Consider the following 69,748-nt stretch of genomic DNA (forward strand, 5'->3'; position numbering starts at 1 on the left):
ATAGATCGAGAAGGTGATAAGACTAGTTCAAGAAAAGGTCTTGAAAAGTCCAATGTGAAACACTCAAAACGGAGTATTTCTACCCAAGTCTCATGGCACACAACTTAGCAAGATTTAGAATCTGAAGGATTCTAATGAGCAAGCACGCATGAGAAAGATGGTTATGCAAAAGGCATAAGATCGGTCATGTGGGACATGATTAGCATTCGCCTCGACGTCGCAAAATACTTAGAGTATTTATGGTCGTCACCAATCAAATCCAGATGAGCTGATCTGGATCACACAATGTACTTGAGAAGAACTTGTGAGATCTCGGTATGAAAATAAAAGGTTGAAAAGTCATATGTTGCAAACTTCCAGAATAAGATGACAATCTTGACTTGGAAGAACAGTAAGCTGGAAGGGTTCTAGGCAGAGTCTGTTGCAAACTTTACAAATAAAAGAAAGTAGTTAAAACTTGGGAAGTTTTAATTCGGTATGGCGATACTGAAGATTATAATCGGATGATAACAAGCAAAATCCATATAGATTTGATCTATTAACTAAACTGTCACCTTGACTAAGTGATGGGCCTAAAAGGTTACCCTAAAAGGTCTCCACCCGCAAGTATACGGGCGTCAAGTAATAACCCGGTAAGACCGGGATCGATCCACGAAGATAGGAAGGTAATACGAATACCGAAAGAGTCTAACCCACCGGTTTAAGTGTCAGTCACTAACTCAGACTAAAAACGAAAAGATAATAAGTTGGGTTTTCAGATTGATTTAAGATAAATAAACAAATAAAACGAACTAATCTAAAAGTGAGAGATTCGGGAAGAGTCGAGCAAGAATCGAATGAGAGGGATACTTCGATCCACAGAGTCGATAGTGACTATTACTAATATTCAATAAGCATGAAAAGTTAGTCAACTTCATGGATTGGTCAACGAACTCTTTGTATAACTCAGATTCTAGTCCATGAACGGTCTAAAAACCCGGAAGATTTCATCATTAAAACTCATTTGTCACATCAAAACATGTATCACGAGTATCCGAATACAAAAGTTAGCTAGACATGGCGATACAAATAATAAATGGGAAGAAAATAAAGAAAGACATAAGTTAAGGTGAGAATCTCCCTATTCCGATGAAGCGCGAGACTAAGATCGACGGGAAATATAAGTGTTCAAGTGCTGTCGATCTCCCTGTAACAGAATGCAGGGGTCCTCTTAACAGTGCAGATTTGGTGTCCCCTCAGGAAAACCAGTATTCCCCTTAGCAACAGAGTCTTCTTCTTCCTTTAGACAAAATCCACCATGAAAGCTATAAGCAAGCTTTCTCTCTCTAAGATTTCTTAGCCAAAACTTTAATCAAACACAAGGACATTCAAGGTAAAGATATTCTAAGTGAAACCCCTATGGTTTCCGGCCAAAAGAGTTGCCGGAACCACCACGAACAAAACCGGCCAGATTCAAGCTTTCCGGCCAAGAAATTCCGGTCCCGAGCTGCTGAAGACACTGTCCGAGTTGAAGGAGACCCGAGCTGTTGCTTCGTTTTGAAGGAGACTCTCGGCTGCTGTTCCTAGTTACTCCCGAGCCTTGCTAATGAGATCCCGAGAGACCAAGCTGCTGTTGTCAATACCGAGATGTTGTCCCTTGCCGGAAACCCGAGCTGCTACCTGTTGGAGCTGGAGATAACCCGAGCTGTTGCCGTCCTCAATGAAACCCGAGCTGGTGAAGATCTCTTCCCGAGCTGCTGTAATGGCGGTCTTGCTGTGCACGTTGAAGGCTGCTGGCTTCTCGGCTGCTCCGGTCAGCTGATGTGCCGGCCAAGCTTGTCCGGTCTTTGTATAACGGCCGGCCAAAGCTTGGCCGGTTTCCTCCCCCCTCTCTCTTTCTAGCCTTTTTCTAAAATACCTAATGGAGCGCTCCTCAAAACCCTAACCCCTTGATCCTTAAAACCAAAGTCAGACTTGTCAATTAGAACCTAGGACCACCTTCACTTGGTCCACTCAGTTTGACTTGGTCTTAAGTCTATTTTGATTTGGGCTTTTAAAGGGTGCTCATAAGATTTCCATTTTGTTCATTCTTCTTTGGGCTTTGGGCTTGCCTTTGAGTTTCATCTAGAACCAGAGAGTGCCTTCATCATTTTCTCTACACATCTAATTCTCAAAAAAGATTAAAATATCCTCGGTTTCTTTCTTCCATAATTTTCCCGTCCGAAGTCCGATTCGACTTCCGTTTTCGCCGTCGGACTCACCATTGACTCAACTTGCCATTTAACCTCTGATTTTTCACCAAAATGACCAGAATACCCCTGGTGCTCTTTCCTTCCGGTCTCTTCTACATGAGATGAAAATGTGATAAATATTCCGTTTTATTCCAAATGAAGCGTCAAACTCCAAATAAGGTACCTACCAAGAAAAACTTATAAATAATTAGAAATAAAACACGAAAAGAACTAACTCATCAAAGTTAAAGTATCCAAATGTGGCATTTTAACGCCACATCAAACATCCCCAAACTTAGAATTTGCTAGTCCTCGAGCAAATAAACAAAACAAAACAATAAAGTAAAATCCTAACTCACTTTCGGAGGAATCCCGGTTGCATTTAGCGTATGCAACAAGCCGTTAAACCCCTAAGTTACCCCTAGTGGACGAGTGTCGTCTCGTGAGGGTTTCCAGTGAATATACCCACAAAATTCCAGTTTCAAAGAGATAAAAGAGTTCAACATCGATGTAAATAAGATAATGACAACAAATGACACACTCAAGCATGCTAAACAAACGAATCAAAATCGATAAACGCATATATATATGCTAAAAGTCTCCTCACTAGTAGTCTCATCCGAAAATGTAAGTGTCCAACCATAATGAGCATCATCTAAGTTCAAAGTCACAAAACTTCGATTCCTATCTTAGTACATTTCGCCTCGACTTTAGCCTCACGGTCATACACTCTTAAACATGAAATCACTCAAAAATAGATATTACGGTTCACTCTAATGTGTGAGCATGGAATAAAGAGAAACTCAACACATACAAAACAAATGAGGATAACAAGTTTGAGAACGAAATAATCTCTAAAGAATGGAAATAACCACTAAAATGGAATGGGGAAGTTCACTCACCCTTCTCACCCACTATACCCTCTAACAATGTTTCCTAAAGGTCAACGGATACAAGTAATGAGATGAAAGTAGTGAAATCCCGAGAATGTCGACGTCTTCAATAAAAAGAACGCTCAAACAACTACTAAATTTAGCTTTTGCTTTGAACACTTTATTATTCACAACACTCACACATAAAAGCACAAAATAACAAATAAACTCTTTTTTTTTTCTTTTTTTTCTTTTTTCTTTTTTTTTTTTCACTTTTTTTCTTTTTTTTTTTTTTACTTTTTTTTTTTCATAACAAAACAAGAACACTAGTATTCTCAACAAACAGCTTTTTCTTCATTCTCACTTTGTTTCACATTCTTTTTCTATACTTTCCAAGTCTTCATTCTCGGGAGTAGTATGTGAATGGGTGGTGGAGTATCCGTTTCCCTAAAGTTGACACTATTGTCGGGTTTCATGGACTACAAGGGTAAGGTCGCTATCCTGATGTCATTCCTAGTGGCTAAGAAAGTTGAGCTCATGAGATCGTCTAAGCTCTTTGAAAAGTTACGAGGTTGAGTAGCTCTTCATTCTACTCAGAGTTAGCGCAGAAGAGTACACTCGAAAACAATATAAAGGCTCAGATATCTCACATGGGTTTAAGTCTCCACTAATGACTATTCTAGGTCCCTCAGAAATGTTCCTTTTTCCTTAAGATAGTACTCATATGATCAGACAACAAACGCTAAAGGACTTGACATTCATGAAAAAGACTAAGAACATGCATAACATTCACCAAAACTGAAACACATGCATCACCATACTTAAGCATACCACTAAAGTCATATCAAATCTACCAAAAATTTTCAAATTTGGTCAATATTGAACTCTCTTGTCTTTTGAAACCCCATGGTCATGGCTGAAAGTCATACCCCATCCCCAAACTAAAAACTAACATTGTCCTCAATGTTTCAACCATATACTCACCAAAAGATAAGACATATTAATTTAAAGAGAAGAATGGAAAGATATTACCATAGCCGGAGGAGATAAGAGATATTACTACCGAGACTCGTGTATGAACAGGTTCCAAGTTGATGTCGAGCTCGTCGTCATCCCCAAACTTGGAACAAACCATGCCTCAGAAGCAAAACAAGTGAGAAATGCTCCTATGATCAACAAGAAATATGAGAACGAAGCACATAAGATCATGACCATAAAAATGACCACTAACGCGGGTAAACACGATTGCATTGAGCTATGCAATTAGCCGTTGATTCTCTTGCTTTCGCAAGAGCACGAGTTCTGTCTCGTGGAGGGTTTCCAGAGATGATACCCACAAACATCAAAACCCATCTCAATCAGTCAAAGATCATACAATAAGAGACGGAAATTTTGGGGGTCAACCCAAATAAAGCTATATGCCGGTGCTAATCGTCTCACAAAAAGATCAAAAATGTAAAGTGCACATGAGACGATAAAAGAAAACAAGCCATCCCCAAACTTAGTGGGTGCACAGTCCACTAAGTAGGCATAAATAGAAGGAACGACAACAAAGAAATCATCAAAAGGATCGACGTACACGTGAAGGGTCAAAATATCAGTCGAAGGCAAAAAATCATCTAGAAGCTTAGTGGACAGAATATCCACTATGTCCATAGACGTCTTTGGAAAGACGTCTGAAATGTCCCAAAAGGGATCAACAACCGAGTTTGAGATCATGTGGAAAGTCAAACTAGACTCTAAGGGTAAGGCAGTATGCTCGGGGACCAAGTCAAGGTCCATGGTTTCCTTAGGTAAATAGTCTGACAAACTATCCAACATGTCTCTAACTACTATGTCATCAACATCCTCAAAGGCATCTGGAGCCTCGCAGTCAGTTATAATATCAGGCCTTCCTAGCATTGCATCTAAGACTGACTCCTTACATGTGTCAAAAATCGGATAGTTCATAATCGTGTCATCCTCAAACTTGCTCATAGAGCCATCATCCTGAACATCAAAGTCTGGTATAGTCCTATCATAATGAGACGATAAAAGTTGAGGTAAAGACGAAACAAGGTCATCAATATTTTCGGGCTCTTGGGTCCTCTCAGTAGATTTATCGACATTTAACTTAGTACTAGGGTTAGACGTATTACCCTCGTCATCGTACCTAGTACCCTCTTGAGTTTGGGGTGGTGAAACCCCTTCCTCGTCGACAAATGACTGTGACTCGAGCGTCTCTATCTTTTGAGTTAAGGACTCAATCCTCTGCTTCGTTTGAGTAGCAAATTGTGACATCATCTCAATAAGACGACTCTCGGACTCTGATCGAGATCTATCTTCAAGAGTCTCCTCATAAAAAGGCTCACCAGTGTAATAAAATGAAGACTCTTGATAATAACTCCCTCCGTATATACTAGGATCATACCTGCCTCTAAAGTCATTGGTCTCAGAATAGTGTGGAATATAAGGTCTCTCATGCATATTTGGTGTCGGACGATATCCATCACTAATCTGACCATCTCTATACATCTGTCGGTATTCTGCTAGTGTCATACGAGATCGATCAGGTTCAGATGGTCTATTCCTCTCACTAATCGGATCATCTCTACACATTCGTTGATAATCTCCGAAGGTCATACCAGGTCGATTAGGCTCAATTGACCTATTCCCCTCATTAACCCGTCGGTATTCTCCTAAGGTCATACCACGTTGGTTAAGCTCAGCTCTACGCAACTGTTGGTATTCTCTTAAGGTCATATCAGGTCGGGTAATGATGGAACTTTTCAGATCAAGGTCATCATCATCATCATGGAATGACCAACCGTTAGAATAACGTGCCATGATCTCACAATGTTTCAAGGAACAACACACAAGCTATAAATGTAAACTACCAACCAATTACACACAAGTAGAAAGAAATAGATAGAATACGATACTAGCGAATGCTCCTCTCGTTTCGTTCTTCCTTCTGATTCCTTTCTTTTCCTTCGCTCCTATGTTCTTTTTTTTCGGCTTTTTCCTTGGAGTAGTTCCTGAAAATAAGAAAGAGTCAGAAACTACGAAAATAAACAAAAACGTCTAAGTTAACAAATAACACTAAACTAATGAACAAAACGAACAAACAATATCCAAACTACTAAACCTATCCCCGGCAGCGGCGCCAAAAACTTGATGGGCCTAAAAGGTTACCCTAAAAGGTCTCCACCCGCAAGTATACGGGCGTCAAGTAATAACCCGGTAAGACCGGGATCGATCCACGAAGATAGGAAGGTAATACGAATACCGAAAGAGTCTAACCCACCGGTTTAAGTGTCAGTCACTAACTCAGACTAAAAACGAAAAGATAATAAGTTGGGTTTTCAGATTGATTTAAGATAAATAAACAAATAAAACGAACTAATCTAAAAGTGAGAGATTCGGGAAGAGTCGAGCAAGAATCGAATGAGAGGGATACTTCGATCCACAGAGTCGATAGTGACTATTACTAATATTCAATAAGCATGAAAAGTTAGTCAACTTCATGGATTGGTCAACGAACTCTTTGTATAACTCAGATTCTAGTCCATGAACGGTCTAAAAACCCGGAAGATTTCATCATTAAAACTCATTTGTCACATCAAAACATGTATCACGAGTATCCGAATACAAAAGTTAGCTAGACATGGCGATACAAATAATAAATGGGAAGAAAATAAAGAAAGACATAAGTTAAGGTGAGAATCTCCCTATTCCGATGAAGCGCGAGACTAAGATCGACGGGAAATATAAGTGTTCAAGTGCTGTCGATCTCCCTGTAACAGAATGCAGGGGTCCTCTTAACAGTGCAGATTTGGTGTCCCCTCAGGAAAACCAGTATTCCCCTTAGCAACAGAGTCTTCTTCTTCCTTTAGACAAAATCCACCATGAAAGCTATAAGCAAGCTTTCTCTCTCTAAGATTTCTTAGCCAAAACTTTAATCAAACACAAGGACATTCAAGGTAAAGATATTCTAAGTGAAACCCCTATGGTTTCCGGCCAAAAGAGTTGCCGGAACCACCACGAACAAAACCGGCCAGATTCAAGCTTTCCGGCCAAGAAATTCCGGTCCCGAGCTGCTGAAGACACTGTCCGAGTTGAAGGAGACCCGAGCTGTTGCTTCGTTTTGAAGGAGACTCTCGGCTGCTGTTCCTAGTTACTCCCGAGCCTTGCTAATGAGATCCCGAGAGACCAAGCTGCTGTTGTCAATACCGAGATGTTGTCCCTTGCCGGAAACCCGAGCTGCTACCTGTTGGAGCTGGAGATAACCCGAGCTGTTGCCGTCCTCAATGAAACCCGAGCTGGTGAAGATCTCTTCCCGAGCTGCTGTAATGGCGGTCTTGCTGTGCACGTTGAAGGCTGCTGGCTTCTCGGCTGCTCCGGTCAGCTGATGTGCCGGCCAAGCTTGTCCGGTCTTTGTATAACGGCCGGCCAAAGCTTGGCCGGTTTCCTCCCCCCTCTCTCTTTCTAGCCTTTTTCTAAAATACCTAATGGAGCGCTCCTCAAAACCCTAACCCCTTGATCCTTAAAACCAAAGTCAGACTTGTCAATTAGAACCTAGGACCACCTTCACTTGGTCCACTCAGTTTGACTTGGTCTTAAGTCTATTTTGATTTGGGCTTTTAAAGGGTGCTCATAAGATTTCCATTTTGTTCATTCTTCTTTGGGCTTTGGGCTTGCCTTTGAGTTTCATCTAGAACCAGAGAGTGCCTTCATCATTTTCTCTACACATCTAATTCTCAAAAAAGATTAAAATATCCTCGGTTTCTTTCTTCCATAATTTTCCCGTCCGAAGTCCGATTCGACTTCCGTTTTCGCCGTCGGACTCACCATTGACTCAACTTGCCATTTAACCTCTGATTTTTCACCAAAATGACCAGAATACCCCTGGTGCTCTTTCCTTCCGGTCTCTTCTACATGAGATGAAAATGTGATAAATATTCCGTTTTATTCCAAATGAAGCGTCAAACTCCAAATAAGGTACCTACCAAGAAAAACTTATAAATAATTAGAAATAAAACACGAAAAGAACTAACTCATCAAAGTTAAAGTATCCAAATGTGGCATTTTAACGCCACATCACTAAGTATGGTGGTAATACTAAGGTCATAGGCATTAAGCTTTCCTGAAAAGCTTAGACTAGTAAACTTGGGGGTGTAAGGAGTTACACGGGAAGGCTCAAGATTTACAAACTCTTATTGTCAGAAATAAGTTAATTATTTCGTCGTTAAATCGTGGTTTAGTATTTAATCGACAGTCCAAAAATAATGAGGAATTCCAGGTAGGTTTATCAGATACGTGATCTGGTAAATGGAACCCTACTAAGTGAACGTGGAATAGATTCATTATTGAGTCCCTAGTCCAGGTCATTGCATGGACAACAATGACTTAAGAAGACTAGCATGGGAATTGACTGATAGCGCAGTTCCATGGGCTATAGGAATATGGTATTTAAGTCAATTACATGGATGTAGATTGGGGAATCTACATTGGATTAACCCAAAGATGAGAGTTTTTTCAAGAAGTTGAAAAAGGCGTCACAAACTCTCATAGGCAAGATTGGAGAGATTCCGTAAACATGAGTGCTCCACTCATCTTATGTAAGGAATGTCGAACTTTGGTACTGTCAAACGCCGCGCCGTATAAGGAGGTTATAAAGGCAGCATACTGGGGGAGACAGGATAGACATGAAGTTAAGTGGGAGTACAAGACTGGATGATGTCCTCCTATTAAGTTAGGAATAAGTATCTCCGGGCCACTTGAGGAGAAGCAACTGTGAAATGTGTGGCCACACTCAAATGGATTAAGAGTTAATCATTTGAATTGACAGTTGTTCTCTGGATCAAGAAAGTCTGAACGGTGTGACGTATCAGATGAGATACTAAGCGACATGGGAATCGAGCATTGCACTTGTTCTAAGTACAAGTGGGAGACTGAAGGATTTATCCGTTCGGTCTGAAGGAGATGTCCTTCCGAAGGAGTGTCCTTCGACCAAGGTGGCAATGCGATCAATTTGTCAGTTAGGATAACGATGACCACACGTAAAGATCATCCAGTCCGGTCCAATTAGGGGTCGTAATGCTTTGCTAGAAGCCAACTACGATCGTCGGATCAAGGAGTTGATTCGAGGCTAACATAGACCGGATCCTACAATGGGTTACACATAAGAGTGGTAACTTGATCGGAGAGATTTGACTAGACGGGAACTGGCTAAAGTTGGATGGGATTCAACTGGAAAGGCCGAAAGGGTCCGAATGGAGATTCGGGACAAGATAGAAATGAGGCTCTTTGGGCCGGCCATGAGATGGCCGACCAGAGTAAGTGGGCCGGCCACATAAGGCCCATGGTGGGCTGCCCTGGCCGGCCACACTTAAGGGTATTATCAAAATACCCCAAAAAGGGTATTTTGGTAATTATCTTTTCTGTGACCCAGAAAATAGAAAACCTAATCTGAATGAGATTCTAATTAGGGTTTGTCTATATATTGGGTCAGTTGAGAACAGAAAAGGTGTGGATTTTTCTCTAAGGAAAAATATACAGCTCTCTCTCTCTCTGAATATACAGCTATTGGAGAGAGAGGAATATAGAGAAAAAGTTCCCATTCTATCAATCTAGTCAAGAAGAAGAGTTCTTCTCAACCTTCTACTAAGTCCTAGCAGTCTGAAAGGAAGGGAGATCAAGTCTATTCACTCGGTGTCTCAAGTAGAGGAGCTACAGTTGGAGCTCTGATCTTTGCATGCGATTGGAATGGTTCGAGGGAAAAACGCGTTAAGGTATTTATCCCTCTCTAGTTCATTGATTAGTTTATGCATATAGGTCCTGGGCAATCTAGTGTTAAACATGAGATGTTTGAGATTCCGCTTACAACACTAGGTAGTGTATGAGATACACAAAAACCCTACATCAAGTAGATTACTAAAGGAACAAATATTTGAGAGTCTTCATCTTGGATATAAGAAGTATGAGCAAATCAACTAAGAGGATGAATTCGCTTGCCATTAACGAACCCACAAATATGTTTACAAAAACATCAAAAGAAAACCCTTTATGAGAATAAGCTTCATTTCTTTCACACATTTTATCAAACATGTGGTGTGCATTATTTAGTAGATCAAAATTTTGGACAACTATAAGTATAGTTTCAAGATAAACATGGGGTAAATAACTAGTTTAAGAAAAGCCCATGAAATCTTTCCCCCCTCTCTAATAGCTTTCCAATTTCTCACATCTCAAATAAACTTTCTTTTAAATGACCATTGATCCACACAAATTTCATGTTGTGGAGAACTTGAGGCATTTGAAATGCTTGAGATCTTTTGATTTCTTCAACAAATCACTCTTGTTTTGATTTCTTCTTCTTGTTAATCTTAATCATTTTCAAATACTATTGAGAAAAATATTGAATAGTGACTAGATTTGAACAATAGAAGAGAACTACTCTTGTTTGAAAAAGAAAATACTAAAATTGAAGCAAAAGCTAAAAACCGGCGGGCGGTAGCCATTAATGGGGCTACCGTCGCCGGCAAAGCGGAAGACTATAAACGACTAACTATTACCCAAGAAAGAAACCTAAGCTCTTATACCATGCAAGAAAAGATAATTGAAATGATTTGTATTGATATTCTTAGCTATTACACAAGACCTTTATAAGGAGTAGTATAAGAAAAATTTTAAACAATTGCACAATGTGGGACTATATAATAAATCCATTATTATGTGTTTATTTTGGTTGTGACTACATCACTTTAGTAATTAAATTCTTGTTTGAAACCCTCCCATTTGGGGTTACACACCATAATAGAGATCCTTCACATGATCGATTCATCTAAAATAAATAATAATGAGCAAGTTTCATAATCTATATCTTTCATCAAAAAAAAGTTTCATAATCTATCTATATATATATATATAGTGAAACCAGAATTTCATTCATATTTAGGAATTAAATCCAATACATTTATATGATTTCGATTGTTTTGGCACCTTTGAGTACAATATCAGACTTACAAAAGTGAATAAAAATAGGGTTGTTTCTCAAATAGCCCCCAACTTTGTGATCAGCTTCCTGCCTAGCCCCTACTTTATTAAAAATACCTAGATGACCCCCCCTTTTTGAGTTGCCGTTATAACACCGTTAACCAGTTATCACCTCTCTCTCCTCCATCTCATCACCTCTCTCTGCCACCTCATCTTCTCGCCACCTCATCGTCTTCAACGGTGATGGTCGCCGACCGACAAATTTTTTTGATTGACGACCTTCAAATATAATTTTTTTCTCTCTCTCTAAAAAATAAAAATTTCTTCTCTCTCCTCTCTCTCTCTAAACACTCCGGCGAAGGGGTTTCCCTTAGCCAGAGGCTGAAGGTTTGTTAGTTGAACAGACTTTATATCTTTCTTCGTTGAACAGACCTACCTCCGGCGAAGGAAAACCCCTTCGCCGGAGTGATTAGAGAGAGAGAAGGAAAAAAATTTAGGGAAAGCGGGGAGAGAGAATTCTTTTTTTGTTGTTTAACGTTTGAAAGCCGCCGGTCGAAAAATTTGTCGGTCGGCGACCTTCGCCGGTGAAGACGATGAGGTGGCGAGAAGGTGAGGTGGTAGAGTGAGGTGATGAGATGGAGGAGAGGGAGGTGATGACTAGTTAACGGTGTTATAACGGTAACTCAAAAAGGGGGTCATCTGGGTATTTTTGATAAAGAAGGGGGCTAGGCAGGAAGCTGGTCACAAAGTTGGGGGCTATTTGAAAAATAACCCATTAAAATAAGAGATTTTCAAAAGTGAATTACAACAGGAAGCTTAAAGGAGTATAACATTGCAATAACAAAATGGAAAGACCCTAAAAATCTTACTGTAAAATTTATTATACTTAAATATATGCAAGAATGATGAACCACCAAACAGAAGTTGTTGAGTGAATAAGATGGTTCCGTCTTGATTTAGTAAGTTGTTGTCCTTTGATTTAATAAGATGTCGTCCGAGCCGGGTGGAGCGATCTACATCTATGGGTGGCGCTGCCTCCCGGTGGCGGTTTCCGTCCTAGGGTTAGTAGTTTCCTCGTCTTTTTCTCTCCGTTTATGTTCCCTTGGTCTTCTCCTCCTTCTTCGTGGAGTTATCTTGGTGATTTCCTCTTCATATACTTATCTCTTTCCACCATGACTTTCTCCTTTGTGTAATCTCCTTGTTTCTCCGATGTATACTCTTCTCTCTCTGTCTCTCTCTCTCTCTCTCTCTAGAATTTGGGGTTTTATGCACTGTAGCGGCGACGGTTTTTAATTTCACCAGAACCACCATTTTTGGTGGTTCTTGACGGTTTCCGGCGGTTACCGGCGAACAATCAAACCTCTCTATCTCTCTTTTCTTCAAAATTGCTCTTCTTTGGTTGAGATTTAGTCTCTTTTCATTATTTCCCATTTCCCCTTCTCCTTCTTCTCCATTTTATTCATGGATGCTATAATTTCTGTTCTTCTACAACGATGGTGGTGATTGTGAGGCAACGGTGGTGATGGTGAGGCAACGGTGGTGGTGTGACAGGTTCTTAGGGTTCATTGATGGTGGAGTGGTGGAGGGATCTGTGGTGATGTTTAACGATGGTGGTGGGTGGTGGTGGTGGCGGTATGGTGGTGTTTTTGTGATGGTAGTGTGGTGGTGGAGACGAAAGGTGCGGTTAAGGGTGGTGGTGGTGGTTTGTGGTGGTGGTAGGGTTTGTGGGGTTCAATGATGGTGGTGTTTTTTGTGATGTGTTCGGTGGCGGTGGCAGTGGCGGTGGCGGTGACGATGGTGATCATGCGGAAAAGGGTAGAAAAGAAAGGAAATTTAGTATATCTATATCTTAGTACAATAAAATACAAGAGAAATTACTTCGTATCTCCATATAGGGTCTTTTCGTTCTCGGCCTTTAGGGTCTTTTGTTTGTGTATGTATCTTTTATTTTATTGAGTCGGTGTCTAGTCCAATTTTTTTCTCTTCATGAGGCACTTTGCATTTAAAGGTATGTAACTCTCATGAAGTTTTCAGAAGAGAGAAATAAGAATGATCTTCCATGTAACATTGTGATTTATTCACTTATTAATGAAATGGTTCATGGCTTCAAAAAAATAAGATGTCGTCCAATCTTCTTTTTGGTGTTCTTTTTTTTCATCACTGTTCTAGCCAAATCAAACAATTACTGTAACGAATTAAAGCCACTATTAATCTTTTGTTTCTCGATAATATCATATTTGGAAAATGTCATATCTGATTTAAGCTTCTCTTAGATTTGATAACCTTGGAAAAATAAACAGGAAAGTCATAAATGATCTGAACATGAAGAAGGAGATGAAAGGTGACCAAAGAAAACTCAAATCAAACTAATCCCCCCGGCCCCCGGGATCAAAGTACAAAATACTAATAAAAGCAATTAGGGTTCTCTTCCTTCAAAAAAAAAATGAGATTCCCAGTGAAGGAACAAATACTAATAAAAACAATTAGAATTCTCCTCCTTAAAAGAAAAGGAGATTCCAATGAAGGGATCGCTCCCTTCACCGTAGAAATTGAAGACGATTATTGTTAGAGAGAAAAAAAATGAAGGAGGTGGTTAGGGGAGAGGAAACCGCCACTTTGTGTTTCAAAGTCTACAGAACACATACACTTCTAAATAAAGAAGCAGAACAATAAGTTGATGTTTCATTTCTCTCGTTTATAGTGTAAAATTGAACATCTTTGGAAGTTATACCATCATGTTTGAGATAAAATAAATTATTTAATAATTGTGTAGGTAAATAACACGTGCAGGACACAAACCTTACTATATGTGAACTATGATGATCTACGCCATACAACTAACATTCGTGTATACGTGATATAACATTTTCTTGAGTGATATAGCCTGGAGATTTTTCAGTACTCTTGGGGACTTGATCGTAGTTCGATAGTCATAAAGTTTCCATCTCGGTATCTTTTATTACCGATATGAGAGATCTACTAGCTAGTGGCGTTTCCGTTTTGTGACCAACTTTTGCGCTTGGAACACTCGATTTACTTTTGAAAGCCTCAACATCGATTTTGTTAGATATGAGGTGAGTCGACGCCCACTTTCTACCAATAACGGGTGGTGTTCCCGTCTTGTCACCAGGTCCTCCTTGGCTAGGACCACTCAATTTACTATGGAAAGCCTCAATCTCGATTTTGTTACCTAAGGTGTGAGTTGAAGTTAACTTTGCACTAATTGCCGGTGGTGTTCCCGCCTTGTCACCAGGTCCTCCTTGGCTAGGACCACTCAATTTACTATGGAAAGCCTCAATCTCGATTTTGTTACCTAAGTTGTGAGTTAACGGTAACTTTGTACTAATAGCTGGTGGTGTTCCCGTCTTGTCACCAGGTCCTCCTTGGCTAGGACCACTAAATTTACTTTGGAAAGCCTCAACTTCGATTTTGTTACCTAAGGTGTGAGTTGAAGTTAACTTTGCACTAATTGCTGGTGGTGTTCCCGTCTTGTCACCAGGTCCTCCTTGGCTAGGACCACTCAATTTACTTTGGAAAGCCTCAACTTCGATTTTGTTACCTAAGGTGTGAGTTGAAGTTAACTTTGCACTAATTGCCGGTGGTGTTCCCGCCTTGTCACCAGGTCCTCCTTGGCTAGGACCACTCAATTTACTATGGAAAGCCTCAATCTCGATTTTGTTACCTAAGGTGTGAGTTGAAGTTAACTTTGCACTAATTGCCGGTGGTGTTCCCGCCTTGTCACCAGGTCCTCCTTGGCTAGGACCACTAAATTTACTTTGGAAAGCCTCAACTTCGATTTTGTTACCTAAGGTGTGAGTTGAAGTTAACTTTGCACTAATTGCCGGTGGTGTTCCCGTCTTGTCACCAGGTCCTCCTTGGCTAGGACCACTCAATTTACTTTGGAAAGCCTCAACTTCGATTTTGTTACCTAAGGTGTGAGTTGAAGTTAACTTTGCACTAATTGCCGGTGGTGTTCCCGCCTTGTCACCAGGTCCTCCTTGGCTAGGACCACTCAATTTACTTTGGAAAGCCTCAACCTCGATTTTGTTATCTAAGTTGCGAGTTAACGGTATCTTTGTACTAATAGCTGGTGGTGTTCCCGTCTTGTCACCAGGTCCTCCTTGGCTAGGACCACTCAATTTACTTTGGAAAGCCTCAACTTCGATTTTGTTACCTAAGGTGTGAGTTGAAGTTAACTTTGCACTAATTGCCGGTGGTGTTCCCGTCTTGTCACCAGGTCCTCCTTGGCTAGGACCACTCAATTTACTTTGGAAAGCCTCGACTTCGATTTTGTTAGATAGGAGGTGAGTTGATGCTAACTTTTTATTACTAGCAAGAATCTCTGACTTGCTCATAATAGAAGAAGTGGATACAGGAAGTAAAGCTTCTACTTTCCAAGCAGAAACATAGTAAGATTGTTGCTTCATCATGCTTATTGCAACAAACATTAATAAAAACAATATCGGGGTCTTAGATGTTGAAGAGGATGAAGCCATTAGTGCACAAGAAAAAGCTATGAGTGAACAATAAAAGACGATAAGAATTTCTAACATTTGTATGAGTGACTATTAGCTAGATAGAAGTTGTGTATTTATAACTTTATTTTGTGGAACAATTCTGGTCAAGAATATCTCTGAGTTTTGAAGATATTTTTAATATTCAATTCTTATGTGATAACCATTCATCAAATTTTCTCTAATCAATTCATCAAATTTTCTCTAATCAATTCATCAATAAGTTTCTAATCAAGTTGTATCCTCAACATATTCATTGTACCTAAAATGTTAATAACTAATTATCAAGATCGAAGATATCCAAGAATCTACAACAAAATTTGATGTTGAAGATAACTGAATGATGCCAACATTATTGAAAATGAATATGTTACCTTCTTTTCCCTTCCATTGTAGCTCACAATCTTCTACATAAAATCATATAGGGTTTATTTATTATGTATTTTTAAGGGCACATGATAAGACGCAATCTTTTTTTTTTACATCGGAAATCTTAAAAACACAAAATAGGTGAGGAGAATCGTATTTTGACTTGTTAAAATTGAAAAAGTATTAATAACTTATCTTGGTGAGGAGAATCGTATTATGACTCGATACTCAACTAAATATCCCAGGTGTGCAACTAGGCACCTCCCTAATTCTAATTATCTTGGTGATGAAATCTCTTGTATTTTAATATACCGTAAGCAATCAAAATTCTTAAAATAGTTGTTTAAATGTTGGGTTTTTTGAGATTACCCCCTCACAATTAATTGGTAATTGAGTTTACCCCCTTCAGTAATTGGTAATTGAGCTTACCCCCTTGAATTTAGATTTTTTGTCAAAACTAGTAAGGATATGTTTGGTATGTGATCATAAAATCAGAAAGTAAATAATATATAAACAAAGGGTCCGTGGGTATATAGACCAAAATAATATTCAAAAAGGGTTTATGATCCAATCTTCCCAAACACATGGATATTTAGTCCTTTTACATTATGGACATAATAACCCATTCTTTATGAGATAACTACCGTCCATGTCCCTCCTACAAAAATCACAATTTTTAATTTTCCAGGGTGAATTTGGAAAGTTTCTAATGTGGGCGTGATTTAGGGGATTTAAAGCAGCTAACGTATAAATCCGAAATTGATTTTTCTCTATCTTCTAACCATTTTGGAAAGCAAATCTATTTCCAAATCAATTCAAAACAAAAATCGTAACCAAATCAATTTTCTCTCTTTACAAATTTGGAAACCAAATCAATTTTCTCTCTCTTACTATGTAAATGTTTTTCGATTCAAATCAATTTTCTCTCACTTAACTTTCAGATTTGGAAATAGTATATTTTCTAAGATCAATTTAGCGTGATTTGGGGGTTAATATACAAAACATATGTATATCACTTTCTCTTACTTCACTTTCAGATTTAGAAATAATATATTTTTCTGGGAACATTAAAGCAACATGTGTTTTCGTTTTTACTCATACATAAATACACATAGAATACAAATTATGAAACAAATACGTAAATTATGTATTATTTATGACGAAGAAACCATCATTTGTCAAGTATACAACATAATTTATCAAATGTATGTGGGTCTTGTTCAATAAATTACACATAATTTCTTTTACATTACACATCCTTTACATTCTGTTACAAAAAAAAAATACAAAATCTTCTTTGATTCAAAAATGGTGCCCATGCATGTACTCTCCATTAGTTTTGTTGACTCACTTTGATTTGATGATTCTCTTTGAAATTTCATCTGGTATATCAAATCTACACACATAAATACACATACATTAAAGAAAAAAAATCATATATTGTATCAGGGCCGTGCGGTGCCCAGTACGGGCAGGGCGCCCGCACTGGGCCCCCCACTCACGTGGGTCCAATATTTTATTCATTACCACCTAGGTTTGAAAGTCAAAGGATACAAATATTTAAGTAAACAAATTGAATTTATGGTAAAGTAACGTGGGCCCCAATTAAAAGTACTGGTTCTTTTTCAATTCACTGGTGAAGTGGGGAACCCATCAATTTTTCTCTCTACTCTCGTTTGGTTATTAAGTTTCTCTCTCTAGTTTCTTTTGGTATTACTCTTTCTCTCTCTAAATTTCTTTTTGCACTTTCTTTGTTGGTAATATTTTATTCTCTATTTTACATTCTATTATAACACTTTACATCATTTTTTTCTTCTCTCCTTTCCTATTACAAAACATCTCATTTTTTAGAGACCAAATTTTCTACTAAGTTTTTTATAAAAAAAAATCTTATTAATTGAGTAATCCCTTCTTCAACAGAAAAAATTGAGTAGCCCCTTAGAGTTTGCATTAGTCTTTTTTTTGTTTTACTTCTCATCTTTTGAGTTCGCATTATAACGTTTTCTTTATAAATTACACAGCATTAAAAGTGAGTTCTTAGACAAAATTAATTACGAACAGTTAATTAATAATTTCTCTTCAAAAAAAGATAAGTAGAAAAAATTTAAAGTAATTTTTTTTGTTCCGAATGTCTTTTAAATACATTTTGAGTTGATAAATAAACAATCAATAATTATCTTTTTATGGTCAAATTATTTTGAACGTGTTTATTGTTTTGGGTATAATTTTATATATTTTGATTATACAAAGGGCCCAAATCAAATTTTTGCACTGGGCCCTCAAATTCCTAGGCACGGCCCTGTATTGTATTATAAACTACATGTACAGTTTTGTAAATTATATATAATGTTTGTCAAATTTTAACAACATTTGAAGGTTTTGAGTAGCTTGGTAAACTTATCAAGGCTACTGTTTTGGGTGAAAAGTACACGTAATGGTCAATAAATAATACATAATTTATGTGCACTTATACGTAAATTATATACATAATGGTAAGAACATGAAGATATACGTAAATTATATATACTTTATTGCAAAGTACACGAGATTTGATAGTAAAGCGAAGTATATCTATTAATGAAATGAGTATTGTTTTGGTGTTAAAGCACGGGTAATGTTCTATAAATTACCCATAATTTACTATAAATTGTGATAATTTACGATAAAGTACATGTACTGTAAATTCTGTTATGAGTAACAGTACGAAAGAACAAATGTTTCATAAATCCGTACGGATTGAAAACCAGATCTGAAGAAAAAAATGAAAATATCATTAAGTTTAAACTACAAATCTAAAGATATCTGCTATGATGATTAATTGCAATAATGTCAAACTCGAGTTGAAGGATTAAACATCAAGATCAAAAACATAAATGAAATTTTAAGAGAGAGAAAGAAAATAAACATCAAACATTCGATTGATGATTGATAATCTGATCTCACGAAATATCAGAAACAACAGAAGATTAAACATAGATCTAAAGAAATATGATATTATCACTGGATGCAAACATAACATACTAACTTTGAAGGAATCATTGAATAAGCAATAAACATAAAGATCTTAAACAGTTATGAAAATTTTAGGGGGAGAAAATAAACATCATACATTCGAAGTTAATGAATTAGTAAACAGATCTTATAGATATGTATCATAAATCTGATACGTTTTATAATAGAGCGAAATAATTAGGGTTTTAGTTATAAAGAGAAATATTAGATATTAACAATGGTGTTATAAAGATTTTGAAAGTATTAAACCTGATAAATGATGAATTTGGACAGCAATATAATGTAGAAGAAGAAGATTTTCTGAGTTTAATGGAGGTTTGTCAACTGAATCGATTTTAGAGAGATCAAATAAAGAGTTTCCGTTACTGAAAATAATGAAGATATCCTTACTTTGAATAGAAACATGATTGGAGAGAAATATGGGAGATAAATATGGAAAAAGATATGCATAGATTTCGAAGGTAAATCAGTTATAAAATATGGAAAGGTTAGATTAGAGATTATGAAATAATATTTATCATAGAGATTTGTGTTTTTTCTCTAGATGAGACCAAATGGACTAGATATCCATTTATATTTTTTTTTTTTTGTTTTAAAACTCTTTATAGGATTAGAGAGGATTATATCTACTATTAGGACCCGTTTTTTGGACTATAAGCCCAAAAATTCATAAACAAAATCAATCTTTACTAATCATATTCTTGACCAAATCAAACAATAAAATGAGGTAGAATCCCTAATATAAATCATATTGAAGAACAGATCTTCTAGGTAGTGACAATTATTTCATGTACGCCAAACATAGCCTTTGTGTTTTTCTCACTAATAGTAAGTCCAAGGGGGTAAGCTCAATTATCCATTATTGAGGGGGGTAAACTCAATTACCAATTACTGACGAGGGGGTAAGCCCAAAAAACCCTTAAATGTTTAGCTTTCATAAGATAACATTTCCAAGTTTATTAGATTGAGAAAACTTTGTTTTTTTTGGGGAGACGTGAAGCACGTGTGGCTTTTAAGTCTATCACGTTTTTGGGTCTAGCTCTGATACCATGTTAAGTTTGTGGTCATCCAACTCAAAATCAATTGTCGATGAGTGGAGAGGACCTATACATTATATTTTTGGTTGTTAGTTATCACTTCTCTCATGTGAGACTATTCTCACAAAGATGTAGAGAGTAAAAACTGAGCGATATCGAGAAGCTTTGATTAGAGCTAGATCATCATCGGTCCGAAGATCATGCTTAAACCAACACAAAAGGGGGGCATTGTTGTATAGGTCCTCTCCAGTCATCGACAATTGATATTGAGATGATTCATTGGCATTGTTGTTCTTAGTTGATTTACAGTAGGGCTTGGTTTTACTGTTATCATTTTCCTCACATACAACAACACAAAAGGGGGTTAGTTATAGCATGCTTCCGAGTGGGGGAAATTGTAAGAGAGGGTTGGGAAATTTGTACTGAACTCTCACCAGGCCAACTACCCATCTTCAGTTTCCTTTGACCCTCCCTCAACCAACATTCAAAGGGTGTTTGATTGCAAGGAAGATTTTTATTTTCTTAGATAAGCTTTTAATGAAAACCGATCCTTAAATAGTTTTTTTTATGAAGGATCCTTAAATAGTTATACTTCTATTTGCATCATTATTCATTAGTTATGACTACATCTATTTAAAGGGAATACTCAAGTAGTCTATCAATCGATTAGATATTAGGCAAACTCGCATAAGTTTAATTTCTCTCAGAGCTAGCTAGTCGATAATTATCCATTCTATACCCTTAGAGTGTTTTGATCGTTTTCTCAACCTTTACCTCTTCTTTTATTCGAATAAAGTGGTTGAGATAAGGTACCCTCAATTTAAAATTGTAGTAGTAATAAAATTCTATACTTTTTATAACATAATACTAGAAGATTACTTTTAAATAAATAAAGCTTTGATAATTGATCTAATTGTGATTATGATTCGTAATCATGGTTTGGTTATACTCTTTACGTATTATTACTATAACTTTTTATTTATTAATAAAACCAAAATGATGCTATGCCCGGCACAAATTCCGGCGGAATGACGTGTCGGGCCATGATTTAGAGAGAGAAAGTAAAAAAAAATTCTCTCTCTACATCATGGCCCGACACATCATCCCGCCGAGATTCGGCCGGAATCGTGCCGGGTATTCTATCACGGTTGTTAATAAAATATGTAAATAATCATTTACAAAACAAAAATATAAACATCAATTCTTTCTTCACAATACTAGAATGAATGAGACATCGTGTTATAGAATTATACGAAGCAGACAAATTCAACATCGAACTACCGATAAGAGATCCATCAAGACAAAAGGAGAATCATAAAACTATGAAGGATTAAATTTAAATGTGAACTAAAACAATTTCACATTCTAGTTTACAAGTTTAAACCAGAAACAACAAGTACAAAAGGGAACTAGACAACTTTTCTTTTTCTCTTTATTACTGATCCAGTGCATTGGGACCAGAACAATAATTTACAACAGGATTCCAAACCCACTGAACCAAGAACCTCCGTCGGATTCCATTCATATTATACGTGGCACCATCTCTACCTTTCAACATTTGACCAGTATAGGACCCACCACCACCAGTTCCATAAATACCCTCACAAAGATCAGCAATTTCAGTAGGAAAACTAGGGTCTGGTCCAGCATACCAAGCATTTACCAATGGATTTGTTGCCAGCTCAGCAATTTCATGTCCAATCACACTTATCATACCATCTATTCCCACGTCAGCATTTGGTGATTTAACTGGTTTCATATTCGGTATGTAATCCGGTACAGCAAATGGATAAGCACAAACACCTGGACAAAGTTTAGCTGAATTACCCACCCAAGCGTAAGGTAATGTGTACCCAACTATCGATGGGAATGTGAAGTAATGAAATCCACACACTTGGTTACAGAAATCTTCCACGTGTACGTCATCTGATGTGAGGAGTAGGTACAACCCACTTTTAGGGTTTACAGGAAGAGGGCGCGTAGTGGACATCACGGCGCTTTTTATCACCGATTGAATCGAAAGACGAGTTAGTGATTTGCCGTGTGAGTAAAATCGGTCGTTTTTTTCTTCACCCACGTGAACTGTACGTGAAATATTTGAGCCGGTTTGGTCTGTATAAAGTTGTACCGTTTTCCACCAACCTGAAACTGAAGGATGTTTTGAATTGACGGCTGAGATTGAGTTTAGAAATCCTCGAATGATCTTTTTCTGTGATTTTTGCCATGTGCCGTACCATATTGGATGAACCGTTATATTTGACGTGAGTACTGGTCCCATATGGTAACGGAGGTGGACAAACTCAGATGAACCTTCGTATTTTTTTGAAGTGCCAAAGTTAAGATCATCTGAGCCGTTGATTTTGTGGGCGTGACGTGAATCGTGTGGCCATGGTGTTGAGCTGGTAACTGGTTGGATAAAGAGGAAAAGAGATAAAATGGTGAGGATGGGAAGAACCAATGTGTACCGGTGAACCCAACCCTTGCTCATGTTTTAGCTCTCACTTTCTCTCTCTAAGAGCTCTCACTTTCTCTCACTAAAGACCCTTTTGAGGGTTTGATTTTGAAATTTGAAGAGTGAAGTAGAGAGCATATATACTGAGAAAGAGAAGGGAGATAATGATAGAATGTGTGTGACTACATACTAATATCCTAAGTGAGAAGGAAGGAGTGCCGTTGATTTATGGTGTGATGGATTAGATTCTGTACATAGAGCTGTCAGTGATGTCCCCATGATGGTCCCGGGTCCGGGAATAGGATACCCCAAACCTGTTTGTGTATTTTATTTTTTGGGTCACTGGTAGGGCATGAATAGATAATACAAAGACATATTAAGATCCATTAATTGATTAGGCAATAAGCATTACATATGTGTTTAAAGGATTTCATAAAAAAAAAAAAAATGTGTGTTGAAAGGCAATCTTACTGGGCATAAAACCTATCTAATCTAGATCTACTCTATTTATGTTTGGAATTAAACTAAGAACTTTCGTGTTGCGAAATAGATGTCTAACCACTAAATAAAAAAAAATGGTGGACCCAATCTTTTTTGTATCAACAAATCCAGTTGAGAGAGCTAAAAATGTATAGAGATTCATTTGGTTTATTTTAGAATTACTCCTCTTTTGTAGAATCATTCTGAAAATTATTTATTAAGTGAAAAAAATTATAAAATAAGAAAGTATAAAGGAAAAGACACGAAAATAAAGTGAAAAAGAAACCTTGTTGGTTTCTCCGAATTGATCTTTAGTTAATTTGTGGGTCCACGAGGTGTGTCTATCATGAGAGTGAGATTAAGAGACATTGATAAATAGCACAAAAAAAACAAAAGAGGTGAGAAAGTACAAGATTATTTCTGATGTTGCTAGCTTTCCTTGCGCAGTAGAAATGGAAAAAGCCCACCCAATGGGATCGACCACATTAGCTCCGAGCTGTGATAAAGTGCCAAAAATATCTAAATTTATTTTTTGTTTTGTTTTTGGGAATATCTAAATTTTATTTAGTAGAAACTTGTTCATAACATAACCAATAGATTTATTTGCATGTATAGTTGGGACTTGGGATCACTAGCATTAAGTTTAAAAATAAAAACAGTTGTCTACATAAATAGAATTTTATTTATCAACTTTTGCAATTTATGTGACAACACTAAAAAGTTGTAATTGTTAGGCACTAGCGAAAATTTGGAATTGGGATCGCTCACAAGTGGTAGTCCATGTTCGATAACTTATGCCTAAACAAACGAGGTGCGATGTTTTTTTTATATTTTGAAGAGATATACTCTTTTTGTTACAAACTTAATCAAGATTGTCTTTCTTCTTTTTTTCTTTTCAAATTTTGAGAGTTAAAATGTGATCCACTGTCAACAACCCTTGGTTGGAGTGGTAAGAGGTATAATCTTTCACCTTAGAGGTTAAGGGTTTGAAACACGCTGAACAATTCAAAAAAAACTGTGATCCACTTGGAATATTCCATCTTAAATATCTATTGTCCACGTAACAATATATACTCATGAGAAGAGTGACATGAAGCTTGAAAGAGCTTAATTAGAGGAGTAAATTGGGGTAGCAAAATGATAGCAATAGAGATGGAGTGAAGAGAGTAAATGTGGAGTGTGAGAGGTATAAGCCCCACATATATCATGAAAAATTAAAGTGGCTCTGCTTTTGAATTTCTACACGAATAGGGCGTCACAGTTAGGGTTAAGACTCAAAACAGGTAAGAAAAAAATGGGACCGTCCGAGTTTAGGTTCCAAAGGATTATTTGACCCACATTGTATGACATAATTGTTTCTTCTGTCACTTTTATATGAGTGTGTCCTCTTCAGATTGCTTGTGTCCATTACCTTGCTCACATAGAAAATGAAAAGGGGTTTGAAAATTTTGAATCCTTATTGTTAACCGATTTTGTATATTTTTTTTAAAAGAAATGTCTCTTTATATTGTCAAATTACTTTGGACGAATTTATGATGTTCTCGAAACTATTTAAGAAAGTTTGTTTACGATGTCCTGGAAACTATTTAAGAAAGTTCGTTCAAGAAGATATAGAGAGGGATGACGAAGTAATTTTGTAAATGTGTAGTTGCAAGCCTATGCGCTAAACAATGAGTAGTCCTTTCATTTTCTATTGAATCAATCACAAACTTACATCATTTTAGACAATATCGGATTATGGGCTACAAAAACCACACTAAGACCCTTAATGTCATTCTATTTCCACTTTAATCATTATTCGAACTTTTAAATTTTTTTTTTTTACGGTGTAGGTACAAAACCAATTGAACAAACAACTTTTTACTATTTTTGTTTTTTTAAATAAACCTTCCATTGATAATATAGTTACAATAGTCCATAACATAGAAGTAAAATGTCAAAATGGGGACTAAATTGTAAAAGAAGTTAACTATGAGGTGTTTTTGCAACCCCTGAATATCTGTAAGGACTCAAGGCGATGTCGCCAACATGTGGGTCGCACAATTGCATTCTCGGGGGTGAAATTAATGCAGCGTCGGTAGCCAGGATCAAACCACGTATGTGGTTGATATGATGGAACGTCCTACACGGTGCCTCTCGTCGATCGTCCAATAACAATCCGACGAGAGAAAACGAGTCGCTCTCTGTTATGAAGTTTCTTAACCCTAAAGTAAGTGTCATTTCAAACCCTAACAGGAAAGCTTGCAATTCAATGTGGGGAGCCGATTGTGGTGTGAAGTCTCGTTTCAAGGAGGTTACGATCTCTCCTCCATTAGTTCTTGTGATCACCACCGTCAAGCCTTTGAGAGGGGTGTAGGTTCCATCGAGTTATTTACAATTAAGAACACTGTTAGAAAACGTTAAAACTCAAAACTTGTTTCAGACCTAGGTCAACTCTTGATCTTTTGATGGACTTTTCCACTCTGTTAATGCACGGTTGATTTGTATATAAATTTGGGGAAAAGTCTATATACTTTTTATAATAAGTTTGAGTCTTAATTCTACTTTACTTTTATTTTTGGGCTAACGACCCCAATGTGATTGTAGATGTTGATCTGAGTAGAGCGAAAAATGTTCAAATAAAAGAGGGATCAAGAAGTGTGAAAGCGGGAAAACAGGAAAGAATGGAAGTATCAAGTCTTCCTCTTTCACCATCACAGAGAGCAAAGCTCATTTCGGCTGGCTACTCCACTCTATTTTCTCTCTCTTCTCTCTCTCCTCCTGATCTCGCTCGTCGTATCTCTCTCTCTCTATAAACCCTAGTGAAACTCTTTATGTTGTTCTCTTCAGATTTGTTTAATTTGATTTGTGTTTCTAAACAGGATTTCTCATCATTTTTTTTCTACAGATTTAAATATTTCTCTTCAGGAAGCCACTGATATTCTAAAGATTGCATTACAAAATGGTAGATTGGATGATTCATTTCGTACCCATTCCATTGTACCTGGTAAATCTCTCCCTCTCTCTCATTGTTGATCAAACCCTAACCTAATAGGTTGTTACTCACTTGTTTGTCTATCAAATTTCAATTTTTTAATGGTACTTTCTTGTTATGAATTGTGAATAAGTAAAACCCTTAATTCTGTTAACAAACCATAAATCAAATGAACCCAGTATAGGACTTCATGTGTTCTTATGATCTCATAAGCCTGTTTCGACATAGATTTCACAATCAACCAACTTTTGATATTAAGTTTGTGCCTTGGATATTTTATTTTTCAATTTCAGTTTTGTTAACTAAAAACGAAGTGGTAGAAATTTAGAGTCACTTTTCCTTCAGGTTTAAGCTTCCGAATGAATTGGGGGTTTTACGAGTTATAATTTCATATGTTCAAATATTTCGAGTTTTCAACCAAGAATTGGTTCAAATGAATGGGTAATGAGAAATGTTGTTACTGCTTAGATGTTTCATAGTTCCAGCCGGGCTGCTTTTTGTAGTTGGAATGAAATTTGGAGATATGCAGTTCAAGACTTTAACTTCATGACTATTTTCTCAGGAAGCAATATATCGATATCTTGGGTCTTCAACTAATCATCATGCATTTTCAACGCAAATAGCAAGGACCCCTGTTCCAGTAATGATTGATTCTCATGTCATGCAGGTGCACAGAGTGCTTGGGACATGTTGCGTGAAGAGGAGATGTTCAGACGGATTACAACCTCTTGTGGGGATCTTGATAGCATTTTGGGTGGAGGAATAAACTGCAAGGAAGTGACTGAAATTGGTTAGTTGCTTGTATCTAGTCAACTGTCAACGTGATCTAAATGCGCAAACAAAAGGTTAATACGGAGGTTCATACATGATAATCCTCTCTACTATTTCGACAAGTATAACATTCACTAAAACATATATTTTATATAATTACTCTGCTAGAGGATCTCCTTAATTTTTTGAACTCTAAAAACATAAACTATACCCCAAAATATAAGGCCTATTTAAAGATGGAGGGACTTTCTCTTATCCCAACATGTATCTAATTACAACTTCAACTCAATCTGTAAAACTCTAAAAATACAACGATTATCCAGAAAAAACATACCTCAAGTAGATAAAAAGATTGGGTCGGCATTGTATTGTCGGTTCACATGACAATGTTGCAGCATTTTGTAGATTTTCAGCTTGTAACTACTTGTTTATGTGCATCAGTGCATGAAGGAGCACACTGATCTTTCATATTAAGAATAGTATTTCTACCAACTTGTTTTCACATTTGACATGCAATTTTTCAGGTGGAGTTCCAGGCATCGGGAAAACACAATTAGGGTAGAATTTCTGCTCAACTACTTTGAAGTCTTTTTCTTTCTTGTAAAACCCAAATATTAGTCTTATCCTGCATGAATACAGGATTCAACTTGCAGTCAATGTTCAAATTCCATTTGATTATGGTGGGGTAGGAGGAAAGGCTATTTATATAGGTGAGTGATCATATATTATTTTTACTTAAAGCCATTTTGTGTATTTTTTTTTGTTTTTCATACATAGATCTCAAATGTGTTGTTTGCTTCACGCGCAGATACGGAAGGCAGTTTCATGGTGGAACGTGTTTCACAAATTGCTGAAGCATGCATAGAGAATATGCTGGAAAGTTGTGTCCAACGGAAAAATTTTGAAGCCCGAGAGAATATGAAAACCAACACCTTCCTTCAAAACATATTCTATTTTCGTGTCTGCAGTTATACAGAACAAGTTGCTATAATAAACTACTTAGACAAGTTCATTGAACTACACAAAGATGTAGGTAAAACACAAGAATTTTTCTTGTTTCAGCTTGGTGAACTTTTATCTATTATATAGCTGGCTAGCTTTAATACATATTTGTAGCTAGATATACTATTAACTGAGACAACAATAAAATATGCATTTCTTGTCCGCTCTTCAAGTCACTAATTTGAAAGAAAGATCACATATCGTTTCATTTCTTTTTTACACTTGCAATTAATTTGCTTTTTTCATTTGTAACTATAGTCGCTAATTATTTTTCTGAAATTTCATAGGTTAAAGTTGTTATCATTGATAGTGTAACTTTTCACTTCCGCCAAGATTTTGATGATTTGGCTCTCAGGACGCGGGTACTAAGCGGAATGGCTTTAAAGTTGATGAAACTTGCGAAAAAGTTTAGCTTGGCGGTAAATATGAAACATAATCTCTCCAGTCTTTAAGTTACTCGCATGCTGTTTTAGTCTCATTGCGGACATCAAGAGTGTCATGACCTTATCCGTTCTCTTAACTTTTTTGTTTCTTGAATGTGACCAATCATTTCTAATTCTATGTAAAATATGAAGATTCAAGTGCGAGTATGAAATCCGGGTAATAGTTGTCATATGCAAGTACATCGTTTCTAATTTGCTGCTTTATTTATTCGTTTCATCCTGTGCTTTCTTCTTCTTGCAGGTCGTGCTACTAAACCAGGTTACTAATAAGTTTGTAAAAGGTTCATTTCAGTTATCTCTTGCATTAGGTAATTCATATAATCCACTCTCTTCTCACAGTCAACAAAAGTGTTTTTACTTTTCATCACGATTCCTCCGACCCAAACTCCCAACATGGGTTTTAAAGGTCTTGCTTTTATCTCATTATACCTCTTGTTATGGTGCAGGTGATAGTTGGTCCCATTCATGTACGAATCGGGTTATTTTATACTGGAACGGTAATGAAAGGTATGCTCACATCGACAAGTCACCGTCTTTGAGGTCAGCAACTGCACCATATTGTGTGACAGGTAAAGGAATACGCGATGTTACTTCACACTGTAAAAGGGTTAGAATGATGTAGTTGGATGTATATGTTTTTCGGTTTATATCAGTTTCTTAAAGAATGGAAAGTGGGTAGAAGTAAACCAGCAGACTTCATCATGAATGTGATCTACCTTATTATAGGTAGCTTCAATTTGGCTGAATATTATTCACTTCAGCTACACCACCCTGTGAGATTCATGTCGGGAAATGGGATCTCCCCCTTATTATTATTATTTTGAATCTAAATTCTTCTCTGGGCTAGAAATCAAAATGAAGTCCCACCTTGACGTAGTTAAAATCTCAAATCGATGAATATAATTGGCCTTTTCAAAGTTAGTTTTTCTAGTGTCTCAATCAAGTAAAGTAGTAATTTTGTATTTTTCTCAATTGGATATGATGTTTTTGTGTTACGAATTTGACTTTTGAAGTTTATGTGACATGGAGTATATGAATGGGCATCTGTAGTTAATACTTAAGGTAGTGTTTTTCTTATTTGTCATTGTTTGAAATTGGAATGTCTAATTCATGTAGCCTAAAACTGACTTTAACATGCCATTCAAATATCATAGGATTATAAAGTAGTAAATATTACGAATAAATTTTTTATTCATCCCTCCATTTGTCCATTCCCTTTCCTCAGCCTGATGTGGCGACGTCAAGTGATATCTCTCTCCATACTCGAGTGATATCTCTCTCTAGTTGCCTGTGACCTAATTCAATCGTTGGAAAAGTTTACATATAAATGCAAACGACGAGGGCTGGTTGATACCGAGATGACCCAATGAGCTCTAGGAAGAAGAAAGCTAAAGCCCACAAGGCGTTTTGCCTCTTCACCTACCCCCACGGCCCCACCCACCTACCTAAGGACATTTTGTTTGATTCTTCTTTACAACAAAAGAAGAGACTAATTATTTATTATCAATTAATCAAAGAATAAAATTATTATTTGATTAATAAGCATATCTTGACCACCAAAAACATTAAAAAAAAATGTGTATAACCACACTCACCTCTTTATGGCCACACCTAACCCCCAAAAGCCATTCCCATTTTTCCTTTTTTTTTTTTAAAAAAAAGTATTATTCTTCTCACTCACATAGTCAGTTTAGACATCACTTCTTGAACGGATTAATGTTTTACTAATCTATCAATTTGGTGATTTTTTGTATAACCTATTCAATACTGTTATCATTTTCGTTATCTGAATTCCAATACATGATATAAATTCAAAAAACTCATTCAAATTAGGTGACTTGAAGTTAATTATTGAGAAAAATTAAATGAAAATAAACATTGGGTTCCTCCAGATACATTTTTTTTATAGAACTTCAAAAGAAGGCAAACCAGATTAGACGGTCGAGATTCTATCCTTTTAAAATAAAAGGTCAGATCTTATTCTCTTTCTCCTACTCGTGCGTAACGGCCAATAATATAAGGTTTTTGTTGGTTGGCGCTTCTTCAGTCCCATTTCTCTCTCTCTCTCTCTCTCTCTCTCTATTCAGCTGCTCTTTTAAACAACCAAATTGAAGGAAGGAAGAGAGATACCCCTCACTTTCTCTCTCTCTCTCTCCAACAGCAATCATGGCCGCCTCTTCATCTCTATCAGTTTCACAAGCCCTACTTGCCCGGAAAATTACCAACCTCGTCGGATCAACTTCCAACTCCGATCGTCTCTCTCTTCCTGGATTCAATCTAAGCACTCTTTCTGGTCGAACCCTTAAATCATCAACTTCATCTAAGATCTCTTCTGTTCCCAGATCTCGTAAAAATACCATCTCTCGATCTTCTATTCGTGCTTCAGTTGTTGAAACAGTAGAGAAAGCTGATACAGCTTTGATTGACAAATCGGTTAATACGATCCGATTTCTTTCAATTGATGCTGTTGAAAAAGCTAATTCCGGTCACCCAGGTTTACCTATGGGTTGTGCTCCAATGGGTCATATCTTGTATGATGAGATCATGAGATATAACCCTAAAAACCCTTACTGGTTTAATCGTGATAGATTTGTTCTTTCAGCTGGACATGGGTGTATGTTGCATTATGCTTTGCTTCATCTTGCTGGTTATGACAGTGTCAAGGTTTGAAAATTTGTTTTTTTTTTTCATTTATTGAAAGTTCGATTTTTTATGTCACCTTTTTTTTGTAATTTTAACAAACACCTTATGTTCACTTTTTGGGTATCTTTTGTTAGATCTGATATGGAATTATTGTGATTTGTAAGTTTGACTGAAAAAGGGATCTTGATTTTTCTTATAAAGTTTGGATTTTTTGGTTACCCAGATCAAGAAAATTAGTACTACTAAGTTTGACTTTAGTTGTGAGAATAGTCCCACACCAGAGAAAGAGACTATTCGAGCAACCAAGAATATAATGTCTAGGTGCTCTCCACTCATTGCATATTGGTTTTGAGTTGGATGACTACAAACTTAACATCAGTCCTCTTTATTTTTCATTTCTGGCAACAACAAATGAAAAGCAGATGTTATTCGCTTGACAAGATATGAATAAGTTTTTAGACTTGTGTTATTTTAATGAAACTAACCTTACTCCAATTTGATAATTTAGGAAGAAGATTTGAAGAATTTCCGTCAGTGGGGAAGCAAAACTCCTGGTCATCCTGAGAACTTTGAAACTCCTGGTATTGAAGTCACCACAGGTCGGATACTGTTCTTGACATCTTTAAATCTATATTTTTAGATTGGAACTCTTGATATTGAACTAGTTGAGTAGAAACTTGGATATAGTTTTGATTCAGTTCACCTTTTTTAGGTCCACTTGGACAAGGTATTGCTAATGCTGTTGGGTTAGCCCTCGCGGAGAAGCACTTGGCTGCCCGTTTCAACAAGCCCGATAGTGAAATCGTCGATCATTACACGTAATCATCCCTTTTGATCTCTCTCTCCCTCTTTTGTTTCGCCTTTTGTTAATTCAAATTTGAGTTTTACTCGTACTGTTTATGACATTGGGATGTATCTAGATATTGTATTCTCGGAGATGGATGTCAAATGGAAGGGGTTGCGAATGAAGCTTGTTCCCTTGCTGGACATTGGGGACTTGGAAAGCTGATTGCTTTCTATGATGACAACCACATCTCCATTGACGGTGATACAGAGATTGCTTTCACTGAGAGCGTTGACACCCGTTTTGAAGCTCTTGGGTGGCATGTTATTTGGGTCAAGAATGGCAACACTGGGTATGATGAAATCCGTGCTGCTATTAGGGAAGCTAAGGCCGTCACAGACAAGCCCACTTTGATCAAGGTATCTTTTCCCTGCGAATAAATAATCCTAGTAATCAAAGGTTGTTTCTGATAACAAGGGAATGTGTTCCATAGAAGTGTATTCGTGAACTGCCTTTCGTCACAATTGTAGGTAAATGGGCCTACAATGAAATAAAACTGCAATCAAACATAGGAAAGTGGCCTATTCCTTTGAACCCACTTATTTCCACAGAAACTAAAGACTATAAAACATAATCTAAGATTTTTTGTATATTCCAGAGTCCAGACTTCATTATAGTACTGAAATCTGGTGGGTTTTCAGGTAACCACCACCATTGGGTACGGGTCACCAAACAAGGCAAACTCATACAGTGTTCATGGGAGTGCATTGGGTACTAAAGAAGTTGATGCCACAAGGCAGAACCTTGGCTGGCCATTTGAGCCCTTCCACGTTCCAGAGGATGTTAAGAAGTAAGTAAGCTAATAGTGAAGGCATTTCTCGTAGACATTCTTCTCAGGGGTTAGTTTCGAATGTCTGATTTTGTTCACTGACTTACAGACACTGGTCCCGTCATGAGTCTGTTGGTGCTTCCCTTGAAACCGAGTGGAATACCAAGTTCGCAGAATATGAAAAGAAGTACAAGGAAGAAGCAGCAGAGTTGAAGACCTTTATTACTGGTGAATTCCCTGCAGGTTGGGAAAAGGCTCTTCCGGTAAGTGGTGATCGGATTAGTTTAGTTGCTCTTCACTATACAAGGTTATGACATCAAGATTAGTGATACCAACTGGTTATAGATTGTTCTCACAGTGATTACTTGCATGTTTACAGGCTTATACTCCAGAAATCCCTGGTGATGCAACCAGAAACCTATCTCAAACTTGCTTAAACGCACTTGCCAAGGTGCTTCCTGGTCTTGTTGGTGGAAGTGCTGATCTTGCTTCATCCAACATGACCTTGATGAAAATGTTCGGGAACTTCCAAAAAGACACCCCAGCAGAGAGAAACATTCGATTTGGTGTCAGAGAGCACGGAATGGGTGCTATCTGCAATGGAATTGTTCACCATAGCCCTGGTTTCATCCCATACTGTGCAACCTTCTTTGTCTTCACCGATTACATGAGAGGTGCTATGAGAATCTCAGCTTTATCAGAAGCTGGAGTTATTTACGTAATGACCCATGACTCTATTGGGCTTGGAGAGGATGGCCCAACCCATCAACCCATCGAGCATTTGGCAAGCTTTAGGGCAATGCCCAATATTCTCATGCTCCGCCCAGCTGACGGGAACGAAACTGCCGGGGCTTACAAGGTTGCTGTTGTTAATAGGAAGCGACCTTCAGTTCTTGCCCTTTCACGTCAGAAGCTTCCAAATCTTCCAGGAACTTCCATTGAAGGTGTAGAGAAAGGAGGATACACGATATCTGACAACTCTACTGGAAACAAACCAGACGTGATTTTGATCGGTACTGGTTCAGAATTGGAAATCGCAGCCAAGGCTGCCGATGAACTAAGGAAGGAAGGAAAGACAGTTCGAGTTGTTTCCTTTGTTTCTTGGGAATTGTTTGATGAACAATCGGATGAATACAAGGAGAGTGTTCTTCCAGCTGTAGTCACTGCTAGAGTTAGTATAGAAGCAGGATCAACGTTCGGGTGGGAGAAGATTGTAGGAAGCAAGGGAAAAGCAATCGGAATCGACACGTTCGGAGCAAGTGCACCTGCAGGAAAGATATACAAGGAGTACGGTATTACATCAGAAGCCGTTATTGCTGCAGCTAAATCGATCTCTTAGACATGTTTAGTGAGTTTTTCCGTTCGATTTCAATCTTCTGCATGTTTGTCATTTGGGTTTTGGATTTCTTCTGTTCCAAGTTTGAAATGACAGCAGAAGTGAGGCCTATATTATGAGTGTTTTAAGTGAGAAACTAGCCTCTTCCAATTAAAATAAAAGGCAAAACCTGAGTATTTTGTTTCATTTAGAACAGCCTGTATCTCCGTATCTAAATTAGCGTTTGAATAGAATTTCATAAACACAGTAATGTGTATTTCTTTGTATGATCTATATACTCTTGTTTTCATTTCAAGATGATCTTCTTGTGAAGGTCTTGGGTTTTAGGATTGGGTTGAGAATTTTTAGAAAAATGGGTGGGCTGGCATTGATATTGATATTGGTATAGGTGAATTGGATCCACATAGATAAGGGTTCGGTTACAAGGGTACCTTCCAAAATTGAAGTTAGGTTTGCCAAAGCCCCTAAAAGGCTAAAGCCATTGATTTGAAAGATTGCAAGGACCAGCAAATGGTTATGGAAAAGGATGGACAAATAAGTCTGATATAAGTGAGTGGGGCCATGTTATTATTTGGACATCAATGGCATATCCCAAGTGGTTGAGATGTTAGCCGGGACTCATTTTAAAGATTAGTAGAGTGAATCTATCTTTTGGCATCAATGTCACCATTTAAAAAAAAAAAACCTAGATAAATGAGTGTTGCACTGCTGCTAAAGGAATTTCAAATTTGTGATTAGGGGGAAGTGTAGAATTTTTTTTCCCTTGGAAAGTCCAAAGTTAGCGGACAACGTGCACTTTGTGGTAGCTAGAGCTCTTTGAAAACTGTTTGTGTCGAACCTTTGGTCCATATTAAGAGGTCCATAATAGATCTTTTCCTAAACTAAAAGTCTAGTGCTCCGAGTTCCCCAATGCCGAATTCACCATAAAAAGTCTTATATCGACACTTAACCACCTTTTAGTGAAGAAGCTGAGTGGTTGTTAGATTCAATATTTTGGCCTAAATACTATTGAATGCATTTTGTATAAGTTAGGTAAGAGAGAAGGATATGATGCTTATTTATTAATGTTGGAATATCTCCTTGTCTCACATTTCATCTCTTCTTCCTTATTTGTGAAGTACCTTCTCATGTGCTTGCTAGTCCATTAATAATAAGATGGTGATTTGATAGGTTACCCACTTGAGGCACTAAATATCACCCCATCACTCCTCAATATACAAAGTATATACACACACACTCAACTATATATGTATCTATCTATATGAAAGAGAGCCAATATATTAACTTAGAGAGAAATGACAGATGAAATAACTAAAACAAATAAGACTATACTTATATGAACTTTGACAATTAAGCAACAATTAAGCTGCAAACATATTCTATTAGGTCAGAATGTTGTACACAACTACTATATATTTATTTGTGTTTGATAGTTAACACTTCATGATTCTCTAAATTATTGTGGATGAGCAAAGTGCATCTCAAATACCACACATAAGAGTACATAGAATGGGTTAAACAACTCTTTTCTGTGGGTTAAACCAACAATGACCAACACAAAATACAAATAAAACTGGCATTCTTAATTAAGCAAATCACATGCAACCTAAATAATGAAACCAAAAATCTAGACCGGATCGAGTATTTCCCATGAAACTGGCAAGAGTGACTACATGACATATCCCGAGTGAATAAAGGGGCATGTCATGTCATCAATCAGACCATTTTGGAGCATCTAGCATTGTTGATACTATACAATAAAACCAAACACATGCAATCGAGAAATAAACTAGTATTATTTGACTACTTTTATGCTTCAACCGCTGCTTGTTTTTTTTCATCTTTTACTATAATCTCGAATAATGAGTTCAACAAAAAAACATAATCTCGAATAATGCTATTGATACTCAAGGAAGTGGTATACAAAGTCAGTATAACAATAATTTAATGCAATCTTGGGATAAATAGTTTACTTAACACTCACATGACTCTTGTCTCTCTCTCTCTCTCATTTACTTTAGTCACCCTCCCAAGTCCCAAAACACAAGAAAGATTCATTCTGAACCGAAAAAAAATAAAATAAAAAGAAACAAGGATACCTATGTACAAAAACGTTCTCCATTATGCATACAACAAAAGTTTGAACAAGATATTGGTGCGATAATTTTGTAAGTTTGATATACCAATGAAAAATATTTTTAGTCTTAAGTCCTAAAATGCCAATTGGGAACCCAATGAGGAGGAGATTAGAAAATCAAAGAGGTTAGAAATCCAAGGTCATCATCCATCCATCAATAAACAATAAGTATTAATCCTTTTCTTAATTTTCCAGATTAGTTTAGATAAACCCGTTCATTAATAGTAAAACCTTCTAGATAGAGAGTGAGCAATTTTTTGATAATCAAATTGGGAAAAAAAACCCCAATTTCTCACTATTTCCTTCTCCCTCACTTACTTCCCATTTCCTTTCTCTCTCCAAAATCAAGTACTACTACATAAAAAAAGGAAACCCTAATTGCAGAAGAAGAGAACCGTTCCAAGAAACGAGAAGATTCCCCGAACTACTAAAAGTGAAAGAGAAAAAGGAACAATTTTTTAGCCAAACCCTAAATTAGAAAACCTCAATTTTGTTTTCTTTTTCAGTTTGGGTGAAGAAGAATTCAGAAAAGGATTAAAGAACTAGGGTTTGTAAATGACACAGCTGAAACCAATTTCATCACATCTTGATAGTATTCCATCAACGCCTGGAAAATTCAAAATGGATAAATCTCCATACGTTCATCGTCTTCGATGGCAATTTTCTCTAATTAAACTCACATTCTGGTCATTTCTCTTTCTAGGTTTGATTCTCTTATTCTTCCTTGGATCAACACCTTCATCTTCATCCGATCCTTCACGCATATCTCTTGGTGGTGGTGGTGGTGGTACTTCAACTTGGGGTGGTCCTGATTGGGAAAAACGAGTTCGATCTTCAGCTCGTGTTAGATCTCGTAATGGGTTAACTGTACTTGTCACCGGCGCTGCTGGTTTCGTCGGAACTCATGTTTCCTCCGCCTTGAAACGTCGTGGTGATGGTGTTCTTGGGCTTGATAATTTCAATGATTATTATGATCCATCTCTTAAACGATCTCGTCAAGCTCTTCTTGATCGAAGTGGTGTTTTCATAGTTGAAGGTGATATTAATGATTCAGTACTTTTAAAGAAGCTTTTTGATGTTGTTCCTTTTACTCATATAATGCATCTTGCTGCTCAAGCAGGTGTAAGGTATGCAATGAAAAACCCTAGTTCATATGTTAATAGTAATATTGCTGGTTTAGTTAATCTCTTTGAAATCTGTAAATCTGCAAACCCACAACCTTCTATAGTTTGGGCATCATCTAGTTCTGTTTATGGATTGAATTCAAAAGTCCCATTTTCAGAAAGAGATACAACTGATCAACCAGCTAGTCTTTATGCTGCTACTAAAAAAGCTGGTGAAGAAATTGCTCATACTTATAATCATATTTATGGTCTTTCCATTACTGGGTTAAGGTTTTTTACTGTCTATGGTCCATGGGGAAGACCTGATATGGCTTATTTCTTCTTTACTAAAGATATCTTGAAAGGGAAGTCGATTCCGATCTTTGAAGGTCCAAATCATGGAACTGTTGCTAGGGATTTTACTTACATTGATGATATAGTTAAGGGTTGTTTAGGTTCATTAGATACTGCTGAGAAAAGTACTGGTACTGGTGGGAAGAAGAAGGGACCTGCTCAACTGAGGGTTTTCAATTTAGGGAACACTTCGCCTGTTCCCGTAACTAAGCTTGTTAGTATTTTGGAGAGGCTTTTGAAGATGAAAGCTAACAGAGTTATGTTGAAGATGCCTAGAAATGGAGATGTTCAATTTACTCATGCTAATATAACTCTGGCTCAAATGGAACTTGGTTATAAACCCACTACAGATTTACAAACAGGGTTGAAGAAATTCGTCAGATGGTATCTTAGTTACTACTCAAAATCTGGGAAGAGAGTCTCCGGCTGAATCGTTTTTTTTTCACTCAGCTGCTGTTTGGTAGATCCATTTAAATTCTTCTTTTGATTCTTATGATTTTTTAGCCTTTTACTTTTCATTTGCTCGTTTCTCTTATTCCAATATATCTCAATATTGTCGTAAAAGGAAGAAACGGGAATTATGAGAGGAAGAGAAGCTATGGTGGATTGTGGCATTAGTGGCAGGATATTTCTCGTTGCGTATCGAAAACCAGAAGTGACTCGACTTTCCACATTGTTTCTTATGTTATTCATCCACGTCTATTAATTGTAGGAATGTTGTTATTGGTAGTTTAGGCATTGTATAATCCAAGGGTAATCGAATATGCTGGTTGGTGGTGGTCTTGGCACGAATTTAATAAACAGCAGACACTACTTTGAATTCTCATTTGTTTTTCTACATGATTTGAACTACCTGTTATTATAAACCTTATATGTATATGCTTTTTTTTTCTTTGATCTTCTCTAGTTGTTCCCATACTCTTTGGTTGCCTTTTAAGTGCCATTTCTGTTGTCCATAATGCCACATTTTATACTTCACTAGCTTATTTGCTTTATAGTTTAGCAGGTTAAAGATCTTGCAGGTCCATAACTATGCAAGAAGAGAGTTCTTTGTTGATGAATTTGTATTTGATCTAGCTTAGCTTAGGGAAGAAATGTTTGGGCATGAATACAAAAAACCCATGGCTGAACGAAACTTGTCACCTCAAGACTGAAGCTCTGGCTTTTCTAGTGCGGCTAAGCGGAATAGTCGTCTAGTCCTACGTATTTGAAGTTTCAGATAGTAGAAAGTGGTGCGTTCACGATGCGTACAAATGTTTGGTTTGACACAAAAGAACTCCTGCGTGCTCCAATTGTTGTGAAGAAATAGTCTTTCCTCCTCTATAGCAAGCCACATGAACGGTGACTTTGCCAGCGTTTCCTCTGGCATAAGGTTGTCATTGATCTACTAACATGTGGAGCACAGAGAATCAGATTTCATCATTCATGGACATGGAGAGAAAAGAGCCATTAACTTTAGAAGACTTGTTAGCGGCTAATGATGCTGTCCTACTTTTCTTTTTGATGCTTGATCTGAATATCGTTCACTCTGTGAGATAGTGCATCTAGTGTTGCTGAGAGATATCATGCCTAAAAGAAAAGCTGCCATTTCTATTCAATTTCTATTCAATACGATATCACCACGGTTTTCTTCAGTGGAGGGACTGTTAATCGCGCAACCTCTCTTTTATTTGGCATACCGATCCCTATTTTCCATCGAGTGTTTTGTACTTCCCTTTTGAACTGAACCCGCTCTTCTGACTTCTTCCGATCCTAACACGAGGCTTTGATCTGTAATTAAACTAGCAACCCAAATCTGAAGGTCTTGACAAGCTCTAGATTCTGAGGGCGGCTTGTTAGCATTGGGACAAGAACGTCCGAAGAAACTCTAGAATCCAAGGGTGGCTTGTTAACATCGAGCCAAGTGAGTATTGTCTGTGTTAGACTTTTGGTGTTCATGCCGAGTGAGTATTATCAGTGTTAGACTTTTGGTGTTCATGTTCCCTTGCAGGATTCGGGTTGGAGGAATTAGATAGTAGTAGGCTCTCCGGTATTTCTCCCACCCTTCATATAGGGTTCTTATGATAAGATGGATTCGTAAACGCCAGAAATACACAACTGAATGATGCATTTGCAAACTCTCAGTTAGGATGAGCAATAGTTTAGTTTGTCATTCTTATCAAATGTGAGAAGACTGATTTACATCAATTAATTATGGTATTCTAAGAGTAAAATAAGCAAATAACAACACAATGAAAGCCTTTGTTCATCCGATCCTTCGCTTCAAACTAGAATGACATGGGTTGTCTACCTGGCCAAGTTTCTACCTTTTCGAAGTATTTGACAGGCACGGTACCATCAAAACCTTCGGTCAAGATCACCTTGTTCTCTGATATGTAAATCTTCATCCCATCTTAAACACCAAAAAACCAAACATAATCACATATCAATCAACATATTTATACCAAGCAAGGTTTGGATCATCATCTGACGGATATGTTAAAAGCAGAGAGGAGTGAAGAGTACCTTCTAAAGCCTTTCTGACATCCAAGAAGATCAACACATTAACATCCCGACGCATTCCTGTTAAAAAGCATGACTTTGAATTACATCTTCCAAAGGCACAAAACACACAAGACACACATACAACACACAAGACACGCATACGTATAATTGAAGAGACACAAGCTTAACCGTAAACACGAGAGCTCAAAGGTTAGAAAAAGTAGATTGTATCCGACAAGCAAAACATAGGAAAAAATAACAATGAATGACAGATGATGAAATTTTTGAGAAAGATACAATAAAACATATAGTTACATACCACTAATTACTTCCCCATCTGTTGGCAACCCGCTTGAGAAGTGAACGTGCAACCTTTTCATACGTTTGAGTCCAGTCTGCAAAATCGACTCTAAATTCTTCTTATAGGTTCCATGAACGCACACTGCACGAGAAGAAACGAGATGGGAGATGATCAAACATTGATTCCTTGACGGAAAACTCCCTGGCTAGAAAGCGGACAAAATATTTAATGTTTCTACCTGGAACTTCTTCAGCTGAAAGAATGGGCTTTAATAAGCTCTCCGATTCAACAGTCTGGAAAAATAACATGCTACATATTGGTAGTATTATAGCTACTATTGTCAACCAAATTCAATTGGCTTCGTTGTAAAACATCAGAATAGACTAAGAAAAATCTGTATGACATTATTAATCATGTACCTGCATTGGTTATGTTCTCAAGTAAATATTCCACCAACTATTACTCGTGGACTTGCAATATTTTTTTTCAAGTGAAGTATGGCTATATATCATGAATTCAATAATTTGAAGTAAAAAAATCTAGATTCTGATTGCTACGCATTAGAACTCAAACAATGTAGATGAAAACTCTTATTAGGCAAGGAAAGAGCACCTCCAGAGTATGGCCTTGATTTGCACGTATCAAAAGCTCGCCATTCTCTTCCAAGAGGCCAAATCGCTGCTTATTATCCTTTCTAACAGCCTGAATGTTTTACTATAAAGAACTTAAGATAGGAAGTAATATCTCCGTATAAAGACGATGGGAAGAAACATAAGAGTAATGCATATAACTTCAGATAAAACACAAAAGAAATATTTTCATAATTCATAAATGAAAGCAGAAAAGCTTTTTGTCTAGCTTCAACATAGAGATTAGACGCATCCTTTACTATGTATTATGTATAAAAACACTTCATCTTTCGACGAACATCATATGAACCTCTGGCATTAGGGGCCCCTGGTTCGACTTCAACTTTAAATCAATTTCTGAGTGAGCACGTCCTGTCAACCCTAGGTCTAACTCTTGTACGCGGTACCTAACGATAACCAAGGGCAGGAGAAGAACTACTGTAATAATAGTGACCATATACATTTAGGTTCAGTTCATAGTTGGCGGGTTAGGGTTGACACTTATCATGTCGATGTAAGATTGACTTAAGAGTGTCATAAAAATATAAAAAAGAAAATCAAAGATATGAAACGTAAGAGAAGTTACCTCTCGGATATCATCAACTGTGTGAGACCTCAGAGGAATATTGGCAAATGTTTTCATATTGAGGTTCAATAAATCATTCACCCTGACATAACCATCACTCCTCATATTCAAATTCAACTCTACTGCCATATGTCGCAGAATACGTGTCCTAAAAACACAAGATTTGGCTGAGTTAACGATAGATAATAAAGCAAACTTGCATTATTCATTGTGAATCGTTAAATATCACATTACATAAGATTTCTAACAAAAAGTTTTCAACTTTCAACAATCTTTTAAGAAATAATTACCTCAATGAACTATTCCGTGGGCATCATCTGCTACATAATTTTTTTTTTTTCAAATAGTTATCAATTCAAAGCTTACAACATTATACTGATTGAGAAATTTTGTCAAACAGTTAGAGAGCGCTTTTTATGAGGAAGAAGAACTTTAACTAAGAATGAACTATAGACGAATTAGTTAAAGAGGGTGTATCTTCAATTATCTACGGGAATTAGCTGAACTACCCAAGTTTGAAAATTGTATAGCCATATAACATGATGAATTAGCCATATATCATACTGAATTGAATTTATATATATATAGAGAGAGAGAGAGATAAGGGTTGGGTTACATGAGTCGACCAAGAGCGTCGATTTTGTCATTAGTAGGAGCACGAGCTGATCGTTGTCTTTGACCACCACCACCACCACCACCCCTAATATCAGACCCTCGACCTCTACCACCACCATAACTGAAAAACAAGAAATGAATGAAATATATATATTGATTTACGGCCTAGCAGATAATTGTGGGGGATTAAAAGAAAGAAAGTTACTTTGTTCTGGAATGAGCAGAAGTAGAGAATGAAGAGGAAGAAGAAGATGAATTGTTCTTTTCCATTGAAGTAAGAAGGGGGGTGAAATTGGAGGATGTTCTATAACAACAAGAAGAAGAAGAAGAGAGAGAAACACAAAATCTCAGACCCCAAAATCCAGATTTTGACAAACAACTGCTGGCTGCTGCTGCTTTAACTAACAACATACCGGCACGATGGAAAGCTACAATTAGTAGTATAAAATATAACCCGGTTTATCATTATAGACAACTGAATTAAATCTCGTCCACCACACGGAGGTCCCACGTTCAGCAATTTTTGAACCACCTCTATTAACCAAGGTCAATACCATGACACAAAAGGTTTTACTTTGGTGTCCAAGACGCAAGAGTTTTGAGGAGAGAGAGAGAGAGAGAGAGATGGTGATGGCACGCACAATGGTTGACCGCCCACCAAAAAGAAAAAAAAAACCTTGGAAATGGTTAACATTTTTTTGTAGGCGAGCGATTAACATTTTCGTCGTTTCGTTTAGGGCCGGAAGTGGTAGAGTAGTGGTCTGAGGTAGTCAAAGGTGGAGGTGAAAGATGAAAATTAACTTAAGTGTGTATGCCCCCAACCGAAACTATATTTCCCCACCCACTAGAATTGGTAACTTTCTATTGAAAAATAAAATATTAAGAAACTTGATAAAACAAACTCATTCCTTCATCCATTCCAAAATAAGTTCTTGATCTGAAAAAAAACCCATCTAGAAAAATGATATAATCTGATCTCTCAATCTAAAGTAGTAGTCTAGCTAAAAGAGAAGTAATGCTTTCAATCTTCTGAATATGATCTCCTTAGGCCACAAGAGTGCTGGCTGTGGTAGATTCACTGCACAAAAGGAATAAAAAGTAAGAACTTTCATAATCCTCTTTTAACCAGAAAGAACATTAATGAAGGAAAAACTTATCAACACTATTACCAATTCTTAGTTGCTTTCATCCTAGACATGATTAACAATTGAAGTTGCAGAAAGAATTCATGGCTGGCATTCAAGTAAGGTCGATCTGACCGAGAGAAATACGTCGATTGGAATATGACTCGCCTGAACTGGAATTGTCCAATTCAAATGGACTCTAAATTAACCTAAATCAAACAAGAGTCCGACATTACAAGTCACATACAAAAACAAACATTCTGATATCTAACATGTATCAATTTAAACCTCAATCAAGATTTTAGACCTGGCTTAGAAGACAAAAGAATTGCCTTCACTCAGAATTTGACTTGGAAGTTGTGTTGTAGTACCTTCATGACATACTTTCATCAGCTACATGAAAATCTCAATGTTAAAAAAAAAATCGAAGGTGCGAAGTGTGTCATCGGTGCATCGAGTAAAACTTGAAGTCAAACTTTCTACGATTGTAGCATTCCCCTATCACAGGAACCCTAAGCCTTTCTAAAGGATATTTAGTTAACATACAAATTATGCACGAAAAATTATTCAAAATATAGAAACAAAATCATACCAAACGAATAATAAACAGGAACACCTGTCGGTTGAACACAATACACAGGAACAACCAACAAAACGAACAAAAAGCGAAGAAACAAAATCAAACCAAAATTTCATCATAGTTCAATACCCTTCTAATCTAGCATGATCAAAATAAGGTCACGAAGTAGAAGCAAGTCTAAACCTAGAGAGCGAAAACTCGATAACTCGTTAAAATCTAAAATAAGCAAAGAAACTGAAATCGAACAGAAAAAAAAGATTTAGGGTTTAACAGAGCTTACTATTTCCAAACAGAAGGGAGCTTCTTTGTCCTCTTATAATAACGAGCAAGCCGGTGAATTCTGCTCTCAACCAGAATCAACCTGAACTTGGAGTCCTTGTCTTTCCTGTTCCTCTCTAAATGCTTCCTAATTGCAACAGCCTTTTTGATAAGGTGGTAAAGATCCTCAGGTATTTCAGGTGCAAGCCCTAATTAATCACCAAACAATAAACTTCACAAATAAAAAATCCCATCTTTCTCAAAATCTCAGAAATCTTAAAGAAACCAGTAAGCACAGACCATGAGCCTTTAGGATACGCAATATCTTGCTACCAGTAACGCTCTTAACCTGAGCAATACCATGAGAATCACGAAGAATAACACCAATTTGAGAAGGAGTTAAACCCTTTTTTGCGAATTTCTGAATGTTTTCCTCAACCTAAAAGAATCAAACAAAATGAACCCATTTTTAGGGTTCTGTTTCATTGCAATGTACTATCAAAATGGCAATGGGGGATAATATGTTAGGGTTGGGTTTAAGAGTGTTATTACATCTGGGGAGGAAATCTTCAACCAGCTAGGAGGAGACCTCTTGTATGGCAAAGCCGAAGAGGACATACCCTTACTGTAAAAAGAGAAGAAGAAGAAGAAGCAGAGTGAGAAAAATAGTATTAGAGAGAGAAATCAATTGCGGGAAGGCTATAAAATCTGCAAATCAAGAGAGAATTTAAGAGAAGATTGAAGAATACCCTTTGGAATGCATACGACCCATGATGTAAGATTGGAATTCTGATCGGCGATCAAGGTCTAATTGTTTTTACTCCCTCAATTTTCGGCTGCTGCTGCACATAAACGAAAACCCTAGTTCCTGGAGCTAGGATCTGTATTCTGGTACAGAAATGCTAAATCAACCGCCTCCTCTCCTGTACACCTACCTTGACCGCATCTTAGGACTAACTCCTGTTTAGCTTCTGCTCTATGACCAACTAGCCCTTTTAACCCCAACATTTGACCCACTTAAATTTTAACCCCATTTCAATATTAAAGAAGGTTGATGTCGTGGGGAAACAAAGAATTTTTTCGGAGTACAAAAATTGGGAAGAAACAACTTTTCTTATAATAATGTGTTTCCTACAAACGCCACCCACCCTTGATATTTTTCTTCTTCCTCTGTCTTCGCTTTCCACCACCACCGTCAACTCCGTAACACCCCTATCAAATCCGGTGACACTTCCACCATCAACTCCGGTGACACTTCCACCATCAAGTTTTGTGGCACTTCTTCCTCTCTCTCTCTCTCTCCTTCTCCCCTCTTCCTTTTCTCTTCTCTCCCTCTCTCCTTCTTTCATCTATGTTCGAACCTCTTCATCGGAACCCTCGTTTGGTAGAATCATACTGTTTCATCTGAAATTTGGACTCCAGATGAAGGGTTGCGGCGAAGAGGGTCTCACCTTCGTCGGATCTTCGAAAGAGAAGCGAAGAGGCAGAGATGAATGGAGGGTGAGAGAGAACGAGAAAGAATAGAGAGAAAGAGAAGAAAATACAGAACTTCGGCGAAAATCGCCGGCCAACAACTCTATAGCGGGGACAGAATGGAAAGGTGAATTTGTGAGAACAGAAAAATCTAATTTTCGCAGTCTAAAATTTTGTACTCCAAACATTTCTTGTTCCCAAAATATCGACCTCAAAAAAATGCTAACTTAAATTATTACTTTAAATTCTATTCTTTTTTCTTTTTTCTTTTTTGTTGAAACAATTTTAAATTCTATTCATTATAGTTAAGGTCATAGTTCGCAACATGAGACAAATTAACTTAGAACCAATCTAAATTGTCATTCAGACTAATCAAACACAAACAAAGAATCTAAATTCTGAATTGGGTCAATTCAGACTTCGAATAAGATTTGAAATCTAGTAAATACTCACCAATTTTCCTAATGCCAGTGGCTCTCTCCACTCTAAAAGAGGAACATCAAGGCTCCTTACAGATAAGCTTAAAATCATTGCAGCAATCTGAACAAAACAGGAACATGACACCATCCCCATAAATGCTTCCATTCCTTATTTTACAGATAAAAGAATGAAAATACAAAACAACATCAGAAGCTTCACTTTCCTAACAAAATCTCTTTGAAATAATTTTCATCTTCATGAATCTTTACAGAGTTGAGTAACTAACAAACTAGATATATGTTCTCTCAGTGGATAACCCATCTCAGACATAGAATCCACGACCGACAAAGCATCGTCAACTCGCCTGTTCAAAATGAGGCATTTGATTACTTCATTCAAAGTCTTCTCTTGAGGTCTTAGCTTACTCTCTAACATCTTAGCCAACCAACTCATGCCTTCTGTGACATTTCCCGATTTGCAGAACCCGATAATCATATGCTCATGAGTACAGACCAACGGTTCCACGCTTCGGTCCACCATATCGTTACACAACTCAGTTGCTTCCTGTAATTTCCCAACACAAGAAAGAGCTTTAATCAATGGGGTATAAGTGGAAGTAGATGGCTTCAAACCTATCTGAAGGAGTTCTTCATACAATTTCATTGCCTTCTCTATCATCAGATCACTGCAAAACCCTTGAATCATAATATTATACGTAATAGTATCAGGCTTAATTCCCTTTTTCGGCATCTCTTCAAACATGGTGGAAGCTTCGTCCATTTTTCCATGCAGTTGTAAACCTGCAATCAATGTATTATAACTTAATGTCGTTTCTTTGAGACCTCGATCACACATTTCCTTGTAGATTTGCTTAGCTTGCTCTAACTTACCAACCTTGCAATATCCGTGAATGAGCACGTTATATGTGTATTCGTTTGGAACAAACCCATTAGAGATCATCTCAAACCAGAGTTTTCGTGCTTCTCCGATCTTCCCCATCTTGCAAAGACCGTCGATGATCGTGGTGTACATAATCCTATCAGGGGCATAACCTCTCTTCTTCAGATCATGAAAGACGCGGAAAGCTTCAGTCCCCATGTGGTTCTTGCAGAGCCCATATATGATTTTCTGATAAGTAACTAGGGTCGGAGGATGATTTGTGGCAATCATCAAATGGAGAAGCTCAGACATTTTATCATAGTTCTCCTCCTTGCAGCACCCGGAAATCAATTTGGTGAAAGCAATAACATTAGGAGAAAGTCCACCTTCGAGAGCTTGCTGAAGGAACCCATAAGCTTCTGAAAGCTTGTCATCCTTGCAAAAGGCTCGAATTAGATAACCGACTGTTTCCTTATTGCCTATGATACCAGATTCCATCATCTCACTGTACAATTCCCAAACAAGATCAGTCCTACCAGCTCGCAGAGAACTGAGCAATGAAGAATTCCAAACTGCAATTGACGGAGATACCCCAAGATTCTTTAGCTGAGTGAGAGCTTGGAGAGACTCGTCGATTGATCCATCCTTACATAGTGATTTGATGTAAGATTCTAATGAATCAGGGCTTGGGAGGAACTTGTTGGAACTAAGAAAGGATTTTGCGGCATTTGTGGCTTTTGCCTGAACAAGGGCATCAAACATGGCACTGCAAGATACGGAGTCTGGAGTGAACCCATCTTGTGAACCGATCCAGTTGAAGAAACGCAAGGAAAGTAATGGATTATTTTGACATTTTATGATCTCTTGGATGAAGTTGGGATCAAAAAGTGTGGATGATGGAAAATCAGATAGGAGGGTGCTTTCCCATCTAGGTCGACTTCTTATGATCTTACAGACTTCTCTTGCTATTGTCCCCATAAATTTGCATACCTGTAGCATCAGATTATATATATATATATATATATAATGTCAGTAACCCGGATAACCATCTTTTGAACAAGAAGAGTTCATTCATACTACATGGGGACAAAAGAGAAACTCTAAAAACCACAAAACCAAAAGCTCCTCTGAAATACTCCAGATTAAGAACTATAAGCAAAAAACATCGAAAATGAAACCCACAAAACTTGGTTTCACATATATAATATGCATATAATAATTTCATTCACTATAATAATTTCATTCACTTACGCCATACTAATAGATAACAAAGTAAGATACGTTTAATAAATTTCTCGTTTATAATGTAACAAATAGTTTTCAGTATTTCAAACAGTTATTAGGTAAAATAAAGTAAAACATAAATGCATCTGCAGACAAAATAATGTTCTTCTTTCGTAATAGAATCAACATTTGGAAAGACATGTTTCGAAGAAACATTTAGACAAAATGCAAAGCCCTTAAAGAACACATTCAAAACCATTGATCTACTCTTTGGTGTAGTTGAAGGACGCAAGGAAAACTAGGCAGAACTCCAACTGGAAAAGAAGTCTGAACTCAAAGAAATGCAGTCTAAATAGACATTCGTACAGAGTGAATTCACTTCTTAAGCATCCAAAACTCCGAAGTAACGTCATAGAAATTGTACACTTTCCTAAAGGCTACTCAAACAGACAAATTATGCACAAAAATGATTTTGAAATTTCACCTACCCACATTCTCATTGAAACGGAAAATCTAACGAATTGAACAGGAAATCAACAAAATGAATCAAACACAAAAGTAAACAAACCAAAATCATTTTGAAGGTGGTCCCACTAATCATAAGTAATAAACTTATCATAATGAAATAAGCATTAGCAACGTATTGAAAGAAGTTTTCATTAGAGAACAACATATCACCAAGTACATAACTATAATAAGCATGAGCAAATAAAATGAAATCAAATTCAAAAGAACTAGGGTTACGAAAGCTTACTATTTGCAGACAGGAGGGAGCTTCTTTATCCTCTTGTAATCAGGATTAATCTAGTGAATCCTGCTAATCAACCGCAATCAAATGGAACTCCAAGTTTTGCTTGTTTCTCTATAAATGTCTTCCAGATTGCCACAGTACTCTCGATGAGATGGTAAATATCGTTAGGGATTTCAGCTATGAGCCCTTCTTAATCGAAAATTCATCTTTTAGAACTACTGAAAATCAAATGACCAATTACTAAGCAAATCGATGCAGATGTCTTCCAGATTGCCATAGTACTCTCTGTAAACCCTTGTTTGCTAACTTAAAGATAGTATCCTCAACCTAAACAGATCGATGCAGATGGAAAAGCGGGGAAATTAGTTTTACAGAGGTAAGCTAATCCATATGATAAGAAAAAAACCATAAGATCTGTAAATCAAGAAGGAATTAGAGAGAAGATTGAAGAATATACCCTTTAGAATGCATACGACCCTGGCCCTTTATGTAGGATTGGAATTCTGATGTCGGCGATCAAGGTGGTCCAAATGCAGGTAACGAAAACCCTAGTTCCTGAACTAGGATTTATGTTGTGGTGGTACAAAAATTGCTAAATCAACTGCCTCCTTTACAACTACCTTGGCAGAATCTTAAGACTAATACCTTCTGCTCTATGACCAACTAGCCTGTTTAACCCCTACATTTGACCCACTTCAACTTTTAATGATTGAGTAGAAGTGGGTATTAGTCCTAAGATTCTGTCAAGGTAGTTGTAAAGGAGGCAGTTGATTTAGCAATTTTTGTACCACCACAACTAAAATCCTAGTTCAGGAACTAGGGTTTTCGTTACCTGCATTTGGACCTTGATCGCCGGCATCAGAATTCCAATCCTGCATAAAGAGCTAGGGTCGTATGCATCCTAAAGGGTATATTCTTCAATCTTCTCTCTAATTCCTTCTTGATTTACAGATCTTATGGTTTTTTCTTATCATATGGATTAGCTTCTCTCTGTAAAACTAATTTCCCCGCTTTTCCATCTTCATCGATCTGTTTAGGTTGAGGATACTATCTTTAAGTTAGCAAACAAGGGTTTAACTCAATTTCATAGTAGGTAACTGATAGTTTCAACTGTTTCTTAAATTTGTTTATTTAATTGGTCATTTGATTTCCAGGAGTTCTAAAAGATGAATTTTCGATTAAGAAGGGCTCATAGCTGAAATCCCTGACGATATTTACCATCTCATCGAGAGTACTGTGGCAATCTGGAAGCCATTTATAGAGAAACAAGGAAAACTCGGAGTTCCATTTGATTGTGGTTGATTAACAGGATTCACTGGATTAATCGTGATTACAAGAGGATAAAGAAGCTCCCTCCTGTCTGCAAATAGTAAACCTTCGTAACCCTAGTTCTTTTGAATTTGATTTCATTGTATTTGCTCATGCTTATTATAGTTATGTACTTGGTGATATGTTGTTCTCTAATGAAAACTTCTTTCAATACGTTGCTAATGCTTATTTCATTATGATAAGTTTATTACTTATGATTAGTGGGACCACCTTCAAAATGATTTTGGTTTGTTTACTTTTGTGTTTGATTCATTTTGTTGATTTCCTGTTAGATTAATAGATTTTCCGTTTCAATGAGAATGTGGGTAGGTGAAATTTCAAAATCATTTTTGTGCATAATTTGTCTGTTTGAGTAGCCTTTAGGAAAGTGTACAATTTCTATGACGTTACTTCGGAGTTTTGGATGCTTAAGAAGTGAATTCACTATGTACGAATGTCTATTTAGACTGCATTTCTTTGAGTTCAGACTTCTTTTCCAGTTGGGGTTCTGCCTAGTTTTCCTTGCGTTCTTTGAGTTATTAGGCTAACCCTAGTTCCCGCCCGGACCGGTGTAGTTAGTTCCTGAACTAGGATTTAAGTTGTGTAGGAATCATATCAAGTTATTAGGCTAATCCAAGAGTTTACCTTCATGGCTTCATAAGTTATACAATCTTTCATTGAAAACTCAAAAGCCATCAGATAAAATCATGAAACATCAAACCATTCGACATACATATCAATAAAGCTACAACATTTGTCATCATTTGGTCTAAAAAATAAATCAGACATGTTGCTGAACTCAACTTGACCAAGAAATAGCCAGAATCAGAGTTAACCTTCATTATTCTGATTTAACTCTAACAATCAGATTCTACTAACCATCACACATATATCATATAAAATCATGAAACATCAAACCATTCGACATACATATCAATAAAGCTATAACATTTGTCATCATTTGGTCTAGAAAATAAATCAGACATGTTGCTAAACTCAACTTGACCAAGAAATAGCCAGGATCAGAGTTAACCTTCATTATTCTAATTTAACTCTAACCATCAGAATCTAGTGACCATCACACAGATATCATATAAACTGCAAGAAATATAGACATACTTACAGAGCTTGCAATTCTTAGATGAAAGATAAAGCAGAACTAAGCCAAGAAAGACAGAAACCAAGTGGATAATATGGTTGTCTCTTAGACTCTTCACCTGCAAAATATGAAATTAGTTAGAAACCTAACACAAAACAAATATCATACAGTAACTAATACAAGTACCCAATAGATCACAAAAACAAAACCCTTATTAAGAACACACCAAAAACATGTAAAATTTCAATTCCAGATTCTACTAATAAATGTACCAAACAAAATCAGAAAAAAAAAAAATGACAACCCAAGTCAAAAGCTATCTAAACCCTAATCTGTTCATAACCCAGAACTCAAATCAAATATTTAACCTAATAATAAGCTTAAAGGAGTTTTACCCTAAAATTTCAGTTATGGGTAGTCAAAGTTAGGGTTTTGCTTAAGCTTAGTAAACAATACTGGAATCATATTGAATGAAGAATAAAATGGGCAAAAAATGATAATTTGGGTAGCTTAAAAAAAAGAGAAATTAGGGTTTGAGAGAGGATGTGAAATCCTTATTCACCTGATGAAGATCTGCTGGATAAATTTCAGGACTGTGTCTGCCTTATATTATCTTCTATTACAGAGGTTACTGATTCTAGGGTTTATTGATTCTAGGTTTTTCAGATTCTAGGGTTTCAACTCTCAATTCTCAATTTTACACAAATAAAACATAAAAGTTCTGAAAGTTACAGCATTTGGAAGACACCCATTCTTCTTAGGATCTTTATAAACTTTCTTGGCTTCATCCATTAAACCATTCTTACAGTAACAAGTTAATAGATAATTATAACTAATTGTATCTGGTTTTAACCCTAAATCCCTATTGAAGTAATTTCATCAATCAAACCTAAAATTTCTTCAGATTTACCTTGTTTACTAGCTTGCATTATTCTAACATTATAAGCAGTTACATCAAGTGAAGAAAAACCCTTTTCTATCATCTCTGTCCAGATTTTATCACCTTCTTTCATCTCCCCTTTCTTATATAAAGAATCTAAAAGAGTTGTATAAGTAATAGTTGTAATCTCTATGTCTTTCTCTTTCATTTCTTGTAAAATTGGGATGTCAAACTCAAGAGAATTCGACTCACAAAACCTTTAATCAGAATCCCATATGAGATCTTATCAGGTGAAAGATTGAGTTTTTCTGAGAAAAGTTTTGGTACCTGATCAGATTTCTTGGATTTATTGCAAGCAAATAAGATAACGTTGAAGGAGATGAGTGATCTAGGTGTACAAGTTCTTCCATCTGATTAAATGTACGAAGAACATGATGAAACATACCAGCAGGACCATAAGATCGAATCAATGTGGAAAGTTAGGGTTCTTCAGTAATTTTAGGGTTTTTTGTGAGATTAGATGATTTTTTTCAATGTCATTAAAACGACGAGATTTTGATAAACGATTGACTGTGAGGTCTTGAGCGTAGTGAGAGAATAATGGAGAAGTGTAGTGATCGGAGACGGAGGAGTAGATGGCTAGCGCTTTGTCTGGATCTTGTTCATATTGGAGTTTTGATTTAGCTACAGATGTGGAGATTACAGAGAATGTTGAAATATTGATCACGAGAGAGTGTTCACCGTTAGATCAGATGGACGATTATACGAGGGGTAGTGTCGTCATGAATCAGGTGTGTGATTCACACGCGAACCACTTAACGTGAAAATTACGGAAAAAGGAGAATTGGGGGTTAACGTCAGAACACTTTTGATTTTGGGGGTGAAGTCCTAATATTACTAAATAAATTGGGGTCCATGTCAAATTAACCCCAAAGAAAATAGTAGAATTTGGCCAGCGCTTTGGGGAAAGCTAAATAGTTTCCGGGGTGTGAAGACTTGGTCAAAAATTAGTCAATTTTGTTTGACAATTTTATTTAGAGGGAAAGCAAAATAATTCTCCGCCTCAGCTCTCTCTCTCTCTCCACCTCACCTCTCTCTCTCTCCACCTCACCTCTATCTTCTCCGATTAAGTCGCCGGCCGGAAAATTTTCCGGGCGGCGACCATGAAAAAAAAAATATTTTTTCACTCTCTCTCTCTCTCTAGAAACCCCTTCGCCGGAGTTTCTAGAGAGAGTGAAAAAAAAAATATATATTTTTCATGCGTCGCCGCCCGGGAAATTTTCCGACCGGCGACCTAATCGGAGAAGACAGAGGTGAGGTGGAGAGAGAGTGAGGTGAGGTGGAGTTTTTTTTTTAATTTCCCCGAAAAATTTCTAAAATTTTACATATTCCCTTTAAAATTTCAAACCCCGGAAACTATTTAGTTTTCCCCAAAGCACTGGCCTAGAATTTCTAGGTTAAATATTTCTGTCTTCAAATCAAAAGGTTGTAATTAACCCTACATATCTAACGGCTTAAACTCAATTATGTCACCGGGCGGGTATAACGGTTAGGGTAATTGAGCGGGTATGATCGGGCGAACAAAACAAACGGGCAGACTCGGTCGGACCACCGGGCAGGGACTTTTGCCCGCGTCCGTCCGGTTAGGATCTTTCGGTCGGGCGGGTACGGTCTGCTTCGGTCATCGGACGGTCACGGACTCTTCGGACTCGGACGGTCGTGGGCGGATTTCGGGTTTCCGAGCCAAAATCCCACCCCTACTTTCAATATTAAAGAAATGCTCACTTAAATCACTTTCTTTTTTTTATCCGTGATCTTATATTATATTTATCCATTAGAGCATCTCCAATGCAACACTCAATATTAGAAACTCCGAGTGTCATGTAGGATTTTTAGAGTTTTTTTCTTAAAAATCATCTGCAATGTAACACTCTATTTTGATCTCTAAGATGACATGTCGAGAGCGGAATAGAGATATCTCAAGAGGACACTCTATTTCTAGAGTGTCCCATTGAGATATCTCTAATTGTCCAACTCATCATGATTTTCAACCAATAGAAATCAAGTCTTTTATATTTTCTAAAATAACTAATTATTTATTTACAAAAATAACTATGTCACATAAGTAAATAAGATAAGTTTAGAGTTTTGCATTGGAGACAACAAGAAATTGAAGATCTCTATTAACGCCACATAGGAGTGATAATCTCAATTGAAACTTGACACATATGATGAATAGAGATTTTTTTGAGTTTTGCATTGGAGGTGCTCTTCTTATTCTACCGCTTTTTCTGGCTATAGTTGAGGTTGTCCATAGTTGCCATGAGGTATTTTAGATCGTTGCCATGAACCAGAGTTTTTTTTTTTTTTTTTTTTTGTTGAAAGTGCCATGAACCAGAGTTGGTATTCTATTTTTTTTCTGTCCGGACCAAATTAACTTAAAATCAATTTATATAAAAGAGAGAAAGATGATGAGTAAGAATTCAAGAATTAAACTTTAGTCTGCAGCAATCACCTGAAAGAAGTTTAAAAAAAGAACACCGCTATCCATGATCCATCTGCTAACAAGGAAACACGAAAAGAAAATATAATCCACGTTTCATACCACACGAGTTTGTCTGTATATTTCGAGCTAAGAACCCAAGTAATGTACAAGAAAAGCATGCAGCAGGTGAAGAAGAAAATCATGAATTCATTTTGAGCTAGTTGAATCGGTTTGAGTGGCTAAACTGAAATGCTTTTTCACAACCCCGCCTCAAATTCTTAAAGAAGTTTTGAGTGCATAAATATCGTATCAGGAGTAAACAACAGATTGGGTATCACTCGCCGTTACCATTACGAGGGCCATGGCTCGCCAGAATCAGAAACTGCTGGGTGTAAATGAACTTCAGAAGGTGGATTTGAAGTGCTTTCGTCCTTGTCGTGTGAAGGGTCATTTAAAATTTCTCCCTCACCAGTCATGACATCGTTTGTTGGCGAGCTTGCATTGATATTCTTTGAAGAGTCACTTGAACCTTCAATTTCATCATTCTCAATAGTATCCCTTGATGTTGAACTTTCAGATTTCTCTTTAGGAGGATCGTCCGACTCTTGAGCTTTATCCTTTCTCTCACTAGGACTCCCATCATTCCCGCCACTTGACGTTCGCAAAACCAACTGAGGTTTCGGTTCGACGCCAACCCGTCTCAAATGCAACTATCACATGTCATATAAATTGTTAACAAAATAATAACATGTTAAAAGACAACCATGAATTTGAAGGAACGTATATAACATATTATATATGTATATAACTATATATATATATATAGGAAGCAGATAGGAAGCATGAGTAGCTGTTATCTTGAGAAATTACCTGAAGATGTAGGTTAACTTCATCTGTTCGTGAAAGGAAGGGAAAATCTCCTCCTGTTTTGAGAGAAGCTCGCCTTGCACCGGGATACTTTTCACTAAGTTGATCTTTCAGGTTTCGAGGAATAGCACAGTAGTCATTTGTCTGCAACCGAAGTAAATTCAATTAACCGGAAACAAAGAATGTAGTGTAAAAGAAACAAAATTCAAAGACTTCTAAAACAGTGTCTTGCTAGCATTGCTCCAATATCAACAACAGAGAAGCATGAATAAAACAGAAAAGACATTATGGGTCCATATTTCAATAGTCTAAAAGAGACCATCTCGTACGTTCTCTTGACCATATATGGCTCTGAGGAGGATATGAGCTAACTTGCTTGGATAACAGAGTCCAGATCATTAAAAAACATATCACCAACAATCTCAGAATAAAGAAAAAGAAGAAAGGGTGGGACTACTTACATCCATTATAGTGATAGAAGAATCTGAAAGCAAGAGAGGTCCAATTGTAGCAGTATCGGTAGTCAAAGTTAACCTCGCCGCCAGATCCTCCCTTGAGAGTGTCTCAACCTGGAAAAAAAAATCCTAATCTTATAATTCATAAATATAATAAAGCATCAATTTGTCAGAGCGAGAACCAAAAGCTATCCAAATGAAACATCCGTGAAATAATTATGAATATATAAATTATAGATAAGTAAACACCCACGGGAAAAGATGTATAGGGAAACTTAATATCAAAAGACTGCTTGTTAGAACAAATATTAATGCAGGTAAGATGTAAATATAAATTTATACAACGCGAAGCTGATAAAAGATAGTTTAAGATGACAAGTTAAATACTAAGGAGAAGATGGATTCAAGAGATTACAAAAATTTGCTTTTCATAGTTACTACCTGGGAAACAACAAAGTCAACAGAGTCTGCAATGAATGGTTCATGAGGACCTTTAGGAATCCCTGTTAAAACATATCGCTTCAGCAGAAAGGAAGGTGACCAACTAACACTGCAACAGAAGCAAGTTGTTCGATTAATTGACGACGAAGATTGCTACGAGGAATTTCTGCATCGCCAGAGAACCCCATATCTGTTTTACTACATGCAAGATATCTGCCTAAACGATGAACATAATCCTAACAAATATCGTCGGAAAAGCATTCATTATCTGGAGAAAATAAAACAAGTGCAGTGAAGCTGACGGACCTAGGGTGCTTTACCAAGACTTTTAACCACAGATGTACAAGATTTACGGGCATTTATCGAATGAACAAACTCAATGGGAGGCCTGAAACCCAAAATGCTTCTAAAATAACTTATTTCAGTTAATACATTTAAGGTTCGCTCTCCTACTTTCCGACCCATAGTATTTTAATCTCAATATGAAATATATGAATCTTAAAACTTCATTGACAGTGGGGCACATGGGTCATATATAATGAGCTTAATCAAATTCAACATGTACCAATAGTCCACAACAACCCTGGGTTGGAGTGATTACCAAGTTGGCGTCCACCCTCAAGGTCATGGGTTCAAGACACGGCACCACACCCCTTAAATTATGCTGACATTTAAAACTAAGGGTATATTTACATGTTCAGCTGATCAACGTCAGATTTTTGTGACACCTCATATTCGGCACTAAGAGAAGCATTGTTCCCGGAGCGCTGAGTGCTCAGTTGCAACATTTACAAATTTGAGTGCTCAATTTCATATTTTATGAATTATTATCAAGAAAATGATACCAGAGGTTTTCATGCCGAAGGTACAGACAAATAACATACACAGGAGCCCATGGCATTGCAGCTGAGAAACTGCGTGTGTCTAAAAACGAATTCGAGAGTATCAATGATTTAACACGTCTTGGACGATGCTGAGCAAACAGTTGTGCTAGAAAGCCTCCAAGAGATGTGCCATAAAGATGCACCTGTTAAAAGAATAAGGCAAGGTATTCAGTACTTCTTTAAGCTGCCGATCCTAAGTGTTTTCATTAACATGATAGTCATTGATCTCCATATTTGAGAGACACATGAGTTCCTAAATTGACACCATCAAAAGATATTTGAATGTAGAAAACAAATTTGTCGCCCTATAAGGAATTCCTTTGAAGATAGTTCCTCACAAAGATTGTTAATAACGAATCCACTATCAATCATCTTCAATTATCATTAAATTGGTACCATTACTCTAGCATTATGATGCTATTTGTGAAATAAGAAATTAATCACAGTTGCAAAAGATGTGAAAGTTACCATCCATCATCCTCAAACAAGTATAGCCAACTTAGATTGGCTTCTGAATCTTCCTTGACTTGATTGGTACTTACAGTATGGACGGTCAGATTGGCTTTTAAATCTTTTCCTTCCATTTATAAAGGATGACTCGTAGGTGTAATTATTATTGGTGTGGTCCGACTTTATTGCCAGGGTTATATTCTTTTAAAAGAAGTCTCTACCAGGTTTCTGATTGCCACTACACCTGAGACATATTTAGCTTCTATTGGGATCTAAACATGTAGAATTTTTTAAACCGAGTGCGATTTGTGACAAACAAACCCTAGCTCTAAATACAAATGATTTTGGATGACAAAATAGGTACGGAGGGACAGGCTAACAAAGAAAAATATAAATTATGTAAGCACTATAGGAACAACTAAATTTCAGAAAGAATACTATTTATAGGAAAAGTTATAAAGAACTAGAGAACATATGCCTTGCTTACATGGTGAACATCGATAACATCTAGAAACTTTTCAAATGCTTGAATCCACTCCTGGTGATTCCATACACGCGGTATGTCAACAGAAATCACTCGATAACCCTGAAAGAAAACTATGCATGCATTAATAACATAATATATTCATGAGATAGAAAATAACAAGATTATTACTAACAGTAAAAAATAAACCAAATTAACAGAGAACAACACCTGTAATAACTTGGATTAACTACTATCAACTGCAAAATACACCTTGGGGCTATTAAAGTATTTATGGACATCCCTAGATTTGGTCCTACATGTAACTTGTTTTAGTGCAGTAGGGCTAATTATAATCCAGGATTCTCCCAATTTGTAACTCTGCACTTCTTCGTTCACCTAACCTTCAGATGCAGCACGCAATCAGGTATTAAGTATCTTCTTCGGCCCTAGAAAGTGTCATAAGTTCAGCAAAGAAATTATTCAAACTCTTGCCTTGTGTAGAAGTTTACAAGCCTAAAAGCTTGAGAACCTTGTCCTCACTATTTTTCCTGCCTAAAAAGATACCTAATGTTCTTTGTTGTCTCATTTAGTACTAGCTTACCCTAAAGGATTGCCTGGGTTGGTTTGAACATATTTGAAATTTGACAGTTCAGGTGGATTGAACAAGAAAATAATGTCAGGGCGCCACCATTTGAAACATTGATTTCCATGAGGAAACTAGAAAAAAGATTAACTTGGTATTGTGACTCATAAATCTTGGTTGTTTTCAAATTCGTTACTACCTTTTACATGTTTGGTCAGAAGTTACCCATTTAATAATTTATCAAAATTTTTTTGAAGGAAAACAAGAAGCGGTTCCAAATTCTATCCTGTTATCACCTTCATTCCATAGAATAACGTGAAAACACTCAACAATTACTACCTTCATAGACAATGACATGATCTGTTTATAGTATACATCCGCGGTTCCTGCAGTCCCGGGAAGACAGATAAGAGGAGGCACTGATTTTGGACCGAACTCATAGTACCGCCACTGCTTTAGCCCAATCTGCAAGAAACAAGAAACTTCTGAATGAGAGACATTAGTAGGTATCTTAATATAAAGAGCTGTGAAAGTTCCGCTTCTCGTCAAGCACTGAAAACGATAGCTAAAGTAGATAAAAAATTATTGCATCACCTAAAATAGCAAGTCTATCTCTAAAACGAGACCGGACAAAGAATCAATGCATCAATACAGGATCATGCATAAACAACATAACAACCAAATTGTTATCTCACACATTGGAGAATCGTGATCCGAATCTGAAACTAATGCACGAAATCGTGTATAATCAAAACAAATTAAGCTTATCCAAAAGTGTCAATTGCAAAAAATTCCCAAAAGTGGGCTACTTGACTTGGGTTTGGTTTGATTAGATGAAACATATAGAGAAAGAGAGCTTCAAATGGTTATTTGAGTAGACCCGATTTAGAAACCTTCTTTAACACGCGCATTCGTGTGCATCCTTGTTCCTATATAAACCCATGTAATCTTCATTGTCGATTACAAGTTTTCATTTCTCTATTTTGTGAGAATTCACTAAAACCCAACCCAGACAAAGTCAAGGAAAATTGGAAAACAGTTGGACAGATATTAGCCTAAAATTACAGAACAAGCTTAATAGTTAACCTTGTTAGTTTATTTATAACCACCTCAAAATAATCAAATCAAACAATGATCACATATCAAAAAGGGTTAAAGATCTGTTTTTTGGTAAAATGAAGGTAAGAACATGTTGATACTAGGCAGAAGGAAACTAAATAAAACGAAATTTAGGGTTAGGAAACGTGATATCCCCACATATCAACCTCATAATTCGTGAAATTTAGATAGATGAACAACCAGAAAACAAGCAAAAAAGCATGAATTTAATTGGTAAATGAGAAAGCATTGGGAAATCAAAAAGTAAGAGTGGGTAAGAGAGAGAGAGAATTACAGAGATCTTGTGAAGAGGAACTTGAGATTTGAAGTGAATATAATCACCAGGCGCCGAGAAGACGCCTTTCATATCTTGTTATAATTCCGAAATTCACCCATCAAATAATACGATCTAATCGATTTATCACCTGAATCTTAAACTTTTTCTCTCTCTCTCTCTCTAGTTTCTTTCTGTTAATGAAAGGGAGGATCGAACAAGTTGAATAATTATCGAGATTGACGAGAAGAAGAAGAAGAAGAAGAAACGTTAATAGCTAGCTGTTTTGTTTGTCTAAGAAACAATAATATTCTTATTTTATTACCAGAGAGACTATGATTTGGGGGAAGGAAGGAGGACTATTAGTTGGAACATGTTCCTTCTTTCCTTCCTTTAGTAGCGCCTATAATATTTACTCCTATGGGCAGTTTTAAAAAGGAGCCCCCATGAGTGTCATTAGTACTACATTTTGGATGATAGAGAACCAAAAAAGAACTAAAATTGATTTAAATGGATGGACTCGTGCGGATTATAAGAACTAAAATTGATTTGATTCCACCTATTTCAAATCAAACACAAAAATTTTGAATGCTTCTTTTTAGATTTGGACGATTTTAAACTGGAAGACGCAAATAACACTAATGTTACGCATTTAAAACTTTCCTAGTATTGTCTTGCAATAAGTTTACATCAATATCGGGTGTAAAGGCTATTTATTGAAAATGAATAACATCGTGTTATAAGATTGTGTGGACCAATTTTTCTATTAACAGTCCCGCGTACTATCGAATTTGGCTCTTGAGTACAAAAGCTTTGAAATGCATCGCAAATGAAAATGATGCTTAATCTCCTTAAAATAAGGGGCATATCACTTCCTAGGCATTATGTCACTCACTGGCTTTCGTTCATCTTGGGGGCATCACTTCTTAGACGCTCTAGATTAGCTATAGACACTCTTTATTGTCCACTTTTAGACTATATTGGGAGTCAGAGCAAATACGGGCCTCGGAAGAAAATAGGCCCCCAAGTAATACATTATTTATCGGCACTTCCACCAAATGGGCCAAATTGGCGCCGGATACAAATGCAATTAGGAGTTATAATCCCATACTATGATTTCTAATAATCACAACATTTTATTTTGTTGTTCGGTTGGGTCAATAATATGATAAGCATGGAGTAAATTTTATTCGTAAATTATTTGATTGACGATTCAAACATAAAGGGGATCAAAGCCCCACCCAGACCTGAAGTTCAGATTTCCACCTCTCAGGATGGATCTTATGTCGCTACAAATCTGATTCCTGCTACATTCTCAGTACCCGACGCCATTAATGACGCGATTCTAGTATTTTCATTTCATATTTTCACTCTCATAGACCAACACAATTTTACTATTTTGAAGAGAAATGTTTGTGCTCTATTATAGATTAAAGGTTAGAGAAGTTAAGAACTCTAACAAAGTAATAGACTAATGGAGATTTTTAACCACATCTCAACAATGTTATTGACACATTAGCTTTCAGCCACTGAAATTGTTTTATTTCGAAAGACCTAATTTTTGCAAGTCACGTTTAAAATTCTTTCTAACAACTATCCCAAATAACTGCCTACTTGATTTTTTTTTTTTTGCATCTATTCCGACAAGCTCGATTCACAGGTAGGAACCTGTATATAAACATTTGTGTATATACTGTATACATATGCATATTAGGTCATCGCCATCATCATCTCATCCATGGCAGTTATCAGCTTTAAAGAGAAGAGAGCTAGGGTAGGTAACAGCTGTAAAGGGAGTAAGAGAACAGGATGCAGTGAGTGCTCGAGTGACTGTGGAAAGCTAAGCGAATTTATACTCCCAACTTTTAAGCCTATCTTAATTACACCACCCATGGCCATGAGTCCATGACAGTGACTCAGAATCTTGTATGGGTCATCTTGGGGCAGTTGCCTTTTCTCAAATCAAAATATAGGTATTTTCTTTCATGCAAGAAAAAAAAAATTTATTGACATTTTATTTAAAGTTTCCCAATAACTTTCAAATTACTATAAAGAATTCTCGCTATTATGGTTCAATACATCGACACTCAAAAGACAGTAGTTGAATTTACGTAAGAAGAGACATGATCATGTGAGACAAATAAGTTTCCGGTGGGAAATTTAAACTATTTGTCCGGCCAACATGAGCTATATGGGTTAGTTTAGTTTTATTCAAATAATTGTTAAACAATATTTTATGAGATAAAAGCATGAAATCTGATGGAGTTTCATATAATTCAATTGAAAATGTACACTCAAGGTCATGCTCAGGGCATCATTTATAACTTTCTTGCATACACATATCCTATCTAACCAGTGTGTTTGGATCTCCCTTTTCCTAATCTTTCCTTGGTAGGGTTTCACTTTAATTACCTCTCACTTTCATGTTTTTTTTTTTCCAATTAGGAGGTTCAATAGGGCTCTACTTTTGCTTTGTAATTCATATAATATTTTTTCTATATTAGTTAGCACTTCGAATTTTTATTTTATTTATTTTCAGTAGGCACATTATTTTTGTACGTCTTTTATCTTTGTTATCCTATAAGCTGTTTTAATTTTAAAATTAATGTGAAATATTTTCAAAATGGCATTCCATAGTGATGTATGATTTCAATTTTTTACATGTTATTATACAAACTATTCTGTAAATAAAAGGGAAATTTGTAATAACTTAAAAGTGAAGATTGGCTGGCCTGGCCACTTTAAAAATGGATTAAAAAAATTACATACAAAAAATGAAACAAAGGAGAACAAATTCTCCCACCACCACTACCACCAACTTTTGGGGGCTTTCATTGTCTTAGCTTTGTCAGAGTAAGAGAATGTGGTCTCAGAACCTCATTCACTTTTGATTCTGGTGATCTTTCAATTTCATCACATAAATTACCCATTTTCAAGACATGAAAAGTGGGAAGGTATTACAACACTAATATAATTAACCCCCTGCCCTGATATAACATCTAAGTGCACACTAATCAAATTATTTTGAATTAATTAGACGTAAACTAGAGGCTTGACAATTACATATTCTCATTATTTTTTTGGCATTATTTTACAATTTCATGAGATAAAAAATAACCATTGAAAAGACATAACAAATTTTAGATTCAATGAGGAAAATTTAGGAATTTAACTCACTTTGTTAACTGGGTTTTAGTTGAATATGTATAAATTTAATACCGAATGAGATGAAGGCACATTGCAAAACTTAATTGTCCTCCCACTCACTTAATAAAAATTATAATTGTTAGTCAAAAAGGTATATAATAGATACAATGAGAGGTAGAGATGAAAATTTCATAGATAAAAATATAGTGGCAAGTCTTAAGTGAGATGACCCACTCGCATGATCCCATTAAAGATGAAGGGATGAAAACAAATCCTTATGTAATATGTCCACATGGATAGATCTGTGATAATAGAAAATGAAATGAATTTTTTTTTATGCATATCTAAAAAGAGACGATGGTAAATATGAAAAGATGTAATTATGTCTTCTTTTAATACAAAAGAAACTTAGATATATGCATAGGGTTAGAGAGAGAGATGGGGGAAAGAGGGACTTTATTGGCTAATGAAAAGAAGATATATAGATTGGTCTTTAGCCTAACATGATTTACTTACACCAAGGTAGTTAAGTACACCTTTCATCAAAAAAAAAAAAAAAGGTAGTTAAGGGGGGGTAGTGGAGCAAGACTTTCGCGGACTTTTGAGAGTCCGCGAAAGTCTGAGGCATTCAAATCCAGACATTTGAGAGTCCACGAAAGTCTGAGGCATTCAAATACAGACATTTGAGAGTCCACGAAAGTCTGAGGCATTCAAATCCAGACATTTGAGAGTCTACGAAAGTCCGAGGCATTCGATTGTAGACAAAATATGTCCCAGACTTTGGTGGACTTCATAGTTTGATGAATTTGTGAAGGATTTGGGACAAATTTGGAAGCCAAAATGTCTTTCAAAAAACAAGAGACATTTGAAGTCCATCATGTGATCAAAAAACAATAATAATATTAAAATAGTAAATGTCTACCAAATGTCCATCAATGTCCACAATATTTACAGATGTCTACGAAAGTCGAAAAATATATTTTTGAAATGTTAGTATAAATATATTATTTCATGTAATTAAAAAATAATAATAATATTAAAATAATAAATATCTACCAAATGTCCATCAATGTCCACAAATATTCACAGATGTCTACGAAAGTCGAAAAATATATTTTTGAAATGTTAGTATAAACATATTATTTCATGTGATTAAACAATAATAATAATATTAAAATAGTAAATGTCTACCAAATGTCCATCAATGTCCACAATATTTACAGATGTCTACGAAAGTCGAAAAATATATTTTTGAAATGTTAGTATAAATATATTATTTCATGTAATTAAAAAATAATAATAATATTAAAATAATAAATATCTACCAAATGTCCATCAATGTCCACAAATATTCACAGATGTTTACGAAAGTCGAAAATATATTTTTGAAATGTTAGTATTAATATATTATTTCATGTGATTAAATAATAATAATAATATTAAAATAATAAATGTCTACCAAATGTCCATCAATGTCCACAAATATTCACAGATGTCTACAAAAGTCGAAAATTATATTTTTGATTAGCACAAATATAATATGCATCACACATTTTGTCAATGGACTCAAGATCTTAAAATGTCCCCAGGATATTTTGTCTATGGATCAAATGTCTTGAAATGTCTATAAAGACATTTTGTCTACAAACTCTCAATGTCTTGAAAATGTCTATGAACACATGTTGTCTATAATAACTCATCCGAAATGTCTTGAAATGTCTACGGGACATTTTGTCTATGAAAGTCTGTGAAAGTCCCGCTCCACTACCCCCCCCTAAGTACATTGCCCAAAATATTCCAAATTTTGAAATATTTTGTCTTGTTTAAATGACTCTTTTACTTGGAAGAATATATCGAGCAAAAAATTATGTTTAACTATTTCGAACAACGAGCTAGTCTAAGGTCAACCTACATTGTTAGTAATATTCAAAATCAATTTAAAAAAATAGCAAAAACAGTCAACATTGGCAATAGAAGCTAACCCATTAATAATCGAACTTGACTGAGTGTTCAAATATTCGAGTCGTACTATGAAACTAAGTCTCGTATGTTAGTTACGTCACAGTTTTTTGTAGAAAGGAAAATTTTATACTTATCTCTGTTTCGGATCCAAGTGATAAAAACTTAAAATCCAAAGTAATGAATATATGTTGGGTTTTTCAACAAAAAAAAAAATATTTTCTTTAAAAAAAATAGTATAATTGTGACTTTTGATAGTAATGTCACTGATTTTCAATGGCAAAGGGCCTGCCAAACCCCCACCTACTTTGTAGATTTGAATTTTTTTTTTCTCACTTTTCTTTAGACATGTATCTTCCTTTCTTTACTTTCTCTCACGATTTTGGTTCATCAAAGCAAAGTGTCTTTGCAAAAAAGTTGGGCAGAAGAACATTATATTTCAACTAATCAATTATGAATGAAGTACTAATTTGTGATTTATTCTTATTTTGTGTTTATCGTTTTTCTTGAATTGTATATATTATAAGATATTCAAAGACATAGATTAATGGGAGATCTAAGGATGGAGAAAAAAGATATAGAGAATTGTTAGTCTAAGTTACTACATGAAGGAGACTAATATAAGTAAACCAAATCCTTCATAATAGAAGATCCAAATGTAAATTTCTGATTCCCACTTCTTGGGTGTCCTACTTCCATTATCAACAATTCTAATTGTTCAAGCGTGTGTTGCACTCTATCTCCGACTTCATACATAATTTAAAAACATTGCAGATAGGGTCAATTTCACGTCATTTTTTCACATTTCGAAGTCACTAAATTCAAAATCTACCTCAAGCTTGAAATTAGAGGTAGGCAGAGAGGTCTAATGTGTGGAAAAAAAAGTGCTTCTCCCAAATATTCAACGGATAACATGGGAATTTAAGTTCAAAAAACAAAGCAAATCATCCAATATAACTCTATCTAGGGGTGGGAATCGGGCGGGTATGGGCACCCGCGGGTAATTCTGAGTCGAGCTCGGGCGGGTCGGGTAAGTTTCTCCTCTGCCCACTCGGGTTCTCGGGCGGATTCGGGCGGGCTTTTCTGAAATCTCCTATGATCAAAGCCCGCCCATGCCCACTAAAGCATCGGGCAAGTCGGGCTTCGGGCAAATCGGGCATCGGGTTTCTCTATCTGATATTTTTTTACCAGATCAGGAAACTCTAGAAATTTGATATTGCTCAAATAAGCTTCTCTAAACAAATTGATACCAAATCTTTACAAAACTTATAAATCAAGAATGAAAGAAATACTCAGATTCCGTAACATAAGAAATCAACAACTGATATAGATCTATATATGCAAAACATGAGACTTGGTTGTCTTCCACTTTTTTTCTTGTCTTTGTATGTTTCATTAGTTCTTCTTTGTTCTTCCTTCGAATCAAAATAATCTTAAAATTTGACCACTACATAGAGATGGAAGATGATCCCAATAACTTATTTAATAGAGAAGAAGGTTGGCACAAGAAGGTCTAGTAAATAAGAGAGAAACGGCTAGAGAGACAATGTAGATTCTTTTTCTTTCTCTATGCTACCGAATTTCTCAGATTCAATGTGGTAAACTATTAGGGTTGCTTCAATGTGTAGTTTATATATCTTGGGAGAAACCTTAAATCTACTTTGGGCTTTATAGTGAAGTATAATCGACACTCAAAGTGATTGGCATCTATAGGCACCCGTCGAGTGAGCATATCGGGCTCGGGTATGGGCGGGGTGGCGGGCAGAGCTTTTCACCCGAGCCCGCCCACGAAAAATCATCGGGCTGGGCGGGTAGTACCCATCTTCGGGCGCGGGCGTCCATGAACATTGTCGGGCGCGGGTAAACGTGACGGGTATCGGGTTTTCGGGTAGAATTCCCACCCCTAACTCTATCACAAATTTATATATGTATACGAGTGTGTATATATAAACATTATTATTTGTCTTGCCGTTACCAAAACCAAATAAAATATTGTTTTAGAAGAACTCGATAAAATGGAGCTTCTCAATGTGGAGGGTTTCAATTAAACTGTCTTGTCGGTTGAAACCAATTATTTGTAAAATTGTACTCGTTTGGTTACTAAAATTTGAACTTTCAAATTTGGTGTCTGGGACCGTTAAAGATATTTGGGAAGCATAAAAAAAAAAAGGAAGTGGGGTGAGTGGGTCTTTGCTTCTGCATTCTGACATAGTTATTCAGTAATGCCATTCATACCACCACCTACCACCTATTCATTTTTCAATCTTCTAATCAATCCAGTTATGTTTGAGTTAGTTGTAATTAATATGTTGATTTTGCTCTGATTTTGAATTTTTTTAAAATCTTTGACCACTATTTGAACTCATAAGTTAGACATAAATTGTGGCCTAGTCGGTGGTCAGAAATTGTCATGATGGTTGAAAGTTACGGTAATGAGAGATAAAAATTAGGAGACAAAAGTCAATTAACCGGAACTATTTAGGATGTCCAAGGACATTCACTTTGGCCGAAATTTTAACTAAAAATTTAAATGTCTCTTGACAAAGTTTTGTAGAAATCGGATTTGTATTTTTGTCAATTTGGGCAACTAAACGTTGTCCAAATCAGGATCAGGATGGACTATTGGATTCGTCTCGTCGAGCTCTTGAATTTAGATGTAAAGTTTGTCAAAATCCAATATCATATGAATGAGTTATCATTGATTTATTTGGGGAATATATAAAGATTTATTATTAGTACCATATTAGATAAATAAGAAAAGTTTTACGTCTTTATATAGACTTTTCCCACATACTAATAATAGATTTTTTGAGACGATGGGTGGTTGGCGTGCTCATCGCGCACGCGTGGGCGTATTGGGAGTGGGAAAACGGTCTGAAAACCCGGGACCCGACCCGATCTGCCCGGACCGTTTAGACCCGCAAACCGACTGCTACCCGAGCCGGGCATACTCCGCCCGATGGCTCGCCTTATAGGGATGGGGCTCGGACAAGGGCTCAAATCCGAGTCCCGACCCGATAAGCCCGTCCGCCACAACCTGCCCGCTACCCGGCTACACATCCAACGGTTGAGCCGGGCATACCCGCCCGATGGCTCGGGCTTATAGGGGCGCGGACAGGGGCTCAAATCCGAGTCCCGACCCGATAAGCCCGCCCGCTACCCGTCCTCCACAACTCCCCCGCTACCCGGCTACACGCCTCACGATCCGCGTGTTTTCATTTTGATCCAACGACTGAGGTAGGGCGTCTCTTCAAATTAGAACTCAACCGTTGGATCTAAATAAACAACCCTTGAAATCTTAAACAGAAACCTAACCTTTAACCTCAATAACTCACCGTCTTTCTCTCTCCACATTTGTTCTTACCCTTAAACAGAAACCTAATCCTCCAATCTCCATTACTATGAGTCATAGAAACCTGTTGGATTTGAAAAACGGATGTTGTTGAAAAATGGGTTAAGATTTACATGGCTAACTAACTGCCTACTCTCTCTCCCTCTCTCATTTCTCAAACGGCTAAAAGACCAAGAAAAACTAAAATCGAAGCCCTCTTCACTATCTTCTTCGATCTACATGTGGGTTATGACTAAGATGACGAGGTTAAGCCTTTTTCATTTTATCTTTTTTGATCTAGGTTTTACTGTAATTTTTTATTTTCATTTTAGTTAAGGTTGTAAAGCATATCTTATTTGTTGATTTATTTTTTATGCTTTGGCATTATGATGTTTTGTTGCTAGTTATTATGATTTGTTAGGTTTTACTGTAATCTTTATTGTCATTTTTTTGTTTCTAGGTTATCTTTACAGTAATTATACTGTAATATTTTTTTTTGCTAGGTTTTATATTGTGTTGCTAGGTTTTATGATTTGTTGTTAGGTTTTACGATTTGTTGAAAGGATACTTAGGCTCTTCAACCCTAATCTTGACAGTAGTGGAAGGACTAGATCCTTATTGTTTACTTGATTGTATTTACATTAGCCTTTGGTAATTGAATGGAGTAACTTCTCCCAAAACTAACTAAAAGATAATTTAGGGTTTCATAGATCAGAGAAGTAATTGGTTACTTCAATCAAAAACATAATTTTCATCAAAAAATAATTAAAAGCATAATTAAAAATGATTTTTTTAAAATTATAAATTAAGTGTTTGGCATTATTTTGTTTTTTCTCAGAACAACCCGAGCCCGTCCATCCGTTACTGTCGAAGCCTGCTCGGGTTAGCGGGCTCGAAAGGGCTACGGGCCCTGAATAGGTTGAATTTGTCTGACCCGATCCGCCCGACAACTAGTAACGGACTAGGCAATGTAGTGCCCGATCCGCCCGACTCCGACTCTATTATGCTCGAGCCCGACAGAACCCGCCTGATTCCTACCCCTAGGGCGTATAGGGCACTTTAGAGGCGCCCCACACTTTGTACTTCGCTAGGAGCAATTGGAGCCATTCATATAGATTTGATCCGACGATGGAGGTATAATCAACAAATCTGATAGATATGTTGGGATCTAATGGTAGGCGTTCGTGGCGCTGGATCTAGATAGATCCGTTGAGATCTGATGGTCGAAATTAAACTTGAAAATCAACAGTCAGATGTGGTTGTTGGAAACATTCGTTCGTCTATAAGCACCCATACGAAGTGTTGCCATTACCCCTATAAATACCATGAGAATTCAGCAAACTAATCATCAATTTTTTAGCATTCATTTTCAAGCATTAGAGTTTAAGGATCATTGTT

At 36.6% G+C, this 69,748-nt stretch overlaps 7 protein-coding genes, 1 long non-coding RNA gene and 1 pseudogene across 17 annotated transcripts; 3 read left to right on the top strand and 6 right to left on the bottom strand.

Annotated features, from left to right (window-relative positions):
- Window positions 1-935: 935 nt before the first annotated feature.
- LOC147535064 (uncharacterized) lies at window positions 936-1,930 on the bottom strand. The gene is made up of 2 exons (XR_015227557.1): window positions 1,799-1,930; window positions 936-1,668 (listed from the first exon to the last, which is right to left on the bottom strand). It is a non-coding gene; the product is annotated as an uncharacterized LOC147535064 (long non-coding RNA).
- A 19,279-nt stretch (window positions 1,931-21,209) lies between these two features.
- LOC147535065 (protein EXORDIUM-like 3) lies at window positions 21,210-22,601 on the bottom strand. Its single transcript, XM_086650478.1, has one exon. It carries the CDS (start codon window positions 22,477-22,479, stop codon window positions 21,427-21,429), a length of 1,053 nt encoding a protein of 350 aa, XP_086506604.1. The 5' UTR covers window positions 22,480-22,601; the 3' UTR covers window positions 21,210-21,426.
- Window positions 22,602-25,441: 2,840 nt separating this feature from the next.
- On the top strand, window positions 25,442-29,174 carry RAD51C (RAS associated with diabetes protein 51C). Its single transcript, XM_086648795.1, has 9 exons — window positions 25,442-25,698; window positions 25,811-25,909; window positions 26,565-26,687; window positions 27,193-27,226; window positions 27,308-27,378; window positions 27,477-27,697; window positions 27,958-28,089; window positions 28,355-28,421; window positions 28,560-29,174. The coding sequence occupies exons 1-9, from the start codon at window positions 25,587-25,589 to the stop codon at window positions 28,733-28,735; spliced, it is 1,035 nt and encodes a 344-aa protein (XP_086504921.1). The 5' UTR covers window positions 25,442-25,586; the 3' UTR covers window positions 28,736-29,174.
- A 552-nt stretch (window positions 29,175-29,726) lies between these two features.
- On the top strand, window positions 29,727-33,971 carry LOC147535067 (transketolase, chloroplastic). Its single transcript, XM_086648794.1, has 7 exons — window positions 29,727-30,777; window positions 31,265-31,355; window positions 31,469-31,574; window positions 31,677-31,959; window positions 32,242-32,390; window positions 32,479-32,632; window positions 32,749-33,971. The coding sequence occupies exons 1-7, from the start codon at window positions 30,280-30,282 to the stop codon at window positions 33,706-33,708; spliced, it is 2,241 nt and encodes a 746-aa protein (XP_086504920.1). The 5' UTR covers window positions 29,727-30,279; the 3' UTR covers window positions 33,709-33,971.
- Window positions 33,972-35,882: 1,911 nt separating this feature from the next.
- LOC147535068 (UDP-glucuronate 4-epimerase 3 pseudogene) lies at window positions 35,883-38,190 on the top strand (annotated as a pseudogene). The gene has a single exon (XR_015227824.1). The product of XR_015227824.1 is annotated as a UDP-glucuronate 4-epimerase 3 pseudogene (transcript).
- Window positions 38,191-39,395: 1,205 nt separating this feature from the next.
- LOC147535069 (uncharacterized) lies at window positions 39,396-42,573 on the bottom strand. The gene is made up of 8 exons (XM_086648796.1): window positions 42,120-42,573; window positions 41,916-42,035; window positions 41,300-41,447; window positions 40,697-40,786; window positions 40,323-40,377; window positions 40,103-40,225; window positions 39,805-39,861; window positions 39,396-39,691 (listed from the first exon to the last, which is right to left on the bottom strand). Exons 1-8 carry the CDS (start codon window positions 42,323-42,325, stop codon window positions 39,567-39,569), a joined length of 924 nt encoding a protein of 307 aa, XP_086504922.1. The 5' UTR covers window positions 42,326-42,573; the 3' UTR covers window positions 39,396-39,566.
- A 205-nt stretch (window positions 42,574-42,778) lies between these two features.
- Window positions 42,779-44,842, bottom strand: LOC147535070 (small ribosomal subunit protein uS15). Of its 2 annotated transcripts, XR_015227825.1 has the most exons (7): window positions 44,626-44,795; window positions 44,429-44,501; window positions 44,177-44,315; window positions 43,899-44,085; window positions 43,346-43,431; window positions 43,084-43,247; window positions 42,779-42,992 (listed from the first exon to the last, which is right to left on the bottom strand). XR_015227825.1 is itself a non-coding variant. In XM_086648797.1 (5 exons), exons 1-5 carry the CDS (start codon window positions 44,646-44,648, stop codon window positions 42,959-42,961), a joined length of 456 nt encoding a protein of 151 aa, XP_086504923.1. In that variant the 5' UTR covers window positions 44,649-44,842; the 3' UTR covers window positions 42,779-42,958. The 2 variants fall into 2 exon arrangements, 1 of the variants encoding a protein (XP_086504923.1); XM_086648797.1 differs by lacking the exons at window positions 43,084-43,247; window positions 43,346-43,431 and having other exon boundaries at window positions 44,626-44,842.
- Window positions 44,843-45,865: 1,023 nt separating this feature from the next.
- On the bottom strand, window positions 45,866-52,786 carry LOC147535071 (Tetratricopeptide repeat (TPR)-like superfamily protein). Of its 7 annotated transcripts, none has more exons than XM_086648330.1 (3): window positions 52,238-52,786; window positions 51,055-51,148; window positions 45,866-47,638 (listed from the first exon to the last, which is right to left on the bottom strand). In XM_086648330.1, the coding sequence occupies exon 3, from the start codon at window positions 47,624-47,626 to the stop codon at window positions 46,025-46,027; it is 1,602 nt and encodes a 533-aa protein (XP_086504456.1). In that variant the 5' UTR covers window positions 47,627-47,638; window positions 51,055-51,148; window positions 52,238-52,786; the 3' UTR covers window positions 45,866-46,024. The 7 variants fall into 7 exon arrangements, with proteins under 7 accessions (XP_086504456.1, XP_086504459.1, XP_086504460.1 ...); XM_086648333.1 differs by having other exon boundaries at window positions 51,941-52,637; XM_086648334.1 differs by having other exon boundaries at window positions 51,051-51,148; window positions 51,941-52,637.
- Window positions 52,787-54,382: 1,596 nt separating this feature from the next.
- LOC147535072 (alpha/beta-Hydrolases superfamily protein) lies at window positions 54,383-60,589 on the bottom strand. Of its 2 annotated transcripts, none has more exons than XM_086646680.1 (8): window positions 59,935-60,589; window positions 58,881-59,006; window positions 57,980-58,078; window positions 57,043-57,185; window positions 56,159-56,267; window positions 55,724-55,831; window positions 55,266-55,406; window positions 54,383-55,105 (listed from the first exon to the last, which is right to left on the bottom strand). In XM_086646680.1, exons 1-8 carry the CDS (start codon window positions 60,004-60,006, stop codon window positions 54,746-54,748), a joined length of 1,158 nt encoding a protein of 385 aa, XP_086502806.1. In that variant the 5' UTR covers window positions 60,007-60,589; the 3' UTR covers window positions 54,383-54,745. The 2 variants fall into 2 exon arrangements, with proteins under 2 accessions (XP_086502806.1, XP_086502805.1); XM_086646679.1 differs by having other exon boundaries at window positions 57,004-57,185.
- Window positions 60,590-69,748: the final 9,159 nt, after the last annotated feature.

The sequence above is a fragment of the Eschscholzia californica genome, unplaced genomic scaffold (assembly GCF_041429995.1).
Source record: "Eschscholzia californica isolate CP2 unplaced genomic scaffold, dmEscCali1.0.p SCAF_6, whole genome shotgun sequence".
Taxonomy (NCBI): Eukaryota; Viridiplantae; Streptophyta; class Magnoliopsida; order Ranunculales; family Papaveraceae; genus Eschscholzia; species Eschscholzia californica.

What these genes read in the sequence shown, in the direction of transcription:
- LOC147535065 (XM_086650478.1), bottom strand. Translation starts at nt 22,479, where the DNA reads ATGAGCAAGGGTTGGGTTCACCGGTACACATTGGTTCTTCCCATCCTC.
- RAD51C (XM_086648795.1), top strand. Translation starts at nt 25,587, where the DNA reads ATGGAAGTATCAAGTCTTCCTCTTTCACCATCACAGAGAGCAAAGCTC. An exon ending in CAAGGAAGTGACTGAAATTG is followed by an intron (nt 26,688 to 27,192) that starts GTTAGTTGCTTG and finishes GCAATTTTTCAG; the next exon opens with GTGGAGTTCCAGGCATCGGG. An exon ending in TCATTGAACTACACAAAGAT is followed by an intron (nt 27,698 to 27,957) that starts GTAGGTAAAACA and finishes GAAATTTCATAG; the next exon opens with GTTAAAGTTGTTATCATTGA.
- LOC147535067 (XM_086648794.1), top strand. Translation starts at nt 30,280, where the DNA reads ATGGCCGCCTCTTCATCTCTATCAGTTTCACAAGCCCTACTTGCCCGG. An exon ending in TGGTATTGAAGTCACCACAG is followed by an intron (nt 31,356 to 31,468) that starts GTCGGATACTGT and finishes CACCTTTTTTAG; the next exon opens with GTCCACTTGGACAAGGTATT. An exon ending in GTTCCAGAGGATGTTAAGAA is followed by an intron (nt 32,391 to 32,478) that starts GTAAGTAAGCTA and finishes ACTGACTTACAG; the next exon opens with ACACTGGTCCCGTCATGAGT.
- LOC147535069 (XM_086648796.1), bottom strand. Translation starts at nt 42,325, where the DNA reads ATGTTGTTAGTTAAAGCAGCAGCAGCCAGCAGTTGTTTGTCAAAATCT. An exon ending in CAGTTGATGATATCCGAGAG is followed by an intron (nt 40,787 to 41,299) that starts GTAACTTCTCTT and finishes TAAAACATTCAG; the next exon opens with GCTGTTAGAAAGGATAATAA. An exon ending in TTCAGCTGAAGAAGTTCCAG is followed by an intron (nt 40,226 to 40,322) that starts GTAGAAACATTA and finishes CTTCTCGTGCAG; the next exon opens with TGTGCGTTCATGGAACCTAT.
- LOC147535070 (XM_086648797.1), bottom strand. Translation starts at nt 44,648, where the DNA reads ATGGGTCGTATGCATTCCAAAGG. An exon ending in TGAAGATTTCCTCCCCAGAT is followed by an intron (nt 44,316 to 44,428) that starts GTAATAACACTC and finishes TGATTCTTTTAG; the next exon opens with GTTGAGGAAAACATTCAGAA. An exon ending in CTCCCTTCTGTTTGGAAATA is followed by an intron (nt 42,993 to 43,898) that starts GTAAGCTCTGTT and finishes CCTTTTGTGCAG; the next exon opens with TGAATCTACCACAGCCAGCA.
- LOC147535071 (XM_086648330.1), bottom strand. Translation starts at nt 47,626, where the DNA reads ATGGGGACAATAGCAAGAGAAGTCTGTAAGATCATAAGAAGTCGACCT.
- LOC147535072 (XM_086646679.1), bottom strand. Translation starts at nt 60,006, where the DNA reads ATGAAAGGCGTCTTCTCGGCGCCTGGTGATTATATTCACTTCAAATCT. An exon ending in CTTCGGCATGAAAACCTCTG is followed by an intron (nt 56,268 to 57,003) that starts GTATCATTTTCT and finishes CTTCTGTTGCAG; the next exon opens with TGTTAGTTGGTCACCTTCCT. An exon ending in CTTCTATCACTATAATGGAT is followed by an intron (nt 55,407 to 55,723) that starts GTAAGTAGTCCC and finishes CTTCGGTTGCAG; the next exon opens with ACAAATGACTACTGTGCTAT.